The 60,948-nt window shown below is 36.5% G+C and overlaps 2 protein-coding genes across 2 annotated transcripts; one reads left to right on the top strand and one right to left on the bottom strand.

Moving 5' to 3' along the window:
* Positions 1-6,075: 6,075 nt before the first annotated feature.
* LOC114391621 lies at positions 6,076-6,432 on the bottom strand. Its single transcript, XM_028352605.1, has one exon. It carries the CDS (start codon positions 6,430-6,432, stop codon positions 6,076-6,078), a length of 357 nt encoding a protein of 118 aa, XP_028208406.1.
* A 51,549-nt stretch (positions 6,433-57,981) lies between these two features.
* On the top strand, positions 57,982-58,755 carry LOC114391620. Its single transcript, XM_028352604.1, has 2 exons — positions 57,982-58,350; positions 58,420-58,755. The coding sequence occupies exons 1-2, from the start codon at positions 57,982-57,984 to the stop codon at positions 58,753-58,755; spliced, it is 705 nt and encodes a 234-aa protein (XP_028208405.1).
* Positions 58,756-60,948: the final 2,193 nt, after the last annotated feature.

Below are 60,948 nucleotides of genomic sequence, written 5' to 3'. Positions count from 1 at the left end.
AAATCTTTTGTTTAAAGGAAAGAGGAAGAATCAAAAGAATTCTCAGGCGGTTAGTCCTTTGAATTTTTTGGAAAGAGGAAGAAGGAAGAAACAAAAGAATTCTCAGGCGGTTAGTCCTTTGAATCTTTTGGCAAGAAGGAGAAGGAATGAAGAAGAAGAATAACACAAGTTTTTGGCCAATGAACTTTTCTTGAATAAAGAAAGTATTGAACAAAAACTCTTAGAAGAATGCTTTGAATGAATGAAAGAAATCTGAAAGTTCTCCATTTTAAAATTCATGCCATGGTCACATATTTATAGTCATTTGATGACTCAAGTTAAAAGTTTATGACTCTTGCCAATTTTTTCAAAACTAGTCACTTTTTAAAAGTTGTGACTCCTTCGAAAACTAGTCACTTTAAAAGTTGTAACTCTTTTGAAAACTAGTCACTTTAAAAGTTGTGACTTTTGAAAAACTCTTTAGAAACAAGTCACTTTAAGAATTGTGACTTTTGGTAATTTAATTTTCAAAATAAGTCACTAGTAATCGATTATTATCATTGTATAATCGATTAGACATCAACAGATGTGACTCTTCATGTTTAAATTTGAAAATCAAAATATTTAGAAACATTGGTAATCGATTACAAGTATTGTGTAATCGGTTACACAAGTTTGAAATGATTTGAAAATGTTTTTATCACAAGTTGTGACTCTTGAAATTTGAAATCTAACGTTTTAAAACATTGATAATCGATTACATGCTTATGGTAATCGATTACAGCTTTGTAAATCAGTTTGAAAAAGAATGTTGGCTACTGGTAATCGATTACCAGAGAGTAAAAATCTTGGTAAAATATTTTTCTTTGAAAAATTCTCTTGAACAAAATTGTGTTTTTCAATATTTTGAAAAACTCTTTTAATACTTATCTTAATTGAGTCTTCTCTTGAATCTTCACTTTAATCTCGATTCTTGAAACTTGCTTTGATTGAACGACTCTTTGATTCTTGAAACTTGCTTGACTCTTGATTCTTGACTTGAGTCTTTGGCATCATCAAAATAAACTTGGAAAACATTACTTCCACACTTCTCTAGGAACATATATTATATATCTCATCTGCATGGGCCCAATAACCAACTTTACATTCATCATATTATAGATGATGTTTGAGAATATTATGTCTTGTGAAATACTTTTATTGGCCTATGCACTTACTAATTTTAGTGTATTATTATTGTCTTTTTTTCATAGTTTGTAAATATTTTTTTATTAAAGACAATCGTATTCAAATTAGATAAGATTATTATGGATTATAAATGTCTATTTTGAATATTTAACACTATTATATGCACTAGTGAATTTACATTTATGGGGGCAATTGCCCCAAAAAGATTTTTTACTTGAAGATCTTCTTTACTTGAATATATGTAATAATAAATTTTATTTTTGTCCCCATGAAAAATTAATGTTGTCTCATAAGACAATTATTTTTAAATAAATATAAAAATTTATGAGAGATAAAAGAAAGAATTAATTGGTGTTATTTCTTTTTGACAAAAGAATTGGTATTAATTTTATCTCTTTCTGTTTCTAATTTTTATAGTATTGACGATAAAAAATCATACAATATTTTTAAAATATGAAAATGTAGAAAGAATAATTATAATTTATAAAAGTATATATATTTTGGATTGTTTTACTTTGACATTATGTATTGTATAAAATCTTGTATTATTTTTTCTGTAAAATTTTTATAAATTATTTTTCTCCCATAAAGAAATTTTTTGTATCTATCACTTGTTACAAACTCAAGACTCCAACTTGGATGTTACTAAAAAAATATCATGCTAATTGATTCATATGTTTGATGATGTATTATTAATTTATTTATCAAAATTAATACTTAACTAGAGACATTCTAGAATAATGTTCTACTATATATCTAATAGGATCTCTCGACTGAGACATGTACTTAATATCCTATGATATTGGTCTTCTAGGGGCTTTATCTTGCTTAAAAACATGAATGAAATGTGTTGCAATAACATGAAATAAAAGCAAACTATATATAAGTAAATTTGGTCAAGAAATATTAACTTTTAGGGTTTACACCAACAAGATCTTACTTGATTTGGGAAGCACAAACATATATATATATATATATATATATATATATATATATATATATATATATATATATATATATATATATATATATATATATATTATATTTCATATGAATCCTTTGGTTTATTATATTTTAGTATACTATATACGTGTATGGTCCATAAATAAAAAAAAAATTCTTCCATCTCTAAATATAATGTTTTTAAAATTTTATTTGTCTCTTTATAAAATTCTTTTTAAGTTATCTTTTACATTAATTATTTTTTTATCTAAATACCCTTAATTACTTTACAATAAATATTATACACTAAAATAATAAAGCTTCAATGTAAGTTTAGTCGTATTATTTTTCAGAATTTGTAATTTTTGTTCTCCTATTTTAAAATAAAGACATTTAGTCCTCCTATTTTTGAAAATTTGTAATTTTAATCATCTTATAAAATATAAACATTTAGTCCCATATTTTTGTAAGATATGCTATTTTAGTCTTTCCATCTAAATGAAAGCATTGATTGTTAAGGTATTAAGGTTAACTATGACATAGAACAAACAAATAATCTCAAGTCATGCCACTAAATTTGGGTCACATTAGATTAAGTTTTTATCAATTAATACTTTATGAATTTGATGGAAAAATTAAAATTGTAGATTTTATAAAATCGAGAAATTAAATGTCTTTATTTTAAAATAGGGAATTAAAAGGTTATTTAATGAAATGGAAGGCTGTAAGATTATTGGCTGACCCACTTAGTAAATTAGGGTTCACCATGACTATATTCACAAAATATGGAATAAATCAACAATTTCAATTAAAACAAGAGACTACAAACGAAAGAAAAAAAAAACATAAAATAGGAACGAAACTTGATCGAAGACAAGGAACAAACCTTGATCGAAGATGAGGAACAAAGATGGTAGTCAACCACATGCAAGAACCACAGAGGTGCTGGAAAGCCTTCACGACGATCGACTATGACAAAGAGGGAGAAAGGGTAGTGCAAAATGAAAATAACACCACAGAGATGCTGAAAATCCTATGGAGACAGTTGACTAAGACGAAGAGGGAGAAAAACGGTGTTTATAACGATCGTCTTTGAATAATAGAATACAATGACGTGCCTATTAACCCGTTTTTGTAAAGCGAATTTGACGTCATTTTTAACAAAAACATCGTTGAAATTCAAGTTGTATTTACTAAAGTGTCATCGCCTTGTAAACAACGACGTGCACCACTGACGTTGAAAACACGTCGTAGAATATCAATTTTATAGTAGTGTTGTGAGGTTAAAATTAAAACATATCAAATTATTATATGCTACATTAGGCATATAAAACTTTAACCAAATGGACAAAATAACAACTTCTGATTTTAGTATAATATTATATCTCATAGATATGATTAAATTTATTTCAATTTTCAGAATAATATTTACTATTTTTAGTCAATGATGTAAGCTCCATTGGAGCTTGTAGGCCTAGGATCTTTTTCATCAATGGATTCCTTTGATTCTTGGAAGATGAATGGCAGCAGAATGGAGAAGGAAGAGAGAGAGAGGAGATGAATGAAGGGAGAGCAAGAGAAAAGCACGAAATTTTATGCTCTAAAAGAGCTATGAAATCTGAAGTTTAATTTTCAAATGATCAAAGTTGAAAAAAATGCACACACATGACCTCTATTTATAGCTAAAGTGTCATACAAAATTGGAGGAAAAATTGAATTTCAATTCAAATTTCACTTGAATTTGAAATTGAATTTGTGGAGCCAAACTTTGGAGCCAAAATTTCACTAATTATGATTAGTGAATTTTAGTTATGGTTCAGCCCACTAATCCAAGATCAATTTCAAGATTCTCCACTAAGTGTGCTTAGGTGTCATGAGGCATGTAAAGCATGAAGGACATGCAAAGTGTGACTATATGATGTGACAATGAGGTGTAGTAAGCAAATGCTTACCTCCCCCTCTAAAATTTAATTGGATTGAGCTTTTACCAATTCAATTAAATTTATTTCCAACCACACACATCAAATATTCACTAGTGCATGTGAAATTACAAAACTACCCCTAATACAAAAACTAGTCTAGGTGTCCTAAAATATAAAGGCTAAAAAATCCTATATTTCTAAGATATCCTACCTACATTATGGAGCCCTAAATACAAGGATCAAATATAATGACATCCTAGTCTAATATGTACAAAGATAATTTAACACAACCTTGACCCATGAGCTCATAAATCTACCCTGAGGTTCATGAGAATCCTAGGACCTTCTTCAGCAGCTCTAGCACAATTCTCTTGGAACATCTTGCTCATGACTCTAGTGACTGGTCCCTTCCTAAGGAGGATTGCATCAGTCAACTTCATTAAATTATAAAATGTTTTTTTATTATTTAAAAATGACGTGACATTTTGTCTAAAAAAAATAATGATGTGATATTTGTTTATAATATTTGATGGACGTATATTTTAAAGTAACTAGTAATAAAATATGATTCATATTATTTCCTTAAGAACATAATCAGCAATACAATTAGGAAGGAATCTGAAAAAAAAACAGGACCAACTCGGGAATTCAGAGTTCTAGCAAGATAGTGAGCTAGCTACTAAGTTGGTTTGTCTCCTTACAAAACAAACTTTAAAGTTTAGTAAATCATTCCAACAATTAGCTAGGATCGCGCCATATTTTGAGATATCTGGACACTTGCAGCTTACACCATTTACCACTTGCAGGCAATCGGATTCGACAATAATATCTTCAATGTCTAGATCTTTGAGCCATTGTAGAGCAGCCTTCAATGCTAAGACGTCCCCTTCGTGGATAGCGGCTTAAGAGGAAAGGTCTGGGATAAAACCATAACAAACTGTCCTCTGTCATCCCTAATGCAACAACCAACATTAAATTAATCATTCTCCTCAAAGAAAACAACATCAATATTGCATTTTAAGCCCCCTATTGGAGGAGGTTGCCATTTGACTACCTGATTATTGACAGTGGGGACTGAATTGTTCTTCTTGAGCACACGAACTTCTCTTCGATTCGCTAGATAATCACGAGCTCGATAGACCACATGATTCTCCTACACATGCTTTTCTTGCCACACCAACTAGTTACAATTGCACCATAATCCCCACATTAGCATAATAGTATCTAAAGCATGTCTCTCCTCAAATTCACTGCAAACAATACAGCCCGATTGATCTAAACTCTCACACATGTCAATAATGTTTTCAAGTAGCTCCCATAAACTGGCCTCCTTGCAAACTTTAATTGCGTAGCTCTATCCCACGAGTGTGTGCCAACTAGTCTCAAGTGGGGCATCAGAGAACGGGCACAGACCATAGCAAGTAACACCCTTCACTAGCAATGCTTGTCTAGATGGAAGCAACACCTCTACAAACACGGCACAAAAACACCTTGACTTTTGGAGGTAGTTTTTCTCTCCAAATGATCATCTAATCACCGTCACATACCAGCTAGTTTCGGTCAGTAAAAGCTTCCGATAAATGGTGCTAAGCCGACCTCACAGTTAAAAGACCATCTATACACAACCTCCGAATAGCTCTATCTTCTTTATTCAAGTCAGTTAGTGGAATGCTCTTAATTGCTAAAGCATCAGCCGTATGAAATATATAATATATTACCTCACATCTCCAAGTGCCCCTGACCTCATTAATTAGATCCTTCACCATCAAATCTGAATTCTCCATGACTGGTACTTGTTTCACGAAAGCATTTTTAGCATCCCTCAACCAGGGACTAGACAAAACTTGAATGGATGCTCCATTGCCAATCTGCCATCTCAATCCACTTTTTACTAAGGCCCTCGACGTCTAAATACTCCACCAAATGTAGCTAGGATTATGACCCAGTACCGAATTTAGAAATTCAATTCTAGGAAAGTATCTAGCCTTAATCAGTCTTGCAACAAGGCTCTCAGGTTTTCTTAATAAGGCAATATTAAAAGCTTTCAGCTCCCCATTCCTCCTTGATCCTTCCTCATGGCCAATTTCTCCCAACAGAACCAATGAAAACCCCTCCTTGCTCCTTTCTCCGAGCTCCACCAAAAAGCATTAAGCATTTTGTGGATTTCCTCAATAAGAGAATGTGGCAATAAGAACATAGACATGCAATAATTTGGGATTGCTTTTAAGACAAATTTGATCATTACCTCCTTGCCAGCCTTTGACAACCATCTACCTTCCCAAGACTGGATTTTCTTCCACACTCTATCACGAATATAACCAAAAACGACCCACTTATTCGTTCCCACCATAGATGGAGCACCCAAGTATTTTCTAGTACCGATCCACTCCAAGACACCCATGGTGGACGTAATAGTGTGACAACTCTTAAGACACATTATTACTGGAAAAAAAATCAGATTTGGACATATTAATAGCTTGCTCTGATGCATCTTCGTAGAAAGGAGCAAGGAGTTGAGGCACATCTTGATCCACTAGATCCAAGTAGGCCCCATTTTCCCATGAGAGCAAGCAGGAAACCCCAGTCCACTCTACTGTATGCCTTCCTAATGTCAACCTTTAGAGCCACCTCTCTTATCTTTCCCCTCATTTTGCCCTTTAGGTAATGAATAATCTCCAAGCCACGATTACATTATCCGTCCTCTACGAAAGTTGCCTATTCTTCAAAGATACACCTTGCCAAAATACCTTTAAGTCGATTTGCAATAGCCTTGGGCAGAATCTTATAAGCTACATTGCATAAAGAGATTGGACTTAAGTCCTTTTTAGTCTTTGGCCTGTTACATTTTGGGATCAACGTGAGGCATATAAATGGGGGTTTGAATAGATTCCACAACTTTTGAAATTTTCTTGATGAAATCAATTAAAATCCAAATACTCATTTGAACAATCAAGGTTTTTCTCAACATCTTTTATCACAAGGATAAACTTGCTTAAGAAAAACAATCACTTTTTGTTCAAAAATAAAGTTTTAATGGCACATCCAATTACAAGATCAAATAACAATACAATACAATATAAAAAACAACTCAATAACAAGATAAGGGATAGAGAGAGTCAAGACAAAGTTTTATACTAGCTCAGTTCTCAAGAGAACCTACTTCCTGTTTACTCTAAGAACCCTTAGAACACTCACTATAGAGAAAATCACTTCACAAACACTATGAACAAGAAAATCTCTAAAGCTACCCTTAATCCCTTGAACCCTACAAGAGAAAAACTGAGTTCAACCCTACAACTCAACACCTTTCTTGATAACCCTAACCAAGATAAAAAAACTAGGATGAGAAAAATAAGGAATGGAATGAAAACACCTTTGTTGTGTAAATGTAAAAATCTTCGAGCTTTAATCCATGGTGTTCATCTTATCTTGAATGCATGATCATGACAAGATGGCCTTTTCTTAAAGAAATATAGTTTTCGTTCAGCTAGAAATTTTGGCTTGGCTCAACACTACTGCAAGTGCAAACTTGATATACAATAAAGATTGCTTCCAACACATGTTTGGTGGTTACACAAACATTAATCACAAAGTGGTCTTAGTTTAAAACTCACAAACAGTTAAAAGAAAAGGAAAAGACAAAGGTTTGCCTTTTAGAGAAACATAACAACTTGCATTAACCCAATGTACTTCCCTCATTCGAAAACAAAAAATCATTAAACAATAGCTCAAGCACAAGGACCCAAACGTGGTTCCTAAGGGTACATTCATAGAAGTTTCCTAGAATATTCAGACAAGTGTAGATCCATGAATAAACAAGGGTTCTAAAACTCAAAAAGACAATCAAAAGGGACAAACTACATCTCTCCATAGTTATATTAACAACAACTATGCCAAGTCATAATATGTACACAACAAAAAAAAATGGGTTGATTTTCACAAGATTGAACCATAAGAGAAAGGGTCGACAACTAGGCACATGTGTTGATGTAGCTCCATGTGGAGCTTGTAGGCCTTGGATCTTTTTCATCAATGGAGTCCTTTGCTTCTTGAAGTTCAATGACAGCAGAATGGAGAAGGAAGAAATATGATTGGAGATGCCACTTCAAGGAGAAGATGAGTTAAACACAAGCTCACCACCATAGGAAGCCATGAATAAGAGCTTGAAGGAGGAAAATATGAAGGGAGGGAGAAGGAGAGAAGGAGCATGAGATTTTGTACCTCAAATGAGGTCTAAACTTTGAATTATAATTCTCAAATGATCAAAGTATAAAAAATCCACACACATGACCTCTATTTATAGCCTAAGTGTCACACAAAATTGGAGGGAAATTTGAATTTCTATTCAAATTTCACTTGAATTTGAAATTGAATTTGTAGAGCCAAATTGTGGAGCCAAAATTTCACTAATTTTGATTAGGGAATTTTAGCTATGTTTCTGCCAACTAATCCAAGATCAAGTCCAAGATTCTCCACTAAGTGTGCTTAGGTGTCATGAGACATGTAAAGCATGAAGGACATGCACAAAGTGTGACTATATGATGTGGCAATGAGGTGTAGCAAGCAAATGCTCACCTCCCCCTCTAAAATTTAATTGGATTGGGCTTCTCCCAATTCAATTAAATTTATTTTCCAACACACACATCAAATATTCACTTAATGCATGTGACATTACAAAACTACCCCTAATACAAAAACTAGTCTAGGTGCCCAAAAATACAAGGGCTGAAAAATCCTATATTTCTAGGGTACCCTACCTACATTATGGAGCCCTAAATACAAGGCCCCAAAAATAATGAAACCTTAATCTAATATGTACAAAGATAAGTGGGCGAATACTTAGCTTGTGGGCCCGAAATCTACCCGAAGGCTCATGAGAACCCTAGGGCCTTCTCTTGCATCTCTGGCCCAATCTTCTTGGAGTCTTCTATCCAATGCCCTTGGGGGATAGGATTGTATCACGTGTTTACTCCCCACATGTGACAACTAACAACGTTTGAAAATAGATTTGTAGTTTGAGAAAAGTTAGTGTCTTTTTCACCAAGAGGGGTATATACAAAGGTTCTAGAATGCAAAGTCAAAACTTTATGAAAAGATAACATATCAACACATATACATTGGTTTTATATGTCCAAAAAATTAGGGATTCTATGAAAATGTAGTGGTTTTAAGCATGCAAGACACTAAAACCCTTTACAGTTGAGAACAAACCTCAGATTTTCAACAATGACAACCATGGTGTTTCCCCTTTCATGCTCGAATTAGAACAAAGCAAAATAAAATCACTAGACTTTTCCTTATGAACAACAATGGTGAAAAGCTAAAGTAAAAATAAAATCTCACGTATGGATGAAAAGTTGGATTTTTGGGTGTGATGTTGATGCTCTTGGCTAAGAGTAGGCACAGGGAAAAAAAGTTGGGTCACTTTCTATTTGATTCTCTATGAGATGGAATAGATAGATGAAGAGTAAGAGAAGAATAATGTGTAAAGAAAAGTAAAAGGGATCGGGTAGCAAAAGTGGAGGCAACATAAGAGGTGTGCACAATAGTGGGAAAAGTGTAATTGAATGTGATTGGTGGGATTTTGATGTGGGAATATCAAATATTAAAAGCTATGGGAATATATGTGCAAAAGTGTGATGGGAAATGAGTTTGAAAAAGTTATTAGGAAGAGGGAAGTCTTTGTAAGCTTATTTTGGAAATATCTGAGGAAACTCGAAATTGAGTTTTGGCTTGGCCATTGTAAGTGGCTTAGCAAAAAACATATTTTTGTTGGGAACCAAATTAGTGATGTTTGGCTTGGAGCAACCATCAACGGATTCTTGCCAAAACTAACTAATACAAACTCTGTTGTGCTTCTTTGACAAGATTAAATCTACTACACAATTTGATCACTTCGCTATCTTATCACATATCAATGGTGTCTAATGTAACATATAAACATGTATATAAAACATTCTAACATAATTCATACCAAACAATCATTCGAAATCACACAAACAAACTCAGTTCACAAAAAACTTGACTGACAAGAAAACACAACAAAAAATAACTAATTTAAATAATGCAGAAACTAAAATGCAATAATTGAAAAGGGAAAGTAAACTTGGTTGCCTCCCAGGTAGCGCTCTTTTAATGTCATCAGCTTGACATTGATTGATCTTTAAGGATCACAAAAGTGAAAGATGGTGTTGATCCTTTCAATTTCACCCCCAAGTATGGTTTGAGCCTTTGACCATTGATAGTCCAATTTTTGCTTGTTGAGGGGTCTTCTAAAGTGATTGCACCATAGGGCTTGACTTCCTTGATGACAAAAGGTCCAAACCATTTGGACTTTAACTTGCCAGGGAACAATTTAAACCTTTTATTGCATACCGGAACTTTTTGGTTAGGCTTAACATTCCTTTTTGCAAGTGTTTTGTTGTGATGAGCTTTGATATTCTTTTTGAAACATGTTGCATGAGTCAGCGACTTCTTAGAAGTGGAACAACTTTTTCCACAATATCCACCCTAAAGCATAAGTTGTCCTCACTAGATTGATGCTTGTTTTCAAACACATTGAAGTCCATCTCTTAATCTTGTACTCTCAACTTAAGTTTGCCCTTATTCATATTGATTAGAGCATGATCTGTCCTCATGAATAGTATTCCAAGAATGATAGGAACTTCAACATCCTTTTCCATATCCATGATTACAAAGTCAGTCGGGAATATGAATTTGTCCACCTTCACTAACACATCTTCCACAACTCCAAATGAAACTTTGATCGATCTGTCAGTTAGCTGAAGTGTCATCCTTGTGGGCTTAATCTCTAATGCAATCCTCCCTAGGAAGGGACTAGTCACTAGAGCCATGAGAAAGAGGCTCCAAAAGGATTGGGCTAGAGATGCTGAAGAAGGCCCTAGGGTTCTTATGAACCTCAGGGTAGATTTCTGAGCTCATAGGCCAAGGTTGGGTCCAATTATCTTTGTACATATTAGATTAGGATGTCATTATATTTGGTACTTGTATTTAGTGCTCCATAATGTAGGTAGGGTACCCTAGAAATATAGGATTTTTCAGCCCTTGTATTTTAGGGCATCTAGACTAGTTTTTGTATTCGGGGTAGTTTTGTAATTTCACATGCACTAAGTGAATATTTTATGTGTGTGTTGGGAAATAAATTTAATTGAATTGGTAGAAGCTCAATCCAATTAAATTTTAGACAGGGAGGTGAGCATTTGCTCACTACACCCCATTGCCACATCATATAGTCACACTTTGTGCATGTCCTTCATGCTTTACATGCCTCATGACACCTAAGAACACTTAGTGGAGAATCTTGGAATTGATCTTGGATTAGTGGGCTGAACCATAAATGAAATTCACTAATCATAATTAGTGAAATTTTGGCTCCAAAATTTGGCTCCACAAATTCAATTTCAAATTCATGTGAAATTTAAATTTCCCTCCAATTTTGTGTGACACTTAGGCTATAAATAGAGGTCATATGTGTGCATTTTTTCAACTTTGATCCTTTGAGAATTAAACTTTAAAGTTCAGACTTCTTTAGAGGCACTAAATTTCATGCTCTTCTCTTCATCTCCCTTCATTCATCTTCTTCTACCTTCAAGTTCTTATCCATGGCTTCCTATGGTGGTGAGCTTCTTCTAGACTCATCTTTTACTTGAAGTGGCATCTCCATTCATCTTTCTCCTTCACCATTCTGCTGCAATCAGACCTCAAGAAGCAAAGGAATCCATTGGTGAAGAAGATCCAAGGCCTACAAGCTCCACATGGAGCTACATCATGTGGTATCAAGAGCATCTTCATCTAGGTGATGTTCGTTTGCTTCCTCTATCTTTTTGTTTGGTGAATTCTCTTTAATTCCTTGTTCTTCATCTTATTCACCATGTATACCCTCCATTGTCTTGTGGTTTGGTGCTGTTTAGAGTAGATTAAAAAAAATAAATTGATTAAATCTTAGATCTACACTTGTTCTTGCATTTCTATGATTCAAATTTTGTAGATCTACTCTTGAATCATGTTTTTGTGTTGATTTTAGGTTCTATCATTTTTCATTCATAATATTCTTGTGCTGAACCTTAGATCTAAATTTTCTTCCAAAATATTGATTAGAAAATAAAAACACAAAAATCTAAGTGTAAATCACTTAATCCATGTTATCTTAAAGTTATGTTTAGTCATAGTAATTGTCACATTATGTTTCTAAGTTTGTGTTGAATTTTTATTTTGTTGATTGAATTTTAGATACATTTGTTCATGTATTCTTGTCATTCTTAGCCTATCTTTTGAAATTTTGTGTCCAATTCATGCATGTTATTTAGTTCATAACATGTTCTAAATCAATTCCTAGAAGTAGTCTTGTTGTTGAACTCTTTTTTTCTAAGTTTCCTACATGATGCCTATGATGAAGTTGAGTTGTGGTTCTGAGTTGTGACTAGATTTGTGAATCAAAATAAGTCTTAAGCTCTCTTGAATTGTGTTATTCAAGATAATTGAGCATAAGCAAACAAAAATTGTAACTATCCAAACCTTAAGCAACATAAACACTACTCTTGATTTTTAGGTTGAAATCGCTGGTGCTGGCAGCTTGAACATACAAACTTGTATAAATTACTGGGAATTGGTCACTATGTGTTTTGAGCTGAAATTTTTACTGAATTTTCTAGACATCTGGACCAAAATTATGAAAAATAACCAAGCAATTCGGATTAAAGGAAAAAATAATAAAATCACACAAGTTGGCTGAAAAATCAGTGTCCAGGAAAAAAAGTGAAAGGGAAATGTGCTTGGTGTTTTGGCTCAAAATTTGTTCTATAATTGGTGCCTATTTTACACCAATCCTAGTTCTAAAATATCAATTGAAAATTAGTGTGAAAAAAAAGTTCCAAAACTAGAGGTTTCTTGAGTCTTTTTATTTTAGTTTTTTTTACTCTACTCTAAAGCCATTCTAAGTTTCTCTTTGAGTCCCAGCTTGCTTTTATGTGCTTTTCATTGCTTTAATTGTTGAAAAATCCCTGAAAATTTTTATTTTTAAAAATCTATTGGTTTAGCTTTCATTTAATTTTTTGGTTCTTTGGTTATTGCTTGTCTCTTTGTTTCTTTGTTTGTGAGTTGCCATATAGAGAATTGGAAAGGAGGATTAGTGCCATCCCTTGAAGAATTTGAGTCAAGAAGCAAGGGGAAAACCACCTTAAGAGCTATTGGACTAAGAAGCACTCCAAATTGAGTGAATCATTAAAGAGAGAACAACCACCAAAATTGAGGACCTTGTTGTAATTTTGTAATTGACAATTTACTTACTTTCATTGCTTTCAAATTTTGTAACAAAAAGACCTTTCATTGGAAATAAGTTGGGAGCCTCCAATAGGTCACCCTACTTCCATTTGTGTGTAATAATTTTAGGCAATTTTCCCTTAGGACTGTGAGTGTTTTGTTGGGAACCTTAAAAATGGTCATCCAAACACTCTTAGGATTCGCCTAGTTTACATTTCTTGTTTACTTTCATAGTTTATTTCCTTTACCTTCCATTGTCAAACCACCTAGATAGCTTGCCTTTTACCAATTAGTTTTTACCTTATCTTTCACACCTCTTTTAGTGTTTATTTTGGCTAGTTTCAACCATAGTTTCTTTAACCTTTTGTTTTCAAATCCCCAACAAGAAAGAACCATAACTTAGGAACCAACATGAGTCTTCATTCTTCATCTAGTGTTAATGGTTAGGGTTCTACTCCTAAGGACCCCTGGTATAAGATATTAGATGAGTTAAGATCCCTTAAGTTGTGGAAAGAAAAACAAGAGAGAAAAGAAAAAGGTAAAAAACGAGTGGAAGAAATAAGTCAAGATGAGAGAGAGAAAATAAGAGACGAAGAAAGAAGAAAAACAATGAATGAAATGAAAAGAGAAAAACATGCCTCCTATAGTAGTCATGACTCTTGCAAGAGTTTAAGTGAAGAACTTAGCGACTTTTATAGAGGGCGTCATAGTTCACATACTACACATCAATCCCATAGAAGAGAAAAGGATAGAAGGCCTCAAGAGGTTAACATTAGCCTCCCATATTTCCATGGAAAAGATAATGTTGAGGCCTACTTAGATTGAGAAATGAAGGTTGAACAACTCTTTGCTTGCCATCATATTAGCGAAGAGAGAAAAGTTCCGTTGGCTACCCTTAGCTTTCAAGGGTATGCCCTCTATTGGTCGACTTCCCTTGTTAAGGAACGAAGGATTCGTGGGGATCCTCCAGTAGAGTATTGGAATGATCTTAAGAGTGCCCTTAGAAAGAGGCACATTCCCTCCTACTGTGGAAGGGAGCTTATGAACAAGCTCCAAAGGATTAGACAAGGGAGTATGAGTGTTGAAGAATATAGACAACAAATGGAACTACTCTTTTTAAGAGCTGGACTTAGGGAGGAGGAAAGAACAAGCATAGCTAGGTTCCTTAGTGGGCTTAATATGGAAGTGAGGGACAAGGTTGAACTCCTTTCATATAGGGACCTAGATGAGCTAGTCCAACTTTGTATAAGAGTGGAGCAACAACTTAAAAGAAAGCCTTCCTAAAAATCTAATGGCTCTCACTCTTATCCAAGGAAGGGCCAAGCCCATGGAATTTTGGGGGCTGCACCTTCAAAACCCAAGGAAGATAAGGGTAAGACCATAGAGAAATACATCCCTAAGACTAGTTCCCAAGAAAGGACTAGCAACATTAAATGCTTCAACCAAATAGATTTGGTGATATATTTTCCAAAGAGATACCCCCTGGGCTACCTCCTTTAAGGGGAATAAAACACCAAATAGATTTAGTCCCAGGAGCAAGCCTTCCTAATAAGCCAGCCTATAGGGCTAACCCTCAGGAGACTAAGGATATAGAGTCTCAGGTTAAAGAATTGTTGGAGAAGGGTTGGGTCCAAGAGAGCCTAAGCCCATGTGTTGTGCCAGTGTTGTTGGTGCCCAAAAAGGATGGTACGTGAAGAATGTGTACAGATTGCAGGGCCATCAACAACATCACTGTAAAGTATAGGCACCCTATTCCTAGACTTGATGATTTGCTTGATGAGTTGCATGGTGCCAATATCTTTTCAAAAATTGATCTTAAAAGTGGTTATCACCAAATCAGGATGAAAAAGGGTGATGAGTGGAAAACCGCTTTCAAGACCAAGTTTGGTTTGTAGTGATGCCTTTTGGGCTCACTAATGCACCAAGCACCTTTTCTAAGGCTTATGCATCATGTCTTAAGGAAATTCATAGGTAGATTTGTAGGTTTTTATTTTGATGATATTTTAGTGTACAGTAGGAGCCTAGATGATCACTTAGGACATCTCAGGCAAGTTCTTTCAGTCCTTAGGAAAAACACCCTCTATGCTAATATAGAGAAGTGTACCTTTTGTGTATATAATATAGTTTTCTTAGGGTTTGTAGTTGGTAGAAATGGGGTCCAAGTGGACCCTGAGAAAATCAAGGCCATCCAAGAATGGCCCACCCCAAAAAGTGTGGGAGATATTTGGAGCTTCCATGGGTTAGCAAGCTTCTATAGAAGGTTCGTTCCTAATTTCTCTACAATTGCATCACCTCTCAATGAGCTGGTGAAGAAGAATGTGACATTTAGGTAGGGTGAAAAACAAGAGCAAGCCTTTGCTTTGCTCAAAGAAAAGCTTACTAAGGCACTTGTTCTAGCTCTTCCTGACTTTTCTAAAACTTTTGAGCTAGAATATGATGCCTCTGGAGTGGGACTTGGAGCTGTATTGTTACAAGGTGGGCACTCTATTGCTTATTTAAGTGAAAAACTTCATAGTGCCACCCTGAACTACCCCACCTATGATAAAGAGCTTTATGCCTTAATAAGAGCCCTCCAAACTTGGGAACATTACCTTGTTTCCAAGGAATTTGTCATTCATAGTGATCATCAATCACTTAAGTACATTAGAGGGCAAAACAAGTTAAACAAAAGGCATGAAAAATGGGTAGAGTACCTAGAGCAATTTCCATATGTTATCAAATACAAAAAAGGAAAAACAAATGTGGTAGCCGATGCCCTCTCTAGGAGACACACATTTGTTTGCTCCCCCAGGAGCTCAAATTTTAGGATTTGATAATATTAGGGACTTGTATGCTTTAGATGAAAATTTCTCTCCCATTTATGAGAGATGTGGGAAAAATGCCCAAGATGGATTCTATTTGGCTGAGGGGTATTTGTTCGAAGAGGGAAAGCTTTGCATACCCCAAGGATCCATTAGGAAATTACTTGTGAAAAAGAGCCATGAGGGTGGGCTCATGGGCCATTTTGGGATAGACAAGACCCTTGTCTTACTGAAAGAAAAGTTTTATTGGCCCCACAAGAAAGATGCCCATAAGAATTACATTAGGTGTGTGGCTTGTTTACAAGCCAAGTCTAGGGTGATGCATCATGGGCTATACACACCCTTCCCCATCCCCTCTGCACCTTGGGTCGAAATTAGTATGGACTTTTTCCTTGGGCTTCCTAGAACCCAAAGAGGTGTAGACTCTATCTTTGTGGTGGTGGATAGGTTTAGCAAGATGGAACACTTTATACCATGCCACAAGGTGGATGATGCTTCCCACATCTTAAAACTCTTTTTAGGGAAGTTATGAGACTCCATGGTTTGCCTAGGACCATTGTGTCAAATAGAGATGCTAAGTTCCTTAGCCACTTCTGGAAAACCTTATGGGCTAAGCTAGGAACTAAACTTCTTTTCTCTACCACTTGTCATCCATAAACTGATGGGCAAACAGAGGTAGTGAATAGGTCTTTATCTACCCTGTCATACCCTAATTTCGTCCGGGGATTATTACTTGATGACATGCAACCTTTGATTGGCCGCTTCAAGATACTTGGCACCCTTTGTTGCACAATATGTAAGTCCCGAGATGCGCCGAGAATCAAAAGGAAGCAGGGTTACGTGATCTGTGAAATTCCGTGATGTGGCGGAAACCAAAAGGAGGTGTTGTTGCGCAATCCGTGAGTTTCCGTAACCTCTTCGAAAGCTAAAAAAGAGTAAGTACATGATCCGTAAGGATTCGTAACCTTACGGAAAGAAAATAAGTGTCGTTACGAAATTCGTAAAGTTTCGTAACGTTACGGAAAAAGAATCAGCAAAAAAAGGGCAAATGAGGGTGTATTTAGTAAAATGGGGGGGGTGCAAATAGTAATTTTCGAATCTGGGCCCTTCTAGATGTGGAAGCAAAGCTTCATGATGAATCAACAATGATTCAAAGGTGTTTTGATGATAACAATGATGATAACAAAAGATGATGACAAAAGTGATGAACAAAAAGCTCAAGAGAATCAAAGAACATCCATCTCAAGAAAATCTAGAACAAGTGAAAGAGTTCAAGAATCAAGAAGAATTCAAGACTCAAGAAGAAAGCCTACAAACAAGAATCAAGATTCAAGATCTCAAGAATCAAGATCAAGATTCAAGACTCAAGATTCAAGAATGAAGAAAAGACTCAATCAAGATAAGTATTAAAAAGTTTTTCAAAACTTTGAATAGCACATGAGTTTTTGGCAAAACCTTTACCAAAGAGTTTTTACTCTCTGGTAATCGATTACCATATTGTTGTAATCGATTACCAGTAGCAAAATAAGTTTGAAAATGTTTTCAAACTGAATTTACAACGTTCCAAATATTTTCAAAAGGCTGTAATGGATTACAATGTTTAGGTAATCGATTACCAGTGCCCTTGAATGTTGAAATTCAAATTTAAATGTGAAGAGTCACATTGTTTCATTCAAAAGCTTCGTGTAATCGATTACACATATTTGGTAATCGATTACCAGTGTTTGTTTCTGAAAAATCTAAAGATGTAACTCTTCAAAAAGGTTTTGACTCTTTCAAATGGGTTTTAAGCTTTTCTAAAAGATATAACTCTTCTGAATGGCTTTCTTAACCAGACATGAAGAGTCTATAAAAGCAAGGCTTTTTTTTGTATTTTAAATTAAAATAAATTCCAAGTCTTTCTAACAATCTCTTTGAACTTCTTCTTCTTCTTTGTACCAAAAGTTTTCTGAAGTTTTCTGGTTTTCTAAACCTTGAAAACTTGTGCTATTCATCCTTTTCATTCTCTTCTCCCTTTGCCAAAAAGAATTCACCAAGGACTAATCGCCTAAATTCTTTTTGTGTCTCTCTTCTCCCTTTTCCAAAAGAAGGAAGGACTAACCGCCTGAATTCTTTTGTGTCTCCCTTCTCCCTTGTCAAAGAATTCAAAACGACACAGTCTGAGAATTCTTTTGATTCTTCCCATTCCCTAATACAAAAGCGTTCAAAGGTTTAACCGCCTGAGAATTCTTTTGTATCCCCATTCACAAAGTATCAAAGGTGTAACAGCCTGAGATCTTTGTCTTAACACATTGGAGGGTACATCCTTTGTGGTACAAGTAGAGGGTACATCTACTTGGATTTGACTAAGAACAAGAGAAGGTACATCTCTTGTGGATCAGTTCTAGTGGAGGGTACATCCACTAGGTTCAAAGAGAACAAGGGAGGGTACATCCCTTGTGGATCTTTGCTTGTAAAAGGTTTTTTACAAGGTTGAAAGAAATCCCAAGGACCGCAGGTTGCTTGGGGATTGGAGGTAGGCACAGGTTTGTGCTGAACCAGTATAAAAATCCTTGTGTGTTTGTTTCCTTCTTCCCTACTCTTTTACTTTCAGCTGTGCATTTAATTTCCGCTTTTACTTTCTGTTAAGTTTCTCTTCTACTCCATATTCTCTTAACAACATAAGTAAAAGCCTTAAAAGAGTAATTTTTAATTGGTAAAGTTTTAGGAATAATTAATTCAACCCCCTCTTCTTAATTATTCTGAGGCCACTCGATCCAACACTAGAGGTTTCTGGGCAATTTCTTGCTTAAGGTGGAAGCAACCTAGCTCGCCCAGGCAACCACCTCCCCCGTTTTGTTAAAAAATGGGATTCCGGGGCTTCCGGGACACCCGTACTGCTTCCGTAAAATTCCCATAACCCTAAATAGGCATATTTCACTTGATACGGGTGAGAGGGAAGAGAAAAAAAGAAAAAAATCAAGTCCTATATGCTTCCCTAAGGCTTCCGTAACTTTTTCGTAAATTACAAAAGAAGGGGGGTGAACTTATCAAAATTAGGGGGTGCAAATAGCAATTTCGAATTGGGCCTCATCCGTTCTTCGTTCTTCAACGGGTAAGTTTCCAAATCGAGCTTTTCAATTCATTCTATGTACCCGTGGTGGTCCCCATTTGTTTTGTGTACTTTTATTCTCGTTTTCATTTACTTTCCGTACCCCCTTTTGACGTGCTTCAGTCATTTATTTAAGTCATCTCTCGCCTAATCAAAAAATAAAATAAATTTCCACCGATCATTTGATTTGTAATATTCGTTAATTTCTATTAAAATGAATTCCGACCGTTCAGTCATGTCGTAACCACGTTGGGAATCAAAAAAGAGGTAGAATAATAATATAATAATAAAAAAATACCTTTTAGTAAAATAAAGCGAAAAATTAATCGGACGCTTTCTCTTTGGGGATTTCTCATTCTTAATTGAATTGACTAATAACTAAAGTGAAACTAAGGCTAAAATCAACCCGCCAAGTCAAGCTCGTCCACAAAAAAATCACTAAAAAAGGATTTGAAAGTTTATTATCTCAGTTTTTCTTACCAAGTAAAAAGGATCATTTTTAAGGTCCAACGCCTTAAAATGATCACCTTCCAAGTAAAAAGAATCATTTGATTCACCCTTAAGAGAGAACTACGTAGGTCTGATTTCCTCTTCGATGGAGGGTACGTAGGAGCAAAAGCCCCGCTTTTGTCGACATCAAAAAATAAAAAGAAATAAAAGGTAAGATAACACAAATTCACAATTCTAAAAAATAGGTTGTTGTCCTTTGAGACAAACGTGGGAGGTGCTAATACCTTCCTCAAACATAAATACAACTCCTGAACTTAGAATTTTCGTTTTGACCGGTGTCCTTCGGTTTTTCCGACATTTTCCACAAATAAACGTTGGTGGCGACTCCGCGCATCTTTCCTCCTTTGGAAAGCGCACCCGTGAGCCTCGTCTTGCTCGCCTGCAAAAGGGCATGTTGCGACAGTTGGCGACTCCGCTGGGGACTGTTTTTTGTGAGTTAGGCCTATTTTAAGGAATTGTGGAATTGTGAAACTTTGTGTGTGCATTTTGTTGAACTGTGTAAAATGTAATAACTGTTGTCTTTTCTACATTTTTACACTGCATTCTAAGCACCCACGGGTTTGAGTAAAAAAGGGGCCCTATACCCGGGTTCATGGGAATCTAAGGAGTGGAGGTGAATTTATGATCATGCTAGGTCTCCGACTTGCTTGATAATAGTGAAACCTCGTCTAGAGCTTTCTATCTTTATAATATGTTGTCGCTGGTATTCCATACCGCACAATATTATTATCTTGAGTAATGATACCTCTAGAAAACAGCCATGTGAGTTATGAATCATTGGGAGTAGTTATTAGAGACCCCTAGATATTATCCTATAGGTCCCTAAAATAGGGGCACGAAGCGAACACGCTGCGTGCCTTTTAAACACTGTCATGCATATAACCTAAAGGTCATGTACGCCTTTGTTGTATGATTATTTGAGGATATTGCCATGCTGTGTAAATCCCCATGTTGCGCTTTTGCGCATCTGCATCATGCCGTCACACATGCGTTGGAAGATCCATATCGTCTTCTTAACTGCACACATGGGGCACTGCGCCCCCAAATGCGCAAGTAAGGAGAGATGATTTTCCAGGCTATCGTGTCCATAAATGCATTCATATCATGCACCGCATAAACATCTCCTCAGCATTATAATGAACATATCGTTCCTGCATTTGTCCGTTATCATATTCCCATTTTGCATGAGTCATTGCATCATCATGCATATGCGTTCAACATACTTTTTGTTCTACATGTTTGCTCATACATGATCCTTGTATTTTCCTCTACAAAAAAAAAACAAAAAAAAGGGAAGCATGAAAATTCATGATGCATTCTTAGTTGCATGTGTTAGGTACCATGAGCCAACCATGTTGGGATCATAAACCCATTTCTAAAATTAAAAAAAAAACACAAACAACAAAACAAAATGATTGAGCATGGTACCTAATGCGTGGTTAGTTAAGAAAGGATGTCTCTTCGAGCATCTCAATCTCATAATTACATTTTCCATGCATAGCATGCGTATTCTCGAGTCTTTCATTCCTATGAAATGTTGTTGAAGTATTGGCGATCAAAATTGCCATTCCCTGGGTTATGGGGTTGAACCAAGCTCGCGCTTTTACGAAAAGGTTCATCGAGTCAAGTTGAAGCATGGAAGTAACCATCTTGCAAAAATTAGGGCAAAAGATGGATCGTGTTACATCATTGCTTCGTCTACTGCCAAACACGTTTAGGATTGTTGATATCCTTGTTACTTCCAGCTTCACCTTGACAAAGATGTCATGGACCATGTTGAAAATCTAAATTGATTCAACCCCATGTCCTGCGTAAAAATTCGCAATACTTCAACTATGCATCATTCGCGTACATCCATAATTTTCATTGGTTGCATTGCTCATTACATTCTTTCCTTGAAAAAAAAAAGAACTTAATCATTGTTATAAAAGAAAAAGAAAAAAACATGCTTTACAGTGCCCTTACCGAACCCGTGCTAGAGCTAGAGTAATGGGTAAAGCGGAGGAGGTACAAAAGTAGATGGAGGCCGACATGGAGGCCATGAAAGAGCAAATGGCCGCAATGATGGAGGCCATGATGAGCGTGAAGAAGATAATGGAAGCCAATGCGGTTGCAATTGCCGCTACCAGCGTTGTTGCTAAGGTGAACCTGATGTCCCCATCCGGCATCAACCAAATGAATCATCCAACCTCAGATATGGTAGGCAAAGATTTGGGAAGTACGGCCGGCCCCCATGATGTGCAAATTCAAAACGAGCACGCCTTCCCGCCATATGGCTTGCCTCCCAACTATACACCACCCAATGTGGTGTACACTCTCAATGAGGATGTCAATAACTCCACTCTTATACCCATTGAGAGCCAACAACCCCAAACTAATCATGCACATGTCTCTTAAACCGTAGGAGAGACACATGAAATTCCCCACCACAATCTAGCCGACCTCGAGCCTTGCCTCAGATATGCCACTGAAGGGCAAGCAGTTGGTGGTATACCCCTGCAAAACACTTCGGAGGGCCCTCAGTATCACCCCCAGCTACACCTCTTGCCTTCCACAACAAGTAAAAACCTCCATCCTATGGCAGAAATGGAAAAGTTGGATCATTTAGAGGAAAGGCTTAGGGCCATTGAAGAAGGTGAAGATTATGCCTTTGCTAACCTAGAAGAGTTGTTCCTAGTACCAAATATCATCACCCCTCCCAAGTTCAAGGTGCCGGACTTTAACAAGTACAGGGGGACTACTTGCCCCAAGAACCATCTAAAGATGTATTATCGGAAGATGGGGGCATACGCAAAAGATGAGGAATTGCTGATACATTCCTTCAAAGAAAGTCTTACTGGGGTAGATGTTACCTGGTACACTAACTTGGAACCTTCCCGAGTCCATTCTTGGAAGGACCTAGTGGTTGCCTTCATTAGGCAGTGTCAGTATAATGTCTTCGGATAGGATGCAACTACAGAACATGTGCAAAAAGGGGGCACTAATCTTTCAAAAGAATACGTCTAAAGGTGGAGAGACCTGGCATCTCAAGTGGCACCTCAATGACGGAGAAAAAAATGATGACAATGATAGTAGACACATTACCAGTATTCTACTATGAAAAGATGGTGGGCTACACACCTTCAAGCTTTGATGATATGGTCTTCACCGAAGAAAGGATCAAAGTGGGTCTAAAAAGAGGCAAATCTGATCATCATGCTTTGATAAATGCAAAAAAAAAAAAAACTAGGGCAAATGAAGAGGGTGAGAATGAGGGAGAAGCCCATGCTATGACTGCCATTCCTATACAACCAAGTTTCCCACCAACCCAACAATGTCATTACTCATCCAATAACAAACCTTCTCCTTACCCACCGCCCAGTTATCCACAAAGGCAATCCCTAAATCAACCACAAAGCCTACCTACCGCACTTCCAATGACAAGCACCACCTTTAGCATAAACCAAAACACCAACCAAGAAATGAATTTTGCAGCGAGAAAGCCTGTAGAATTCACCCCAATTCCAATGTCCTATGCTGACTTGCTCCCATATCTACTTGATAATTCAATGGTAGCCATAACCCTAGCCAAGGTTCATCAACCTCCATTTCTCCGAGAATACGACTCGAACGCAACGTGTGCTTGTCACGGAGAAGCCCCGGGGCGTTCCATTGAGCATTGTAGGGCTCTGAAGCGTAAGGTGCAAGGTTTAATTGATGCAGGCTGGCTGAAATTTGAGGAGAATCACGTGTAAATCCTGACATTGACAAAAGATGCCACACATGGGGCAATTTTGAAAGCTTTTGTTAGAAGAAGAGAAGAAGAGATCCACGGTCTCTTAATCCCTTTTCAGAAATAAGAAGAAGAGAAGAAGAGATCTCTCTTAAAAGAGATAGATTGTACAATAAAGATCAATCAAAATTCCTTATTGAATATGCAAGTGGTTGACCAAGGAATCTTTTTGAGAGGATAAGACAGTTCAGTTCAGAAAAACTCTTAATCTTTTGAGAGGATAAAATTTTTTGGGCGATCCTTTTAAATTCGTGTTTCCAAGTCACATATAAATAGACCTTTGATGGGCATTCATAAACCATTTGAATATATGTGACTCTTGGAAATTATATTCTGAAAATCCCCTCTGGTAATCAATTACAAGACTTGTGTAATTGATTACAGGTTTTAAAAATTTGAATTAAAACGTTCAATAAACTGCTGGTAATCAATTACCATCCATGTGTAATCAATTACACGTTATAAATTTTGAATTCAAATTCCTAGTGACTGCTATAAACATTTTCAGGTGCTGGTAATCAATTACCAGAGAGCAAATCTCAATTTGAAATGATAGAATTCTTTGGTCAAACCTTTTGTTTTTTCAATTTGGAAACTTCTTCCTAAAGATTCTAGAGATCAACTTGATCATATATCTTGATTTTCTTAGAAGCACTTGATCCTTTAGCATCATCAAGACATCAAAACATCTTGCTTCTGCATAGGAGTCATTTGACTTAATCCATCAACTGAAAAATCCTTCAACTATTTCTCGTCCTTGGAAAATTCTTTTTTGCAAGAATCAACTGCTTCTTTCATTCTTCCTCACTACGAGGTTGTGAAAACAAGACAACAATTGGTACCTCAAAGCCTTACAGTGGGGCAATGAAAGGCCCTATGCAAAAACCTCAAGTGAACCTAGGGGCAGATTAGAAGTTCTCACCCAATAGATTCCTTGCTACAAGGTCATGACGAAAGATAACAATTGGTACCTCAAAGCCTTACACTGGGGCAATGAGAGGCATCGTGCATGAGCCTCAAGTGAACATAGGGGCAGATCAAAAGTTCTCACCCGTCGATGTTTTTAAACAAAGAAAGAAAAAGGGGGGGAGACAAACCCTGGAATTTCAATAGATTGATTAAACGTCTAATGGCTCCATTGCCGTCACTCCAAAATGGTCAAGTGACTAAATCAAACAGAACATACACTCTGAGGGAGTTTCCGGAGAGATTTGCAAAAGATAGGATAAGGTTGCATGAATTATCACCTTTTTCAAAAGGACAGTCAATCTGTGTTTTCCAAAAAGATTAAATCAAAATCAAAATCACAAAATAGGGAAAGAATGTCACGAACATTGTACAACTTTCCATTGCATTGCATTGTTTCATATGAGGTTAGCGTTACCAAATTTCACAACAAAGGTTGCATGCGTCTGCATCCCTAAAAATCATGTTAACTGCATAGATTTCCTACATCTCGTGTCCAATCCTTTTGGATGACCGGACCTCTCGATGAGTCGATCTCTTGCTTTCTCATAAAGGTGGACCCTTGGGTACTAGTACCTATCACCTTTAGAGGACTATATGTCCTCGCCATCAGAGGACTACACATCCTCGCCTGCAGAGGGCTGCACGCCCTCGCCTTTAGAGGGCTACGCGTCCTCATTTTCAGTGTGCTCCATATCCACACCTTAAGAGAATATAAGGTCCTTTGCCCTTAGATGCTTAACTGAGACTTGCGCTCCCGGTTAAGGGGCTAGTAGTTTCCTTTTATCAGTTCCTAGGCCACCCCCTGATATTGGAGGGCGACCAACTGTGCGAGCACATCCAGAGAGGGAGGCTATCACACATCTACTATGCATACCGGGGCAAGATTTCACCTGTGCCGCTGCAAAAAGACGAGTGTGGATCATCCGCACCAACATGGACACTCTTACATGGATATGGATGACGTTGCTATTTAGCAACATTCTGCCCAGCGACCACAATGTCAATCTCCCCCTGTAGATGTATCGGTTGGTCTGTGCCGTCATGACATAGGTAAGTATGCACATGGCTCAATTGATTTCTGATGTCATCTATTGTTTGCAGGGATCGCGCCCACAAGACGCCTAACAGGGCCCTGGGGTTTCTAGCTCTGGTTACCGGCCTCTGTAGTCTTACAGGGTGCCCGTTCCCCCCGGCAAGGTCACGTCATCATGACATAGGTAAGTATGCACATCGCTCAACTGATTTCTGATTTCATCTATTGTTTGCAGGGATCACGCCTACAAGACACCCAGTGGACCCGAAGAAGTCCAATAGGGTCTTGGAGTTGTCAAGCTCTAATTACGGGTCTCTGTCAGTTCTACGGAGTGCCTGTCACCTCCAGATGTCACATGACCATAAAATCTTGAAGCTTGAGTGTCCACATGGATGCATGTATGACCAGTTTTGCATAAAACTTCCTAATCATCATTGTTGCATGTATATCATGGAAATAATGTGGGACGTCCCCTTTATCCCCGAACCGCTGGCCAAACCCTGACATATATCATGACCAGCCGTTCTACAAGCCTTGAGCCAAAATCCCAACTTATCATAAACCGTGACCCAGGGTGAGAATGTCAATCCTTGCCCTCAGAAGAAAACAAAAAAAAAGAAGAAGAAAGAAAGAAAATTCCCAATCAAAGAGGGGGAGAAAGCAAAAAAAAAAGAGAAAGTTCCCGATCAAAGATCGGAAGAAAACAGAAGAAATATACAGAAAGGTCTTTGGACCAGACAATATCTGAACAATACAAAATTGTCACCAAGTAAACAAGAAAAAGGAAACCACGACCTAAAGTGGTCCTCTCCCTTTGATTGCCAACAAAATCCTGTGCGCTAGCGACTTTCTCGCCACGCACTAAACAAAAACAGAAGAGGAAAAGGCAACAACACTCAAAGCCAAATTCCCCACCTAAAAACCATTCCCAAAATAAGTCCTATTGATCCATGATCATGCATGTAATCTTTGATTTGATAGGAAATGATTTGCAAAATCAAGTCATGACATATCTATGGTTCGGAATTAGGATAAAACACTTACACATGTGAGATTGATACACTTTGAATGATTTTCTTCTATTTTTGTTGAACCCAGTGCTTCCTCTAAATGGTCAATTAGAAATGAAATTCTAACATCCAAAATCTCATTTACGGTTATGAGAAAATTTCATTAGCATACTCTCCTTCCCCGATAGACACATTGTTGCTCTGATCAGTTGGAAGTTTTGTCTCTTTACTAAAGCATGTTCGCATTTTGATGAAGAAAACACCGAGACTATTTTTAGTCTCACAGTTATCAAGAACTACGTAGGTCTAGTTCCTCATCACAAATTGAGGATACGTAGGAGCAAAAGCCCTGCTTTTGTCGACCACCCCACCTTTTGTTACCGTGACCCCAGAGTCCGGTGGCATGCGGAGCCACTTGACCATGGGATCCCCAAATTCGTATGTTCCAGCATTTTTAACATTTGTATGTTATCTTGTTTCTATGACTAGAGGGACTAATGTTTGTTTCGTTTTGATTGACTTTTGTTCTGTGCATACATGTCGTTTGAATTGTTACGTTAGTATTTACTTCGTTGTTGTCAATAGTGTTGTTGAAGTTCCGAAATCGCGTAGAATTTTTTCATTTAGGAACGTCATCCAAAGAAATAAAAAAAATGGATGAACCAAAATCATGATAAAAAGAAAGAAGCGTTGTGAATAAATGTCTACGTATATAAAGAAAAAGAAAAATGTTTCTCATATATGAATGTAGAAGGAAAATGTGTATAGAAGGATTTTTTGCGTGTGTAAATAATGTGTGAAAAGAAATCCTTTTGTGTGTGAGCAACGAGTGTACATAAAGAAACTTTTGTATGAACCATAGGTGTGTGTTAGGAAAAACGAAAAAATCGTTGAATGTAAATAGGGTTTGTATATAGACCGTGTGACGTAAAGAGAAATAGTCCCAATGCGTGTACAGAAAAAGTTTGTCATGTATAAGAATGTAGATGTACAAAGAAAAGTTTTCCTCATAGAGGGCCATGGGTGTATAGTTTTGTGAATATAAAAATGAAACAAAAAAGGAAAAAGAAAGGAAGACATCGAAGGTCGACATGTTACAGTCGTAGGAAGCATAAATCATTCGTAAAGAGCAAACGTATCTTCTGGAAACAAGGGACTGACGCTAAGAGTTTATTTTCCTGAATAACCGAGATAAGAACGGGTGAATCCATTGAACTAATGAAAGAACATAATTTGGGAAACGTTGGGTCTATTTGTGTAAATTCCCAACCGTAGTATCACAATGCCATGAACAGGATGCTTGAGTGCCCACCTGGCTATGACCATGACTAATTTTGCACGTTGTTTCCAAATCATCATTGTTGCGCGTGCCTTGTGGAAAAATATGGAAGTTCGGCCCGAGACCGACACCTTGACGCACGAATTTGTTTTGCCCCAGATATCAAGATCGGGCTCCCACGATACAAGACCCCATTGAGACACAACCTTAGACTTTTTTGAACCTTGGCCTATAAAACAGAATCCTCATCCTTTCCCCCGAAGCAAAGGACAGTGGAATCTCCTCAAGGGAGAGCAAATAGAATGCTAAAACCCGATTTCCCAATGAAAAGAAAGAAAAGGAAGAAATGAAAAGAAAGGGAAGAATGAAAATAAAGAAAAGGAAAAAATGGAAAGAAAGGAAAAGAAGGATTCCCGATCGAAGATCGGAGGGAAGTAAAAAGGAAATCGGAGGAAAACAGAATAATTCCTGATCAATGAAAGAAAGAGAACAGAAAATCTTCAGACCAGATAAATTTTCGGCAAGGTAAGTGACTGCCGGCAAAGGAAAACCCATTTTTTTGGTGTCTCTTCCTTTCGAATTGCCATTCAAGGTCATTCTCGATTGGCGATATCCCGCCCCATATAAAAAGAAAAAGACCGAAACACTCAGCTTCCTCTCCAAAAACACTACCCTCGAGAAAATCCTATTGATCCGTGATCGTGCGTTTGATCTCTGATTCGATAGGAAATCGTGTGCAAAATAAAGTCATGGTGCAGTTATGGTTCGGGAATGGGGTGAAACACTTGCTTGTGTGAGTTCTTATACACTATGAGTGATTCATTCCCAGTTCCAGCTTAACCCGATGTTTCCCCTGAATGTTCATTTAAAAGCTAAATGTTGACATCCTGCCCTTCATTTTCAGGTACAAGGAAGATTATCCTTGGCATGAGTATGTTGCTTCTCTAAGATATGGTGCTCTCGCGAATGATTTATTTTTCTTTGCAAAAAACATGTTTGCCTTTTTAGGTGAAAAAATCGATGGACCATTCGGTCCTGCCATTCTCGCCTTTTATTCGGAGCCCCATGAATTGATTACCTAGCGCTGTTCATGTGTCCTCCACCGTCAAGTGCGGATCCTCTTGACTAGGAAATGTGGTCTTTGTTATTTTCCCGATTGATTCCTCCACCAACGAGTTTGGAGCCATGCGTAGTGATTGCCTAGTGCAATTCTCCATTCTCGCCTTTTATTCGGAGCCCCATGAATTGATTGCCTAGTGCTGTTCATGTGTCCTCCACCGTCAAGTGTGGATCCTCTTGACTGGGAAATGTGGTCTTTGTTATTTTCCCGTTTGATTCCTCCACCAACGAGTTTGGAGCCATGTGTAGTGATTGCCTAGTGCAATTCTCCATTCTCGCCTTTTATTCGGAGCCCCATGAATTGATTGCCTAGTGCTGTTCATGTGTCCTCCACCGTCAAGTGTGGATCCTCTTGACTGGGAAATGTGGTCTTTGTTATTTTCCCATTTGATTCCTCCACCAACGAGTTTGGAGCCATGTGTAGTGATTGCCTAGTGCAATTCTCCATTCTCGCCTTTTATTCGGAGCCCCATGAATTGATTGCCTAGTGCTGTTCATGTGTCCTCCACCATCAAGTGCGGACCCTCTTGACTGGAAAATGTGGTCTTTGTTATTTTCCCGTTTGATTCCTCCACCAACGAGTTTGGAGCCATGCGTAGTGATTGCCTAGTGCAATTCTCCATTCTCGCCTTTTATTCCGAGCCCCATGAATTGATTGTCTAGCGCTGTTCATGTGTCCTCCACCATCAAGTGCGGATCCTCTTGACTGGGAAATGTGGTCTTTGTTATTTTCCCGTTTGATTCCTCCATCAACGAGTTTGGAGCCATGCGTAGTGATTGCCTAGTGCAATTCTCCATTCTCGCCTTTTATTCGGAGCCCCATGAATTGATTGCCTAGCGCTGTTCATGTGTCCTTCACCGTCAAGTGCGGACCCTCTTGACTGGAAAATGTGGTCTTTGTTATTTTCCCGTTTGATTCCTCCACCAACGAGTTTGGAGCCATGCGTAGTGATTGCCTAGTGCAATTCTCCATTCTCGCCTTTTATTCGGAGCCCCATGAATTGATTGTCTAGCGCTGTTCATGTGTCCTCCACCATCAAGTGCGGATCCTCTTGACTGGGAAATGTGGTCTTTGTTATTTTCCCGTTTGATTCCTCAACCAACGAGTTTGGAGCCATGCGTAGTGATTGCCTAGTGCAATTCTCCATTCTCGCCTTTTATTCGGAGCCCCATGAATTGATTGCCTAGCGCTGTTCATGTGTCCTTCACCGTCAAGTGCGGACCCTCTTGACTGGGAAATGTGATCTTTGTTATTTTCCCGATTGAATCCTCCATTCTCCAATGTGTTCTTCACCGTCAAGTGCGGACCCTCTTGACTGGGAAATGTGATCTTTGTTATTTTTCCAATTGAATCCTCCATTCTCCAATGTGTTCTTCACCGTCAAGTGCGGACCCTCTTGACTGGGAAATATGATCTTTGTTATTTTCCCGATTGAATCCTCCATTCTCCAATGTGTCCTTCACCGTCAAGTGCGGACCCTCTTGACTGGGAAATGTGATCTTTGTTATTTTCCCGTTTGATTCCTCCACCAACAAGTTTGGAGCCATGCGTAGTGATTGCCTAGTGCAATCCTCCATTCTCCAATATGTTCTTCACCGTCAAGTGCGGACCCTCTTGACTGGGAAATGTGGTCTTTGTTATGTCCCCGATTGATTCCTTCGCCAAACATGTATATATGTATATTATGTTATTGTTGTTTTTGTTGTTGTTTGTATTTTGTTTTGTGTTGTGCAGAAAAAAGGAGTAGAGACGAGAGTCGTCATAGACTAATCACGGAAAGGGCAAGACAGACGAAATCAGTGTCTTATCTTTGCTTTCCTCTTATCTCCGATAAAAGGTAAGTAAAGAGGGGCAACTGTCATACCCTAATTTCGTCCGGGGATTATTACTTGATCACATGCAACCTTTGATTGGCCGCTTCAAGATACTTGGCACCCTTTGTTGCACAATATGTAAGCAGGGTTACGCGATCCGTGAAATTCCGTAATGTGTCGGAAACCAAAAGGAGGTGTTGTTGCGCAATCCGTGAGTTTCCGTAACTTCTTCGAAAGCTAAAAAAGAGTAAGTACATGATCCGTAAGAATTCGTAACCTTACGGAAATAAAATAAGTGTCGTTACGAAATTCGTAAAGTTTCGTAACGTTACGGAAAAAGAATCGGCAAAAAAGGGCAAAGGGGTGTATTTAGTAACATGGGGGTGCAAATAGTAATTTTCGAATCTGGGCCCTTCTAGAGGTTTCTGGGCAATTTCTTGCTTAAGGTGGAAGCAACCTAGCTCGCCTGGGCGAGCTAGGTGGCAACCACTTCCCCCGTTTTGTTAAAAAATGGGATTCCGGGGCTTCCGGGACACTCGTAATGCTTCCGTAAAATTCCCATAAACCTAAATAAGCATATTTCACTTAATACGGGTGAGAGGGAAGAGAAAAAAGAAGAAAATCAAGTCCTATATGCTTCCGTAAGGCTTCCATAAATTACGAAAGAAGGGGGTGAACTTATCAAAATTGGGGGTGCAAATAGCAATTTAAAAATTTAGAATTGGGCCTTCCAGAATGATTTTTTGGAGCTGGATTGCTTCTAGAGTAAGTAACCCAGCTTGCCTGGGCGAGCTGGGCAGCAACCTGCTCCCCCTTTTTCCTATAAATAGGCTAAAGGGGGTTGTTCTAAGGGTCCTGAATCTCCCTGGTGATGTATTTCAGCTGTTTTGGGTAAAAATAATTGTTTCCGTGAAGAAAATCCAAACCGAGGTGCTTCCGTAACGCTTCTGAGATGTTTCCGTAAGCAAATCCGTGAAGGTTTTCCTCCGTTATTCATCGTTCTTCATCCGTTCTTCGTTCTTCAACGGGTAAGTTTCCAAATCGAGCTTTTCAATTCATTCTATGTACCCGTGGTGGTCCCCGTTTGTTTTGTGTACTTTTATTCTCATTTTCATTTACTTTCCGTACCCCCTTTTGACGTGCTTCAGTCATTTATTTAAGTCATCTCTCGCCTAATCAAAAAATAAAATAAATTTCCACCGATCATTTGATTTGTAATATTCCTTAATTTCTGTTAAAATGAATTCCGACCGTTCAGTCATGCCGTAACCACGTTGGGAATCAAAAAAGAGGTAGAATAATAATATAATAATCAAAAAATACCTTTTAGTAAAATAAAGCGAAAAATCAATCGGACGCTTTCTCTTTGGGGATTTCTCATTCTTAATTGAATTGACTAATAACTAAAGTGAAACTAAGGCTAAAATCAACCCGCCAAGTCAAGCTCGTCCACAAAAAAATCACTAAAAAAGGATTTGAAAGTTTATTATCTCAGTTTTTCTTACCAAGTAAAAAGGATCATTTTTAAGGTCCAACGCCTTAAAATGATCACCTTCCAAGTAAAAAGAATCGTTTGATTCACCCTTAAGAGAGAACTACGTAGGTTTGATTTCCTCTTCGATGGAGGGTACGTAGGAGAAAAAGCTCCACTTTTGTCGACCTCAAAAAATAAAAAGAAATAAAAGGTAAGATAACACAAATTCACAATTCTAAAAAATAGGTTGTTGTCCTTTGAGACAAACGTGAGAGGTGCTAATACCTTTCTCAAATGTAAATACAACTCTCGAACTTAGAATTTTCGTTTTGATCGGTTTCCTTCGGTTTTTCTGACGTTTTCCACAAATAAACGTTGGTGGCGACTCTGCGCATCTTTCCTCCTTTGGAAAGCGCACCCGTGAGCCTCGCCTTGCTCGCCTGCAAAAGGGCATGTTGCAATACACCCTTTTAAGGGCTCTTCTGAAAAGCAACCATAAGTCTTAGGATGAGTATCTTTCTCATGTAGAATTTGCCTACAACAAGGGGGTTCATAGAACCACCAAGCAGTCCTCTTTTGAGGTTGTCTATGGGTTCAATCCCCTAACGCCGTTAGACCTCATTCCCTTCCCACTGGACACTTCTTTTATACATAAAGAAGGGGAATCTAGGTCAGAGTTTGTAAAGAAGTTGTATGAGAGGGTTAAGAACCAAAAAGAGAACCAAACAAAGGTGTATTCAACTAAAGGCAATAGAGGAAGAAAAGAGCTAGTTCTTAATGAGGGTGACTAGGTTTGGCTCCATCTTAGGAAGAATAGATTCCCTACTAAAAGGAAATCCAAGCTTAGCCCAAGAAGGGATGGACCTTTTCAGGTTTTGGAGAGGATCAATAACAATGCATATAGGTTGGACCTCCCAGAAGAGTATGGAGTCGGGACCACTTTTAACATTTCTGATTTAATTCCTTTTGCAGGTGGAGCTGATATTGAGGATGAGGAACTAACTGATTTGAGGTCAAATCCTCTTCAAGGGGGAGGAGATGATGCAATCCTCCCTAGGAAGGAACCAGTCAATAGAGCCATGAGTAAGAGGCTCCAAGAGGATTGGGCTAGAGCTGCTGAAGAAGGCCCTACGGTTCTCATGAACCTCAGGGTAGATTTCTGAGCCCATGGGCCAAGGTTGGGTCCAATTATCTTTGTACATATTAGATTAGGTTGTCATTATATTTGGTCCTTGTATTTAGGGCTCCATAATGTAGGTAGGGTACCCTAGAAATATAGGATTTTTTAGCCCTTGTATTTTAGGGCACCTAGTGTGGCGTCCCTAAATAATGATTGGTTTAATAGTAATAAATTAAATAGCAGAAACCATGGGAAATTTATTTTTTCTTTTTCTCTCTTTTTTTCACACTGTTATTCATTTCACGGTAATTAAATTCAGAAGGAAAATTATCACTATAGAGTCCTGAATGGCCAGTTCACAACTCTATTCGGATTCATTTCTTTCTGATCACTCATAACCTCTAAACTATTTTGCTCTTTCAAAAAAATATACCACCCATCATTTTAGGTCGTCACGTGAAAAATAATAAGATGCGGTCGGTAAACTCTTTTCAAATAAAGTTTGTTCACATTTCCTTTTCAAATAACAAGATTAAACATAATTATATTTATCATCTAAAACTGTCCAAAATATGGGAGTTTGCAAAATAACATAGTGACATCCAGAGCAAAGGTAACTACTGTGGTGGCTTCAACCACAATATATACAACCATCAAAATTTCTATACAATAGGTCTACCCACCCAAAAATCAAAAAGAGTAAACCTAATAGTCTGAACTAGATACACCCACCTACAAAAAGTATGTACGCCTAGTCTAAGGAGTCGTCTGCTACGGTGAAGAGTCGTCACTATTCGCTGTCCCTCCAGGGCCGCTCTCCTCTGTAGAGTCTGCCTCAGATGCTGACATAACATTCTCTAGAGAATCAACATCAGGGAGTGGGTCCTCATCATCCTCTGGGAAGTCAAGGGCATTCACAGCAGGTTCAGGAGGTAACTCCTCTAGGTCCTCTTCAAGATCTTCTTCAGAGGATGACACCTCTATCACTTGAACCGGCTCAACTAGTTGATATGGAGTAGGTGTAGGTAGTATCCACTCCACAGGCTGCTGAAGTGTGCGTGCGGGTTCCTCCGGATGTACTAATGAAGTAGCAGTGAGTCGAATTGTGCCACGAAATTGGCACCTCTCATTGCCTTCGAAGGTCTCCCAAACACCTTCTAGGCACTCCATCACAACGTGATCATGGATCAACTGCGCTGCCATCGCGATCTACAAGAGATAAAAGAAAGAGGGTAGACTCTTTCACAAGAAATCTAACTACACAGGTAACAATACAATGCGTCCCATAACGGCTACGCATAGTCAAAATGTCTTTTTCAAGGGATTTCCTCTCTGGTAATCGATTACCAAAGTATGTAATCGATTACCAGTGCCCAAAAACGAATTACACAGCCTTTGCATAATGGAAACTAAAAATTACACTGTGTAATCGATTACACATAAATGGTAATCGATTACCAATAGCAGGTAACACTGTGTAATCGATTACACCCAACTGGTAATCGATTACCAGTGCCCTATCACCCTGTGTAATCGATTACACACAATTGGTAATCGATTACCAGAAGCCATTTAACATGCTGTCTCCATTTTTAACCCCTATAATCGATTACCCACGAATGGTAATCGATTACGAGAGGGTAATTCTCAGATACCACCCAAGATACATAGCTGGCCAGCCGCCACACAAGCCTCCTTGCTGCGTGGACTTTGTTCTTTTATTGGTTGACTGCCTAGAGCTCGCCTGCTTAGGTACGTCATAGGTTCTCACTGACTGACTATGCCCGGGTTGGGTCGGGATTAGTCAAGCTTTGTTTTGGGCAATAGCACCCCACCTTACGTCCCCAAGGTCTCCTGACCCCCGCGACACATCTCCAAGTACCACTCTGTGGTCAACAAACAAAAGTAGGAAGACTGACTCTTCCACGCTTTCTCACATCAAGCTTATTGGATTATGGGGCACCCGTCATATGTGGTACTAGGTGGCGATCGGGCGATGGCGCAAATCAACTCTCCCACTTCCACAAGTCAAACATAAACACACCATCCCTAGTTGCCCACCTTTAAATTGAGCTCACGCACTCCTACGTAGCCCTTATCCTCGTTCCTCTCAGCACCGGGTCCCCATCAACCCCTCCAAGCTTTAACAATATCCAAACAATTCAATTCCAATTATCATGAAACTACCCTAAACCAAGAAAACAGAGTAGAGGCAGAAAACTCTGCACAAAACTCATTCAAATTCCACAGTTTTCCCTACTCACATACCCCAGTAACATTCTCTTCGTTCCGATTCGTTAACCATTGGATCGCCTTGAAAATTTTACTGGAGGTTCCTATTACATAAATCTACATTTTGACCATTGGGATCTGCTAGAAAATATCTAGAACACGAGATGTACTACCCTTCCCGTGACTAGCAATGCACAACCATTTTTTTGCACATTTGGTAAAAATCTGCTGCGCAATTTAACAACATTTTTCTACATAATGTGGCAGATTTCGAAATCCAACTTGCATACATCCAATTTTACTCAAATTGGATCCTACAAGTCTTAAATCATGTATAAATCATACTCAAGTCAGAAACAAACCTCAAATCAAGGTAAATCAAATTCTAGGTATCCAAAACCCCTCAATTTAGTGAATTTTCAAGGTTTGAAAGGTGAAAATGAGAATTGGGTAATTTTGGGGTAAACTCTCATCTCAATCAAGTCTATAACATTGATTTAGACTTGCTCAAACTGGTTTTAAGGTGAAAACTCCACCTATTCATAATTTGACCTCTCAACACCCAATTTACCCTAGAAATGGCTCTTTTCTTTCACATTTGTCACTCATTTTTCTCATTTTCTCTGCCCAAGCTTTCCTACAAGTCCTAATTGACATTCTTAACTAGAATCAACTCACTTTAGACTCCAATTTCCACTAACCCCAAATTTGGCTTTTCTAACCCTCAAAATCTCACACTTTTCCTCCTACAACACTACCATTCTCACATTTAACCCTAAGTTAACTCTCCCCATCATCTCTACCAGTTTTCTATCAACATTTTAAGCATACATATATCACAAAGCATCATCATAAAACCCTAAATCAGCATGGGTAATTTTGCTCACATCAAACATGTCAAGTTTAGCATGATTTCAACAAATTCCTTCACAAATGACTACCCTAAGGCAATAACCTAGTAGAACTACCCATCATAGCTCCCAAAAACCCAACACCCACGAATTTCAAGTGAGAAGAAGTCCGCCCATACCTGAAATTTGAAGCCCCACGAAGTAGAGGTGTGCTCCAAGACTTTGAAAATGGCTTCTCCTTGTAATTTGGGGTAGAAATGAGGAGGAATTTTGGAGCTTCAATGGAGGCACAATGGAGAAGAAGAAGAAGAGAAAAAAAAGCAACGTGGAAGGAGGAAAAGCTTCTAAAATTTTCTGAAGGAAGAGAGAGAATTTGGCTTTTTTTTTAAAAAGATTTTTTTTTTCATAAAGCAATGCCACATGTCCCATTTTAAGTGGAGCAAAAGGGCCCACCTTTTTCCCTTGATTTGACTTCATACTCAGCCACAAGGGAGAAAAAAAATTGAACCTTTTTGGATGCTGAAATCCTGCCTCGGTTTGCGTGCCGCCTCTCTAGTTCCAGTTCCTTGCGTTTCTCTGCACCTGTCGGGGCCCGTTTTCGAAAGTAAGCAATATATATATCAAAACACTCAGAATGAGACCCTGAGCGTGGTTCAGAGGTTGGTTTTTTTTTTAATTTTAAGTTACACGCAAAACGATAATTTTTAGACTAATTAATTGCGAATTACTCTATAACCGTTCGGTTATGGGTTACTCTTTGTTAATTAGTCTAACCCGCGTTTCTTTCCCCCAATGTACATACTTCTTCCAAGAATATATATATATATATATATATATATATATATATATATATATATATAATTATTTAGATGTAACACTTACAAAATTCCAGGTAGAAATTATAGGATGTCACACCTAGACTAGTTTTTGTATTAAGGGTAGTTTTGTAATTTCACATGCACTAAGTGAATATTTGATGTATGTTGGGAAATAAATTTAATTGAATTGGTAGAAGCCCAATCCAATTAAATTTTAGAGGGGAGGTGAACATTTGCTTACTACACCCTATTGCCACATCATATAGTCACACTTTGTGCATGTCCTTCATGTTTTACATGCCTCATGACACCTAAGCACACTTAGTGGAGAATCTTAGAATTGATCTTGGATTAGTGGGCTGAACCATAACTGAAATTTACTAATCATAATTAGTGAAATTTTGGCTCCACAAATTCAATTTCAAATTCATGTGAAATTCAAATTTCTCTCCAATTTTGTGTGACACTTAGGCTATAAATAAAGGTCATGTGTGTGCATTTTTTCAACTTTGATAATTTGAGAATTAAACTTCAAAGTTTAGACTTCTTTAGAGGCACTAAATTTCATGCTCTTCTCTTTCTCTCCCTTCATTCATCTTCTTCTACCTTCAAACTCTTATCCATGGCTTCCTATGGTGGTGAGCTTCTTCTATACTCATCTTCTACTTGAAGTGGCGTCTCCATTCATCTTTCTCCTTCTCCATTCCGCTGCAATCAGACCTCAAGAAGCAAAGGAATCCATTGATGAAGAAGATCCAAGGCCTACAAGCTCCACATGGAGCTACATCAATCTCTACATCCTCAACCTTGTTGAGCATTGAGAGTGCCATAAGATTAATGCTTGCTCCCAAATGCAGTAGTGCTTTGCCTACAAATAGATTCCCAATTGAGCTTGGAATGGTAAAGCTTCTTGGATCTTTATGCTTGTAATAAAGTGATTTTTGAATTACAGTAATGCTTCTAGCTTCCAATTGAATTGTATCCTCCTCCATATAATTATTCTTCTTGTTGAGGAGTTCTTTCATGAATTTGGCATAAATTGTCATTTTCCCAACAACTTCTGAAAAAGGGATGTTAATTTGCAGCCTCTTGAAAATGCCTAAGAAACATGCAAATTGTTTTTCTTTGTCTTTTCTGGTTGGCACAAGAGGATAAGGTAATGCTTGAGGTGGAATAGGTTTGGAAACTTTATTCTCCTCTCTTACAAGCTGATTTTTGGTTTTCTTTGGCTCAACACCATTAACTACACTCTTTTGTCTACTTGTCTTACAGGTTATCTCTTTTTCCTTACCTCTCTCAAGTTTTTATATCAGCTCTATCTCATATTTCTCACTCAGAACTTCTACAACTCCTTCTTTCTGCATTGCTCTTTGGGGTTGGTTTGGGTATTGTCTGAAAAGGCTCCATTCTTAAGGTCTACTAATTCCTTAGCAAATTGGTCCATTTGGACTTCAAGGGTTTTAATGGAGGCATCTATGTTCTTTTGGTAAGTAAAGGAGACTTGCATAAAATGGTTAAGAGTCTCTTTTAACTTAGTGGTTTTGTCTTGGTGTAAGGGTTGATGTTGTTGGTTTTGACTTTGGAAAGAAAGTATGTTGGAAGGTCTAACCTCTTGCTTCCATCCAGGATTGTTTTTCCTCTACCCTTGTGATCGAAGTCGTACCCGAATCAAATAAACATTAAAAATACAGTATCTAGGAAGTGATCCTAGGCCGTCTCCCAATGAGCAATGGTCAACCACACGTTCATAACAGATAGTGATAAAACAGTAATGAATTGGGGGGGGGGGGGGGCAGTTGTTTGTTTTTGTAAATTAAACAGCAAGCAATTTCGAATTAGAAAATAACAGAATTAAAACATGTTGTTTCTCCTTGATTCACAAGCAAGTCTCTTATCCTAGGTTACGAGAATTTATCCTTAATCAGTTCAACCACTTAATCCAACCCTAAATTAAATTACTAAGCAAAAATTAACATAAGGCTGTCATTATGTGATTAAGCAACACATACACCAATTAATCATGAATGAAACTGATCATTAAGCATGAACATAAATTAAGCGCATAGACAATTAATCAAGCACTAAGCATGCGTGGATTAATAGCAACAAATACAGAGTAATTGGTGAAGAGGAAAAACTAATCAGTATTCAATAGTAATAACAAAACCTCAAAGAGAGCTATGTTTGATCCTTAAGAGAAAACAACACTGGAGACTTAGCCTTCCATTAATCAGCAGAAAACGAAATTGCAGATTGAAGCAGAAAATGAATTTTATTGCTACGTGAATAGTACGCATGAACAATAAAAACTGGAATTGCAAAACCTAAAATTATTCTCCTCTCGAAAAAACTCCTTAAACTAAAACTTTGGTGCTGTTATATATGTTCTCAGCCCCAAAGCTTACAAATCTCTTTTAAGTCCAAGCCCATAAATAAAATAAAATCTGGACAAGATAAGATAAGATTGGATGAAATAAAATCTAGATGAAATAAAATCCAGATGAAATAAAATTTGGATAAGATAAGATAAGATTGGATGAAATAAAATCTAGATAAGATAAGATTTGATTGGATGAACTAAAATTGTCTGCTCTTTTCAAGTCTAAGCCTAATTCCATATTCAAGCCCAATTGCTTATAATTCTCCTGAAATTAAATTAAAAACACAAAATTAGTCAAGTAGGCCCAAATGATAAAACTGCATAATTAATTTGACAATTAAGGCTAATCAGTAATTAAAATGGTAACAAAAAGGGTTAAGAAATAGGAGAAAATAATGACACATCAAATCCCCCCACACTTAGCCTTTTGCACTCCTGGGCAAAATTTTAAAAAAAAAAAAGCAAGGAACAAATCCAGAGGCATTAAAGAGAAACAAACAAACACAAAAACAATTACATATTTCTTAATGAATCTCAAGGAATGAAAGGAATGAGCAACATCCAACATGTAGAGAGTTAAAGAATCAAGACAGTCATGAAAATCATCCAAACATCTCAAACATGGCAAGATAGTCAATCAGCTCAAGAATGAAAAGTGATAAAGCCTGACAAGATATGCACTCTATCTCTCAAGTGTCTAGGCTACTGTTTACTCTCAGAGCACCCATGAAAACAAACACCACATAGACTTGGCAAGACTCTAAAATTGACAACCACATCACAAACACATGCACATGAGGATCAAAAGGTCTATTAAGGTTGTAATGGGGCCAAGGACAAGGTAGAGGAAAGTATGGGATAGTAGCTAAAACCCAAAGGAATAGAGGAGCAATGGGGAATAAGTGGGAAGTAAGAAAAAGTAGTAAACCCCAAAACGAAAATTAAAAATTAAGCATAAAAAGTAAATCCAAAACAAAATTAATCAAGTCCTCAAACCAATCCAAGTCTTCAAACCAAGACCTCATTTATTCAACTTCATTCTCTCTTTTTTTTCGGTTTTTTTTTTTTTTGCAGAAAACAATAGCAATTGAAAAATAACGCAACAATTAGGCAATATATGTATATCCATCAAGCATGGCCAAAATACATAATCAAACATGGCCAACAAAAACATATCATCCAATGAAACATACCCCTCCCACACTTATTCCCAAAACAATTCCAAAGCTCCAAAATTCCTTAAGGGTAGGGTGAGATCATGGTTTTTCACTTAAGGCTTGTAATGAGCTTCAAAACAAAGAAAGGGGAACATAGGCTCAAAGGAGCTATCAAAGGAATTAATTCAAGGTAGGCTCATTTGGCTAGAGGCTTATAAGAACAAAATGCCTAAATCATATCCCAACATGCCTGTGAAGCAAGAAGTATCAACAGGAGTCAAGCCAAGGCTATTATGCAAGCAATCAATGGGGCAAAACACACCGAATAAAATAGATGATGATGGCTCAAATTCTCACCAAGGGTAAATCTATCACTTTCAATTTGAACTTTCAAAACTACTTGACATGTAGCGAAAAACAAGGAATTCAATTCACAAAATGCCAAGAAACTCCTATTTCAAAAACAATTACCCATTACTTGTACATAACCCAAAATTCAAAGAGAAACATGCAATGTTGTACATAAAACATAAAACCAAAATAACAAAATTAACCTAGAAAACCTAAAAAAATAAACTAGAAAACCCAACAAAATTAATCTAGAATACCCAACAAAATCAACAAAATTAAAGAACAATCTCCCCCCCCCCCCCACACTTAAACAACACATTGTCCTCAATGTAGCACAATCATAAGATCAAGAGCAATCAAAACAATCAATAAATTTGGACAAGTGCAATAAAAGTAAAGAAGGAGATAGAAAATGAAAACTCCCTAAGTCATGGTGGAAGAGTAGTAGGGTGAAGTAAGGAGGTCTCCTCCACCACTACATCCTCTAAGGAGGGATTTGTGAGGAATGGTTTCAGCCGGTGTCCATTGACCTTGAAGCTCTTATCTGTGGATTCACTTTTGATATCAACTGTACCATAAGGAAAAACATTAGTCACCACAAAAGGACCAATCCACTTTGACCTCAACTTACCACTCATGAGTCCGAGCCTAGAGTTATACAATAAAACTTTCTGTCCAACCACAAAGTCCTTCTTAGCTATTAAGCTGTCATGGAACTTCTTGGTCTTTTCCTTGTAAAATATGGAATTCTCATAGGCTTCTAAATGGATCTCATCTGGCTCACTTAGTTGCAACTTCCTTTCCTCTCCAGCCTGATCAATAGAGAAGTTGCAGGTCTTTTCAACCCATTAGGCTTTGTGCTCTATCTCTATAGGAAGATGACATGCCTTGCCAAAGACAACCCGATAAGGAGACATTCCTATGAGTGCTTTTTAGGCAGTCCTATGCGCCCAAAGAGCATCATCCAGCCTGGTGCTCCAATCTTTTTTGTTCGGCTGCACAATCTTCTCTAAGATCCTTTTTATCTCCCTGTTTGAAATCTCAGTCTGCCCATTAGTTTGGGGGTGGTAAGGTATGGAAATTCTGTGCACGACCCCATACTTTTTGAGCAAGGCATACATGGATCTGTTACAGAAATGGGTGCCTTGATCACTAACGATGGCTCTAGGGACTCCAAACCTGCAAAACTGATTAGATGTAACAAAATCCAGAACAACCTTAGCATCATTAGTTCTAGTGGGTTTGGCTTCAACCCATTTTGAAACATAATCAACAGCAAGAAGAATATAAACAAAACCAAAAGAGACAGGGAAAGGCCCCATAAAGTCTATACCCCATACATCAAACACCTCATAGAATAACATGGGTTGTTGAGGCATTTTCTGTCTCCATGAAGGTCAGCCGCCTGCTCTCTGACAAGGCTCACAAGTGCTACAGATTCTCCATGCATCCTTGAAGATGATGGGCCAATAGAAACCGCAGTCAAGCACCTTGCGAGTTGTCCTCTTTATGCCAAGATAGCCACCTGGTGCAGAAGAATGACAGAATTACAGAACCGAGTCTATTTCATGCTCTGGAATGCATCTCCTAATAACCTGGTCACTGCACAACTTCCACAAATAGGGGTCATCCCAAATATAATGCTTAGCATCGCTTTTAATTTTATCAGTTTGAGCTTTAGATGCTAAGGGAGGAAAAACAGAAGCAACCAAATAATTCACAATATTAGCAAACCAAGGAGTGGGGAAGGAATCATAAATCTTATACATAATGTACAAATGGTCATCCGAAAAATCATCCTGAATGGGTGAGTCCTCAGACGCACGCTCAATCCTACTCAGGTGGTCAGCCACGAGGTTCTGTGCACCGCTCTGATCATAGATCTCCAAATCAAACTCTTGGAGCCAAAGCATCCATCTGATCAATCTAGGCTTTGATTCATCCTTCTTCAACCGGTAGTACTTCAGAGCTACATGGTTAGTATAAATAATAACATGAGTACCAAGCAAATATGAACGAAATTTCTCATGAGCAAAAACTATCAATAATAGCTCTTTCTCTGTGGTAGTGTAATTTGCTTGGGCGGCATCCAAAGTTCTGGAAGCGTAGTAGATCACCCGAGGCAGCTTGTCAATCTTTTGAGCAAGGACAGCCCCCAATGCATAATTGGATGCGTCGCACATCAGCTCAAATGGGGTTGTCCAATCAGGTGCCTAAATGATAGGGGTGGTAGTCAATGCATGCTTGAGGCAATCAAAAGCCTCTTTGCACCGGTCATCAAAATCAAACTCCTCCTCCTTTTGCAGTAGATTGGATAGTGGAAGGGCCACTTTGCTAAAGTCCTTGATAAAGCACCTATAAAATCCTGCATGGCCAAGAACGAACCTCTCGCACACAAGAGGGATAAGGCAATTGTGAAATAACAATTATCTTTGCAGGGTCTACCTCTATGCCCTTACTGGAAATGATATGCCCTAAAACTATACCGTGTTCTACCATGAAGTGACATTTTTCAAAATTCAGCACAAGGTTAGTTTCAATGCATCTATTAAGAACTCTATCCAGACTATCCAAACATGCATCAAAAGAGGATCCATAAACAGTAAAATCATCCATAAACACCTCTATGCAACTCTCTAAAAAGTCACTGAAAATGCTAAGCATACACCGCTGGAAGGTACCAGGGGCGTTGCATAGGCCAAAGGGCATCCTCCTATAGGCAAAAGTGATAAAGGGACAAGTGAATGTGGTCTTTTCTTGATCCTCGGGAGCAATATGAATTTGCAAATAAATAGAAAAACCTTCAAGAAAACAGTAATGAGACTTACCTGCCAAGCACTCAAGCATTTGATCAATGAATGGCAGGGGAAAATGATCTTTTCTTGTTGCCTGGTCCAGCCTCCTATAATCAATGCAGACTCGCCAATTATTCTGCACTCTTGTGGGGATAAGCTCATCCCTCTCATTCTTGATCACTGTGAGGCCTGTCTTCTTAGGAACCACTTGGACTGGACTCACCCACTAGCTGTCAGAAATGGGGTAGATGATTCCAGCTTGTAAGAGCTTGGTCACCTTCTTTTTCACCACATCTAGAATGATGGGGTTGAGTCGCCACTGTGGCTGCCTCACTGGCTTAGCTCTATCCTCTAAAAGTATCTTATGCATTCATGTAGATGGGATAATACCAGGAATGTCTGCTAATGTCCATCCAATGGTTTTCTTGTGCTTCTTGAGCACTAGCAACAACTTCTCCTCTTGCTTAGCAGCAAGGGAGGCAGAGATGATCACTGGAAATTTTTCCTTGTCCTCTAAGTAAGCATACTTGAGGTTTGCTGGTAAGGGCTTCAACTCTGGTGTGGGTGGTGGTTGAACAGTGGGAGGAACCAAGGTAGGAGAAGAAGAAGGTTCCTCAGCCTGTACCTTATAAAGCAAGTCAGAAGTATATGTACTTCCTGCAACATGGTTAGTGCATTACGACTCTAAAAATCAACAGCAAGAGGTAGAACACCCAGAAAATCAGAACCAGACTCAAATTCAAATTTACTCTCAGCATAAAAATCAGATACAGGATCAAATTCAAACTCAGATTCAAATTCATTGCATCAGGAATAACAAGTATGCAGATCAGATAAAAATGGATGTTTCCTACCATGAAGAGAATCAAAATCAAACATATAATCATCAACAATCTGATCAAGTATCTCAGCACGAAAAATAGAATGATCCTCAGATGGATGTTTCATGGCATCAAGAATGTTAAAATGAACAACAATATCACCATATTCCATAGACAATGTGCCAACATAAATATCTATCTTAGTTCGGGTTGTATTCATAAATGGCCTGCCTAAAATAATTGGAACTAAACCATGGGAAAATCCCTCTTCCATATCAAGAACATAGAAATCAGCAGGAAAAATAAGTTCACCAACCCGAACCAACACATCCTCTATGAAACCTGCGGGGTAAGCAACACTTCTATTTGCCAAATGAATCACCACATCTGTAGATTGCAAAGGTCCAAAAGATAAAGAATTGAAAATGGACAAAGGCATGACACTAACTGATGCTCCTAGATCTAGCATGGCATTCTCAAATTTGTTGTTCCCAATAATGCAAGGTATACAGAAAAGTACCTGGGTCCTTACATTTCTCATGAATGTGAGGAATAGATTTACCTATCAATGCTGACACATTTCTGCCCATGCTAATCCTTCCATTGCCTTTGAGCTTCCTTTTGTAGGTGCACAACTCCTTTAGAAACTTGGCATATCTTGGAATTTGCTTAAGGGCATCTAGCAGAGGTATTTTCACCTCTACTTTCCTGAAGGTCTCCAAGATCTCCTTATCCACTTCTTCCATTTTTTTGTTGGGAATTGCTCTAGGTGGAAATGGAAGAGGGATAGGAGGCTGCTGCAAGTCAGAACTACTAGAAGAAGGTCTAGTGCATGAAAATTTTTGTTAGCTCCCTCATGATCAGGAAGCTTTCTCTTTTGTGCAACTATCTCATCCTCTTTTTTAGGAGTAGAATGAAGCTTGACAGGTTCAGGTGTAGGTACTGCTACTGGTGGAGGCACTTCAATTTGCTAGCCAGACCTCAAGGTGATGGCACTCACATTTTTCAGATTTTGCACAATTTGTGAAGGCAATTTTTTGGAATTTTGGGACTGAGCTTGGTTCAACTGAGTAGCCATTTGCCCCATCTGATTTGTCAGACTCTGAATGGAGGCTCTTGTTTCTTGCTGAAATTGCATATTCTGGATGGTCATTTGCCCCACTAACTCCTCTAAGGAAGGTTGAGAAGGGGCCTCAGTTTCTTGTTGTCTTTGTTGTTGTTGCTGCTGCTGCTGCATTGGAGGAGGAACATATGGCCTACTTGGACCAGTAGTGTTCTGGAAATGAGGGATAGGCTGTTGTTCTTGTGGAGGACTTGCCCATCTCAGATTTGGATGATTCCTCCAACCTGGATTGTATCTGTTGCTTGAAATATCATAATTATTCTGCTATTGTTGGTTTTGCTGCTGAGGGGGTCTATTATAAATGTTTGCAGCATAAGCTTTAGGTTGGTCATTGACTCCAGATTGCTGCAAAGAAGGATAGAGATCTGTATGGTGATTTGCAAATGAACATTGACCCAGACTCTTGCAACAGGTGCAGATGCATATTTCTGATTCATGGCAAGTTGAGTTACTAGGTTGGCCAAGGCATCAAGTTTTCCCTCAAGCTTTTTATTTTCAGCAGATGAAGATGAATCTGTGGCCACCTCATGGACTCCTTTAAGGACAATAGCATCATTTCTTGCACTGAATTGTTGGGAGTTGGAAGCCATCTTCTCAATCAAATTCCTAGCCTCAACATGAGTCATATCTCCAAGAGCTCCACCACTGGCTGCATCAATCATACTCCTCTCCATGTTGTTAAGTCCCTCATAGAAATATTGCAGAAGGAGTTGCTCAGAAATCTGGTGGTGAGGACAGCTTGCACGCAATTTCTTGAATCTTTCCTAGTACTCACACAAGCTCTCTCCACTAAGTTGCCTGATGCCTGAAATGTCTTTTCTGATGGCAGTGGTCCTAAATGCAGGGAAGAATTTCTCCAAGAACACCCTCTTAAGGTCATCCCAGTTGGTAATGGACCTGGGAGCAAGGTAGTACAGCCAATCTTTCGCCACTCCCTCCAGAGAATGAGGAAAAGCTTTTAGAAAGATATGATCTTCCTGGACATCAGGGGGTTTCATGGTGGAACAGACAATATGGAACTCTTTAAGATGCTTATAAGGATCTTCACCTGCAAGACCATGAAACTTGGGCAACAAATGTATTAGTCCAATCTTGAGAACATATGGAACATCCTCATCAGGATATTGAATGCACAAGCTTTCATAAGTAAAATCACGTGCAGCCATCTCCCTAAGAGTCCTCTCACGAGGTGGAGGCTGAGCCATGTTCTCAGTATGAAAATTAGTAGTCGAATGCTCAAAATCAGAATGTTCAGAATCACCACTAACAAAATACTCAGAATGCTCAAAATGCATAGGATGCACACTATGCCTAAGTAATCTATGAAAGGTTCTATCTATTTCAGGATCAAACGGTTGTAAATCACCTAGATTGCCCCTAGTCATGCACTATATGCAGCAAATCATGTGTTTCTCAAACAAGCACCAGGGGAGGGTTAAAACTACAACTATAGTCAAACGATATCCAAATGAGCTGAAATTTTGTGAGCAACACCCTAAAATCATGAAAAGATAGCACAAAAATTTTCAGACAAAAGTTCAAAGTCTTAACTATGAAAACTGCCTAAGGAAAGTTTAGAAAAATAAGACAATAATACTTGAAAAATAAAAAATAAAAAAAAAACTTAGTAAACAGCTGATTTTTCGAGTTTGGGAAACCCTAGCTAATTGTCATAGTATGGAAAATTTTTTTCTACCCCAAATGCATATATAATAATAATCATTCTGATAATCGGATCAAAAGTTATGGTCGTTTTAAGTTTTGCTAAAAACAAGTTCCCAAATTTTTTGTCTCTCTCAAATTCAGCCACACCAAGTGCTTCTGGTATTTTTCACACAAAATATGGATCAAAAGAAACTACCACACAAAAAATCAGCCAAAAATAACAACTCTAACTATCAAAACAAAAATCTCCAATTAAATTGCAAAATCAGTCACTAATTCTTAGTCGCTAATCACTGTTTACAGCATTACACAAAACTGAAACAAGGAAGCGCTAAATAGGGGACGCGACTGAAATGCAAAACAGAACATTACACAAAACAAAACAACAAACACTCACAACACTAAACAACAGAGCTACACTCAAAACAACTAAACACTATTATGAACCTTTGGACCACTACTTCTCAACAACGGCGCCAAATTTGATCGAGGTCGTACCCAAATCAAATAAACATTAAAAATGCAGTATCTAGGAAGTGATCCTAGGTCGTCTCTCAGTGAGCAATGATCAACCAAACGTTCATAACATATGTTAATCAAACAGTAACGAAGTGGGGGGGGAGGTTTTTTTGTTTTTGTAATTTAAACAGCAAGCAAACTTGAATAAGAAAATAACAGAATTAAAACATGTTGTTTCCCCTTGATTCAAAAGCAAGTCTCTTATCCTAGGTTACGAGAATTTATCCCTAATCAGTTCAACCACTTAATCCAACCCGAAATTAATTGACTAAGCGAAAATTAACATAACGTTGTCATTATGTGATTAAGCAACACATACACCAATTAATCCCTCTCACATGTCCATTAAGCATGAACGAAACTGATCATTAAGCATGAACGTAAATTAAGCACAGAGACAATTAATCAAGCATTAAGCATGCATGGATTAATAGCAACAAATACAAAGCAATTGGTGAAGGGGAAAAACTGATCAGAATTCAATAGTAATAACAAAACCTCAAAGAGAGTTGTGTCTGATCCTCAAGAGAAAACAACACTGGAGACTCAACCTTCCATTAATCAGCAGAAATGAAAACGAAATTGCAATTTGAAGCATAAAATGAATTTTGATTGCTACGTGAACAGTGCGCATGAACAAAATTAATCAAGTAGGCCCAAATGATAAAACTGCATAATTAATTTGACAATTAAGGCTAATCAGTAATTAAAATGGTGACAAAAAGGATTAAGAAATAGGAGAAAATAATGACACATCAAGAAGGCCTCCCGAATTTCTAAACCTTTCTTCCATGAGAGGATAGCTTCAATTCAAGACGTTCCTAAAAGAAATTAAATAGTGTTAACAATAATAACAAATACTTATTGAAATATAATTTATTTAGAAATATAAATACCTCTCCATTCCAAACAATGAATGCAACATGATCAACATAGTCAGTCAGAACTAATGTGTCATGTGGCCTGCCTTGAAAACACTGGGCATCAACAACTGCTTCTTGAGGCTGTTGGAGACCTCGTCAACTGCGTCATCTACGTGATGAGCATCCTCAACAATAGGGACAACTTCATGTTGCCTACGTGCGGATGTAGTGGTCTTCGTCGTTGGGGAGCTTCATCTGAATCACGATTATCTTCTCTCCCAGGGCTTTTCCTATAACTCTGCCTAGAGCACAACCCAAACCTCTCTAGTTCTAACCATAATCTACAAATTTGAACATACATAATAATTTAGGTCAAAATGCAAACAATACTTCAATCAATTACTATACAATAATTCATAAATAAAAAAAATTATTTTATATATATTTTTTCAAAATGTATTTTTATTTAATTTTATGTAATCAAAATAACTTCTTTATTGAAAAGAAATTTAAAAAAACACTACAATTAATTAATTACATAAAAAAAACAAAAACTATGTCTCCTTACCTATTTTTTATAAAAAAAAAACTAGTATATAATAATTATAAATATATTTATAATTAAAAATAAAACAATAACTATTTCAAAACAAAAATTAAAATAATCTATTTTTCATTAATATAGATTAACTATTTAAAAACAACATTCTAAATAAAATATTTATAGTTAAAAAAACAATAACTATTTAAAAATATATTTGAAAATAATATATTTTAATTTTAGAAAAAACAATAACTATTTAAAAATATATTGGAAAATAATATATTTTAATTTTTAAAAAATAACTATTTAAAATCATATTAGAAAATAATATATTTTAATTTTTAAAAAAAATAACTATTTCAAAACATATTTGAAAATAATACATTTTAATTTATAAAAAATAACTATTTCAAAACATAGTTCAAAAAAATCTATTTTTAAATAAAAAAATTAAATATTTAAAAAATCAAAATAATATATTTATAATTAATAAACAACTACTATTTCAAAATAAAACTGATAACAATATATTTGTAATTAAAAAAACAACAACTATTTAAAAACATAATTCAAAATATTTTATTTTTATTTAAAATATAAATAATTGTTATTTAAAAACAAACCAAAATAATTTATTTATTTTTAATAAAAAATAACTATTTAAAACAAAAATCAAAATAATATATTTTTAAATAAAAAAGCATTAACTATTAAAAAAATTAATATATTAATAATTAAAAAAATAATAAAACATACAGATTAGGTAATCCATATGAGTTATAAAGATTCATTAATTCGTATAACGCACACGGATTAGGTAATCCGTATGAGTCATACGGATTAGGTAATCTGTATAACTCATATGGATTACCTAATCCATATGTTACACAGATATCAAATGCGACCTAAACCACCAAAAAACAAAAGCAAACCTTACCTCGACAATAGAAAGGCACGACAGTGGTGGAGGTGACCTGAACAGAGGCAATGGAGGCTGACGACGGCGACAACGTGACAAAGATAACGCAAAAATGGAGGTGGAAGAAGGTGTGTTGCGGTGGCAGAATGTACGAAATGAACGAGGGAGAAAAGAGGCAGCTGGCTTTTAAAATTTAAGAATATTTTTACCACTTCACTTAAATTGCTGGATGCACAAGTAATATTGTTGAATGCATCTAGCAACAACCTAAAGTTGATGGTGAGGTCAAATTAAATGGGCCTGATTGCAGATCCATATAGACCCAAAGTAAACGGTAAAGCCTTAAATAGTGCCACTTGAAGTATTTATTTGTTTTTATGTGTGTCAGTTTGTGGTAAGAGAGGAATCAGCTAAGGACATGGGGAGTGTTTCCTCTGCCACCCCATGAACAGTTGTTTGGCCCTTATGTCTCAGCCAGACAAATAATGGAGTGAAACTCTAATTTTCAAAAGCTTTTGTGGCATGTTTGGCACGCATGTGAGATCCACTCACCCTTAATTGTATCGGAGCCTAACGATTGTTGTTTGACATATCAGGTTACCCGCTATTATTAGATCATGCGCAAGACAAGTCCAATTTTTTTTTTAAATCATTGGATATATTTTTTTAATTAAAGGCAAAAAAAATTCTTTTTCTCTTTTTTCTTGTTTTTTCCTTTAACCATTTTATCCCTCTGTCCCCATCTTTCCCTCCCACTCATTGCAATTCCGATCACCTCCGCCGTCATATCCCCGACGAGATTTCTGACCGTCGACCCCACCATCCCTCCACTCTCTTTCTTTGCCACAATGCAAAACTCACCCATCATCATCGCTGCTCCGCCATCGCTCCCCCTCCCTCTATCGCCATGCCCTGTCGATCAAATAAATGCCATCCACTTCCCGTCGCCGCCACCCTTCGCCGGAGCTCCCAACTCCGTCTTCCAAACCACCGTCCTCTCATTCCCGTCGCCGCCGCCATTCGCTGGAAAGCTCTGTCGACCTCTCCCCCCCCCCTCGAATTACTGCTCGCGCTCCTCGCCGTCCTCCGTCCTCCATCCACAGTTACAAAATTGGTTGCGGCGTTGATTTGGGCGAAGATATGGAGATCAGATGAAAGGGGCACTTCAGATATGAAGAAGATGGGCCAGAACATCGCCAAAGCCAATGAGCGTTGTCAAAATGGTGTCGTTCTAAAAGCTCACCTCTGCCAATGCCCTTTCCACGCCGTTGTCGGATTTCTGCTCTACCGCACACCTCCTCTGCTTCGCGGAGGTCCGGCCCATCAACTCGAACGATGGAGGCGTTCGCGGTGGTGGGGTCGTTGGGTGGGAGCCGGTGGGTGAGTGGAGATCCAGAGAAGGAGTAAGATGGTGACTGGTGAGAGAGAAGGGTGAGTAGGGGTAAAGTGTGAAAGAGAAGAAAAAAAATAAAACTGACGGACAAGTGTTCCACATGCAAGACTTTCTTTTGGTATTGCATGCTAGAATCCGTAGGTTAAAATATTATAATGGGTGGAGTTAAATGTTTATAGTTTAATACTGTAATTTTTATCAATGATTTAAATCCCAAATAGCGGCGATATCTCCAAAAACACTATAGCAATATAGTGTATAGCTGGATGGTCGCTATTTTGAAAAAAAAAATTATAGTTTATATAAATTACTAAAATAAATAATGTGTTCATAATTAAAAGCAAAAAGTTATAGGTGTTTTAAACAAAACATAAAAGTAAACACTGATAAATGTTAAATACAAATTTCCTAGATAAGAATTATCAATTGTCAATTATCATCATCTTCTAAATCCAAGTCTTATTTTTCCTATTATTACATCTATAGATTTCATTTTTGGAAGTTAAAATTCCAAAATAGCCCTCCAAATTTGGATAGGGAAATTTAATAGAAAATTTTAATTTTTTAAAGAATTTTAATTACTTTTCAGTTAAATAAGATGTTTGGAAAAAAAAATTGAAGAGAAACTGAAATATCAGTATTTTGGTAAGGTATTTTAATTAACTTAAATATTAGGATTTCAAATTCTTTCAAAAATTAAAGAATTTGAAATTACACGTTCTCCTTCTTCCAACAGCTTTTCACCCTTCTCTATGCTCAATCTCTCTCTGTGCTCATTGAATCTCTCTCTTCTCCCTCATTGAATCTCTCTCTGCGCTCAATCCTCTCTTGCAACACACTCAATCTCAACGTGTTCTTCTCTGAAACATAGTTTCTTTGTCTCTGGTTAGTCTCTCTCGCTCTCTCATCTAAGTATTATAGGGTTTTTTCTTGTTCATCTTTGTTTCAATCCTGTTTTTACTATTTGATTTCATTAATTTGCATTTCATGTCTATAATCTAGGGTTTGTAGGTTGCATTTCACCAAACTATGTTGGAATTGGATTTGAGTTTGTCTGATTATAAGATCTGATGTTGCATCTAAGTAACAGATACATTATACAATTTGTTATCACATCTCCTTTCTTTTGTTGAGTATTCTATTGGAAACTGCAGCAGAGGACGCAGAGGATAATTTTCTAGCTTGGCTATAAGATCTGATGTTGTTCTTTGCATGTTGTTATAGTGACCTTAAGGCATAGTTCCATCTGCTGACCTCCATTGAGCCAGAGAACAAGAGGCTTTGAAGCTAGATCAGTTTCTGATTCAAAAAAATAGTAAAATTGATAATATAATATTAAATGTAGAGATTTTTTACCGGGTTGTTAATTCCTTCTATAATGGCCACTACAGTGGCAGAACAGAGCTAAATGGTTCTTTGCTGCTCCTAAATACTTTTGGTGGAGTGTGTCATTGTTGTGTCTTAGAGAGCTGAGAACACCTCTAGATGCCCCTATAAAGAGAGTAAATAAGATGGAGGGTATCCTTGTCACTAGAGATGGAGAGAGACTAAGAAAAGTTATACGCAAAATCATTCAAAAGAATTTAGCGGTCAATGGTTTGTCAAATTTATTAAAACATGTCATTGTTTGATCAATGTAGCTAATCCAACCTAGTGGGAAAGGCTTGGTTGTTGTTATGCCATGTAGGGTTTAAAAGGGTAGTGTGTGACTCTGATATACTATACTACATCAGTACATCCTCAACCCAAACCACATGTTGTTCTCTTTTGATAATTATAACTAAGCAAGATACTTTTCCATGAACTCATAAGTTGTCTAACTTGAAACTATTTCTGCTCGATATATTTAGCTTTCTATGTAAGCTGAGGTTTACATTGATACTAGCAGACTTGCTTGCAAAGTAGTTAATAAAGCCTGATTTCCTTTTCTTATCCTAAAATCTTCATGTGTAGACTAGGATTAAGTATTTATGGTTTTACATTTCAGGAGCGAGAGAGAGATCACTTTTCTCAATCTATAACTGAAGACATTCTAATTTGAAATTGCCTAACTTGAAATTGGGGAAAGTAGACACAAAACCATAGTATTTCCAATCTAGTGCCATGAAAACTTCTCAAGCTAAAGAAAAATTATGTCACAACAATTCTAATAAAAAAATTCAATGGAAAGAAACATATTAAGAATACATGTAGGCTACTTCTACCTACACTGTCTTTGCCTACAAAAAGGGTTATATTAAAATAAATTAATCTTGCAGCAACAATAGAATTAAAATCCCCAATGTTGTTGTACTCCAGACTAAAAAATCACATTCACAAAAGGAGAATTAATTAACTGAACACTCATGTAATAGAATGCTATTTAAAGTAGTTAAATGAGTGTTTGGTAAATAATCGTGTTTGGCAGAATGATGTTCAAAAAGTGTAATCCAAGTATGTAAGGACCTGCTAGCATTTCCTCAAACATTTTTTTACAAAGAGCATAAATTATTTTTGTTGTTAAATGTTCTCTGAATTTATTTATTTTTTTATGGTCAGAGGTATATATAAGTCTCATAATTTCTCAAATGCTTAAATGGTTTGCTTATTGACTTATTCATGTCAATTAAGTGCAGTAAGTCTGTTACTCAAATGACCAAGCCAAATATCACCCATACAAATACAATATTGATACAAATGAACTAAAGTTGATATGCTTATCAAATTTAACTCATGCAATCAAAATGGGTTAGAAGTACAAAAGTATTGTGTACAAAATGACCATAAAAATATTGCTTATAATTTTGGTAAAAATGCTTTGACAAATTATCCAATTTTGTATGAAACATATCACATACCAGTACACAGATATGAGCTCTCAATTGTGAAGAGCATAATATCATACCATCAGACATTGTTCCCCACTAATTAGATACCAGTTAGGCATTCAAAATTTATAAACTAATTTGTGATGCGGCTACTACCTACTAGCATTTCTCTAAAATTTATAAAAAAATTTATAAACCACTATATAAATTAGTGGTTTATGACTTCGGAATTAAAAATTTTGATATCTATAGATGTTGTCTAATTCCAGTGGAGTACTAGAACATTGGACTTGATGATCATATGTCTGTTCATGAAAACTAAAGATCAGAAAAAATGCTCTAACATATATAGTAATCAGACTCAGAATATATATGATACATATAATCAACACTCAAAGTATAATGAGGAAATATAATTTTGATATATAATAGTGATAATAATAACAACACTCAAAAACTGTCATGCATAGCCAAAATAACACAAATGAGAAAATGTGAGGATTGAGTAGTTAACTTCAAAACATTCAAATCAATCTGAATTTGGAAGAATATATATGTCTTAAAACTTTACTTTCTAAATAGCTATTGGCTTTTCTTAAAAAGTATCATTGTAGCAGCAAATGCTCAGCTTTCTAGATAAGCCATGTGAGATATGACAACATGTTCTTTAAGATGTCCTTATATTATTGTTTAGCCATAATGAGCTTATTATTTAGCCATATTGTTTAATGTACTATATTTGTTTAAAAGCCTATACAGGTATATTAGACTTTGTGTAATAAGCCTTTGTGAATAAGCCTTTGTGTAAGTTACGTAATTGTGTAAGTTAGGTAACCCAAACAAATTACCATTTGAAAAGTATAAAAAAAGTGAATAAGCTTTTGTGTAAGTTACGTAATTGTGGAGTTGGACGGGAGCAAATTACAAAGTATAAAGGAGAAACAACTTGTTCACGTACACACCGTTCTCTATTTTTCCTCTTTGTTCCTCATAAAAAAAATTGAACTTTACAATGCACGTCAACACTCATCTTTTGCTGTTACACAATGCTCTTGGTTCCTATCAATTTCTCTTGTGGAGTTGCTGTTGTGGTCCATTCCCTTCTTTATCGATAATTTTTTTTTAAAATTTTTCTTATCAATATTTTTGCTATATTTTCTTTTGTTTTCAGGATTTTTTTTACTGCATTATTGAAGCCACTACTTTGTTGTTAGCCTATCGCCTAGAGTCATCTTAAGAATTACATATTTGAACGGTTGAGAACTTGAGGTGTGTGTGGAAAATGTTATCTTTTATTAGGTTTTTAGACTTCTATAATTAGGAAAAAATATTTAATGAATGTCTTATGTCTTGTTCATGCCCGTAGCTTTGGCTTTTCATAGTTTGGTCCTTGTTGTTTTTTCCTTTATTTTGCTAATGTAATTAATTAGATTATATAGTAGTTTTTTTATTGCATTGAACTCTTAATTTTTCTAGTTTTTTGTGGCTTGTTATATTATTTGGATTTATATTCTTATCATTTTTTAATACTTTGAGTTATATTATATCATTAGTGTCACATTAATTTGGGAGTAATATTTTTAATAGATATAACAATGAAGCATAAAAGAATATATGCAAATTTTAAGAGGATAAAACAAGGATTCTAATGATCCAATTGTTCAACTAGAGGAATTTGTGACTAGCTAGGAATTTGTTACAACATAGTTTGGTACCCTTTTATGCTTCAGTCTTTACCCTTTTATAGCTTGGTACCCTTTTATGCTTCACTACTTTTATTATATTACTTTTTCTTTTAGTTATATAGTGTGGATAGTCAAGAAATAGAAAGTAGTATAGTTGATGCTTCGGCTGCTTCAAGAAAACGTAGAAGAGATGAAGAAGAGGAAGAAGAACTTGAACAAGCATTTCTCATTATTGTTAGTGTTGTCACTATGCTTTTGGATGCATTGACTTGGTATCATGACAAGTACTTTGTTAAGGTACCTGCTCGAAATTTGGAATTAGAAAGGCATAGTTTCCTTAATTGTTTATACAAGGGAACAGAAACTGATTGCATTGAACAATTAAGGGTCAATAAAAAGGCATTTTTTAAGCTTTGTAGAATTTTATAGGAGAAAGGGAAATTGGTAAAAACAAGAAATGTTCCTATAGCAGAAGTTGTGGCAATGTTTTTTCATATCCTTGCTCACAACCTAAAGTATAGAGTTGTGCACTTTAGTTATTGTAGATCCATGGAAACAATAAGTAGGCAATTCAAGAATGTCCTGCGAGCTATAATGAAAGTAAGCAAAGAATATTTGAAGTTCCATGACTATAATCTAGAGGGCTCGGTGGAAAACAAATGGAGATGATTTAAGGTAAGTTTGTCATTTGTTAATAATTATAAGGTACTTTAAGTGATTACAACTTATTTTTTATTTTGAAATGTTTTTAGAATTCGATTGGAGCCCTTGATGGGATACATATTCCAGTAACAGTTGTTGCAGAAGATAGACCTAGATATCGTAAAATGTTTTAGGAGTTTGAGGTCTAGATTTAAGGTTTATATATGTGTTGCCTGGGTAGGAAGGGTCAGCAGGAGATTCTCGAGTATTGTGAGATGCTTTGCGTCGTCAAAATTGTCTCCATATTCCAAATGGTAATATCATGAAATGATGAAACTTTATTTAACATATAAAAGAAATATGCATATTTTTTATATATTTTTTAAACCATTGTAGGTAAATATTTTCTTGTGAATGCGGGGTATACAAATGGCCCTGGATTTTTAGCACCTTATCGAGGGACTAGATATCATCTTAATGAGTGGATCGGAAACACCCCTCAAAACTACAAGGAGTTATTTAATCTTTGTCATGCAAGTGCAAGGAATGTTATTGAAAGGTCATTTGGGGCATTGAAGAAAAGATGGAGTATATTAAGAACTCCTTCTTTTTTATATATAAAAACACAAATAAGAATTATTAATGCTTGTTTCATGCTACATAATTTCATAAGAGATGAACAACAAAGTGATCCAATTTTGGAAGCCCAAGACTTGGAACTTTTATCTATTGTTGACAATGAGTTAATCAATCAGCAAATGGAAAGAGTCACAAATAATATTGGAGATGAAGTCACAACTATTGAAGCAACTGAGGAATGGACAAGATTTCGTGATACTTTAGCAATGAATATGTTTGCCACCTATCAAATAAGAAGAAACTTTGATTAGGGAGATGTTTTTAGTGGATTTGGATTTTGTTTCTTATGTGTAATTGACTATTACTCATGTATGTGTGATACTTTGGATTTTTGTATTTCATAATACTCTGGATTTTGTTTTCTTTTTATGTGTAATTAATTTTATACTTTTGTAGAATGCTAATTTGATATGTCTCACCTTTATATATATGTAATTATATATGTGAGAATTTTTTTTTTTTTTGTCTAGAGAAATGGAATCAAGCAATGTGAAGAACAAGTCAAGTGGAAAAAGAAAGATGTCTAGTGAGGACACAAGAAGTTACTTCACATGGAACTTGGAAATGGAGCGTGAGCTAGCTGATGTGCTTAGAGATCAAAGAAATTTGGACAATAAAGGTGATGGAAATTGGAAAGCACTAGCATGCTGTACTGCAGCTCAAATTTTGTCCAAGCGTTTTGGAGTTCACCTCATGGTAGATAATGTTAAGAACCGTTTTAAGCTTTGGAGAACATGGTATGGAATTGTGAGTGACATTCTTAGTCAAAGTGGATTTGACTGGGATAGCACAAAGTACATGATTACCGTTGAAAATGAAATTTCATGGAATGAATATGTAAAGGTAGTCAATCATCTTTCAATTTTATTCAATTTGTGTTGTTATTAACACGTTTCTATTTTTTTTTTCAAGTCACATGAAGAAGCCAAAAGATTTCGATTCAAAGTCATTCCTAATTGGGATGATATTGTTGGCCTATGTGCAAAGGATAGAGCTACTGAACTTGGAGCAGAAAATGCATTAGATGTAGATGATATCATGAGCAAAGAAACAAATGAAGAGGAAGCAATTCATAGTGTGAGTTTTGACTTAGAGGGATCAAGTTCCGCCACAAGAAAAAACATTCACCCAAGTAAGAGTGGAGAGAAAGAAGGGATGATTTCCTCAATGAAAGAAGTAACCGAGTCATTGAAAGAATTTGTTGAAATGACTAAGAAGAAGATGAAGAACAAAAAAAAATGGAGATAAAAGAAGCTCAAGAAGTGGTACATGAAGTGGTGAGTGAGCTAGATAATATACCTAATTTTAATGGTGCACTTCGACATAGAGCAATCGATTGTTGACAGAAAATCCCATTAAGTTTTGCGATTATAAAAGCTTTTCCATTGGATGAGAAAGAGGATTACATCTCGTCTTTTATGCCTTGATGCCAAATTACAGGTACATTTGATATCATGATAAGTATGTTGATGTTGTATAATTATGTTTTACATTTATATCTCTCATTTTATATAGCAAATTATGATTTAACAAATATGATTTGTTCAGTAGCACTTAACATTATGTTTTCTTCTGCAAAAAAGATGTGAAGGAATTCTTGTGCTAAAGCAAATGCAATTAGAAAATTTGGAATTATTTTGGAAGTTGGACTTATTTTGTGACTAGATTTTGCTTCAGTCCAAGTTTTTTTTGGTATAATTGTATTATTGGCCAATGACTTCTATAGAAAACAAGTTTTATCTATAGACTTCTAAATAACATTCCAAAGTGAAATGGTATTAAATATTTTTTATGTTGTGAGTTTTATAGTGGGTCATAAATGGAATAATGATTTAAATAGTTAAATTAATATATTTTTAATTGAAATAGATTAAAATAGTACATATTTATTGGAATACCAAACTCGACAAATAGTACATAGAATTTATTAATGAAAAAATAATTCTTTTTAAAATAAAATTATTCAAATATAAAATTTTAAAAAAGAATGCATTTGATTATTTTATCAAAATAAGAAATTTTAAAAATGAAGAAATTCAATTTCTTTATCCAAACACAAAATTTTAAAAATGAAGAAATTCAATTTCTTTATCCAAACACAAAATTTTGAAAATGAAGAAATTCAATTTCTTTATCCAAACACAGAATTTTAAAAATGAAGGAATTTAAATTGAAGCATTTGAAATTCTCAGAATTTAAAATTCTTTAAAATTTTAAATTTCTTCATGAGGAAAGTAATTTCTTAGAGAATTTGAATTTCTGTAATCTAGAATTCATTATTTGGATGTTTTTTTGTGAATAAATTTTTGGAATTTTAAAACATAATTTTAAACAACTAAAAATGTGGAATTTCAATTTCCTTCTAAAAGGTGAGAAATTGAAATCCTCTTCTTACAAAAGGATCTTCTAAAACGTTCACGTATTTCCTTATTAACTTCATCTCTTCTACCTGAAAGTTCCTGAAATCCTTAAAATGTTGAAAATTTCCGAATTTAATTTTTTTTATCCAAACATAATTTTGAAAATAAAAGAATTTCAATTGAAGTATTTAAAATTCTTAAAATTCTTAGAATTTAAAATTTCTCAAAATTTTAAATTTCCTCATTCAAACACACTCTAAGGTCTCTGTTTAGAGGAATTTTTTGAAATCAACACAGTAGCACTATTGTCGTTATTTGGTCTACTATAGTCGCTACACTAAATTGCTCCACTACGATAGCCCTTGTATCGGGCAGGGGCTATTCCGCACTGCTACACCGCTATAGCGTGCTATTTAAAACACTGATTTTTATTTTATTTATGTTTAAAATAATATGATGTTGGCACATGAATAATTAATATTTATTAATTGACTTCAATTAAGACTATATAAATGTATTCTTCTATGAAAAAGTCAAGGAATGAAAGAAAGATCTTTGTTTTATCTTATTTTTCTTAGTCTCTTTAGAGTTTAGTAGTAGTCTTTTGATTAATTCTAATAGATAGCATTGAACATTCTATTAAATATGGTCAAATTAAAATATATAAGTGAAGACAATCTTCATCTTATAAGACAATTTTATAAAATTGAATTGGTTCAAACACGGTAAGTATTAAAAATAGAAAAGTATAAAAGGTTTTGATTTAAATCTATAATGCTTGTGATGTAGCTCCATGTGGAGCTTGTAGGCCTTGGATCTTCTTCATCAATGGAGTCCTTTGCTTCTGGAAGATGAATGGAAGCTGAATGGAGATGGAAGAAAGATGATTGGAGATGCCACTTCAAGGAGAAGATGAGTCAAGCACAAGCTCATCACCATAGGAAGTCATGGATAAGAATTTGAAAGAGGAGAAGATAAGGGGAGGGAGAATGATGTCTAAACTTTGAAGTGTAATTATCAAATGATGAAAGTTGAAAAAAATGCACACACATAGTCTCTATTTATAGCCTAAGTGTCACAC

The sequence above is a fragment of the Glycine soja genome, chromosome 17, assembly GCF_004193775.1.
Source record: "Glycine soja cultivar W05 chromosome 17, ASM419377v2, whole genome shotgun sequence".
In the NCBI taxonomy this organism is placed as follows: domain Eukaryota; kingdom Viridiplantae; phylum Streptophyta; class Magnoliopsida; order Fabales; family Fabaceae; genus Glycine; species Glycine soja.
The sequence above is the reverse complement of the archived record's forward strand: the minus strand, read 5'-3'. Positions and strand labels throughout refer to the sequence as shown.

Bases quoted from the DNA above. Each gene is read 5' to 3' on its own strand.
- LOC114391621 (XM_028352605.1), bottom strand. From the start codon at position 6,432: ATGGGTGTCTTGGAGTGGATCGGTACTAGAAAATACTTGGGTGCTCCA.
- LOC114391620 (XM_028352604.1), top strand. From the start codon at position 57,982: ATGGAATCAAGCAATGTGAAGAACAAGTCAAGTGGAAAAAGAAAGATG. The intron at 58,351-58,419 runs GTAGTCAATCAT...TTTTTTTTCAAG, and splicing joins CATGGAATGAATATGTAAAG to TCACATGAAGAAGCCAAAAG.